Here is a 72089-nt window from a genome sequence, read left to right as displayed (position 1 = left end):
CCAAAAACTGGAAGCCAGGGTGAGTCCTTGTTGTGTAATATACTAAAAATGCAAAATGTAAAGTCACCCATGCCAGCTGATTGTGATTTTCGTGGCCTTTATAGAACATTGATGACACTTACATATATTACAGGTGCGGGAACTTGAGAATGAGCTTGATGGAGAACAGAAGAGAAGCTCTGATGCCATCAAGGGTGTGCGTAAATTTGAGAGAAGAGTCAAGGAGCTGACCTACCAGGTTTGCAAATCTTTCTTATTATTCCTGATTCCTGAGGTCACTTTATTGCATTTATAAAATCTCAGCAAATGGTATAAACAGAGTTTACTAGAAAATAAAATACTATAGACGGGAGGCATTTTATCATAGCTGTTGTAAGGTTTAATGCAAGGTTAACTGTTAATGTTCTGGGTCCGTAATTTGACATTTTATTGCTATTTCATTTCACAGTCTGAGGAGGACAAGAAGAACGTGTTCAGGCTCCAAGACTTAGTGGACAAGTTACAAATCAAAGTCAAGGCCTACAAGAGACAAGCAGAAGATGTTGTAAGTAGATCACCTACCCTACAGAATAGGCTATTTTAGATTAAAATCACAATAAGACTTTCTCTAAAAATCAAATCTCTATCTAATATTTTAGGAGGAGCAAGCCAATGTCCATCTGTCCAGATTCAGGAAGACTCAACACGAGCTGGAGGAAGCTGAGGAACGTGCTGACATTGCAGAATCTCAGGTCAACAAACTGAGAGCCAAGAGCCGAGACATCGGCAAGGTGAGGATTTAGAATTTAGAGCTAGGTATCAGAAACAACAGGTTGGGATCAGAAATAACTCTGATCATGGCTGTTTAACCCCCCCCCCCCTTCCCCAATTCCCAAATACCAATGTCAAAAGCAACTACAGCAGCTAGGTGTTTAGACCCAATTGTCTCTCCCAGTGATAAAATTGTAGGGTGCTATTTAGTGGTCATGGAAACCATCAATTTATGGAAAGCCTCTAGGCCTGACATTGTAGTATACTGTAGTAGTATACCGTACAGTAGATAACATGATCATATATTCATGTCTCTGGAGTAATTAGGAGAATAAAAAATGTAAAAGATAAAAAAATAATTAATTAATTAATAATTAATTCAAATGCTAAACCCCTAGACGACCCTGGGCATACCTGTATGTCCAGGATCGCTTACGGGGAGCTCAGAGCGGGGCCGCCGCGGTCCTGGGTGCAGCATGTAGCCCGGGACCATGGCTATTAGCGGGCACGGTCCGATTGCCGTGCCCACTAATCAAGTTTTCATATGCAGCTGTCAAAGTTGACAGATACATCTGAAAACTTACTGCAGCCCGATCCCTGGTGTCTAGTGGGGCGGATCGCGACATAGTCACTGAGGGGCGATCCTTCCATCCGGCACCAGCCAGGGTCTGTGCCGTAATGGCGCTGATCGCGGCTCGGCACTCGATTGCTTTCAGGTGCATACTGCATAGATCTCAGAGAGAACAGTGTGCTTATACTAGATGGCCGCGTGCGTAATTGCCTGAACTATTAATTTATCACATTCCTGATCTCGCACGGTAAACGACGTAAGCGCCAAAAAATCCCAAAGTGCCAAATTATGCAACAAATCTAGAAAAATTGTAATAAAAAAAGCGATCAAAAAGTCGTATATGCGCAATCAAGGTACCGATAGAAAGAACACATCATGGCGCAAAAAATGACACTGCACACAGCCCCATAGACCAAAGGATAAAAGTGCTATAAGTATGGGAATAGAGCAATTTTAAGGAACATATATTTGTTAACAATGGTTTGATTTTTTTACAGGCCATCAGATACAATAAAAGTTATACATGTTACATATCGTTGTAATTGTAATGACTTGAGGAACATATATAACAAGTCAGTTTTACCCCAAGGCAAACGGCGTAAAAACAAATACTCCCCAAATAAAAATAAAAAAAATTGAATTTCACCACACATTGAATTTGTTCCTGGTTTCGCAGTGTACTTTATGCAAAAATTTAGCCTGTCATTGCAAAGTACAATTGGTGGCGCAAAAAATAAGGGCTCATGTGGGTTTCTAGGTGAAAAAATACAAGTGCTATGGCCTTTAAAGCACAAGGAGGTAAAACCGGAAGTGCAAACATGCAAATTGGCCCGGTCCTCTAAGGGTTAAGATAGCATGTTATTTATCCCACATGGGGAATCCTGTAAAATTAGAAAAATACCCAAAGCTTTAGCTCACCCCTAAATAAAAGAACCCTCATACAACTTGAGAGACAGGAAGATAAAAAAAACCACGTCCATCAACGTTCATCATATAATCCTTATGTTCTTCTTATTCCAGAAAGCAGAAGAGTAAAGCCGCCACTCAGCGAATTACAGAAGACGTTCATATAATATGGACTCGGCTGTGATGCTCTTGTGTATGTAAATCTGTATGTTTAGCTCTAGATGCAAATAAAATTGTTAAAAAACGAGAAATTTCCTTTGTTGTTCATTTTAAGAGCTATATCTGTGATACTGGATCAGGCTATGTCAACTTACACAATGTAAGAATAAGTGCAAATAACGGTCATTATTTGCACTTATTCTTACATTGTGTGAACACAGCCAGAACCTGTATTGTTACATCTATTGTAGACACTAAATAGTCTATCGGTCAGGGATTGGTGGACACTTACTCAGGGGTGGGGCCTGAAGCTTAAGTAAATTGCACAGGATATCATTACCATTTGCTATCTACCAACAAGGCTAAATAGTTATATTTTCTAAGGTCACTTTTATAAAAATAAAAAACAAGCCTAAATTATTGCATTATATGATCCGTAAATATAAAAAAAATAGAGTATCCCAGTGAATACTGTACTACCACCAATACCATCAATATGTTTGATCGTAATACAGATATCTTACGAGAATGATACTCCAGAAACGTACATGTACACATTGTCTATCTCCAATAAACCAATGTCCAACACATTCCTATAACCCCCCCAAAACTACAGACACGTGCCGACAAGTAGACATATTATTAGGAAATGCGACCAACAAAAATATTTATATCGGATAACCACAACCCTTAAGGTTTTGCCATATTTTCAGAATGTAGACTTGATATATGGCCACCAGGTGGTGCTGTACCCCCCCCCCATTCTGTGGGCTACATCGGAGCCCCCCCCCCCCCCCCCAGGTTGTGTAATGTGCAGAAAAGTAGTGATTACATGTAGCTCTCATTATATACAGTACATAAGAAAAGGAGATTAATCTAAAGACTAGTTCACACAACGATTTGTGCCTTAATGACATTCTGACATATCAACATAGGTTTATTTCTATGGCCCGAGCGTAGTCAGCGACTATGTTCTAAGAAGGGCTGATTGCAGAACCTACACTCCGAGACAAAACTGAGATACACTCAGAAAACTGTAATGGACAAGACCTCTGCTGATCCAAGCAGGGATATTTCGGCATGTCATTGACAGTTTTCTGACGTATCCATCCCCTGGAGACATAAATCCTGTATGAACCTGCCCTTATAACCATGATATCTATGCAAAAGAAGTGGAAAGACATGATGGAAGTTACCAGCCAACAGATAGTAGATACACAAATAAACAGATAGCTGATAGATATGACATACATCTAGATAGATAAATATATATGATTGATATATAGATATGGCATACATTTACAAAGGTAGGAGTGATATAAATATGAGATAGACAGATAGATAGATAGATAGATAGATAGATAGATAGATAGATAGATAGATAGGAGATAGGAGATAGATAGATAGATAATAGATAGATAGGAGATAGATAGATAGATAATACATAGATAGATAGATAGATAGATAGATAGATAGATAGATAGATAGGAGATAGATAATACATAGATAGATAATACATAGATAGATAGATAGATAGATAGATAGATAGATAGATAGATAATACATAGATAGATAGATAGATAGATAGATAGATAGATAATAGATAGATAGATAGATAGGAGATAGATAGATAGATAGATAGATAGATAGATAGATAGATAGGAGATAGATAGATAGATAGGAGATAGATAGATAGATAGATAGGAGATAGATAGATAGATAGGAGATAGATAGATAGATAGATAGATAGGAGATAGATAGATAGATAGATAATAGATAGATAGATAGATAGATAGATAGATAGATAGATAGATAGATAGGAGATAGATAGATAGATAGATAGATAGATAGATGATAGATAAATGATAGATAGATAGATAGATAGATAGATAGATAGATAGATAGATAGGAGATAGATAGATAGATAGATAGATAGATAGATAGATAGATAGATAGGAGATAGATAGATAGATAGATAGATGATAGATAAATGATAGATAGATAGATAGATAGATAGATAGATAGATAGATAGATAAATGATAGATAGATAGATAGATAGATAGATAGATAGATAGGAGATAGATAGATAGATAGATAGATAGATAGATAGATAGATAGGAGATAGATAGATAGATAGATAGATAGATAGATAGATAGATAAATAGATAGGAGATAGATATATAGATAGATAGATAGATAGATAGAAGATAGATAGATAGATAGATAGATAGATAGGAGATAGATAGATAGATAGATAGATAGATAGAAGATAGATAGAAGATAGATAGATAGATAGATAGATAGATAGATAGATAGATAGGAGATAGATAGATAGATAGATAGATAGATGATAGATAGGAGATATATAGATAGATAGATAGATAGATAGATAGATAGATAGATAGAAGATAGATAGATAGATATGAGATAGATAGGAGATAGATAGATAGATAGATAGATAGATAGATAGATAGATAGATAGATAGATAGATAGATAGGATCACACGAAAATCCAAAGCACTCCAGCATAAGGTGAAAAAAGGTAGTGGTTTATTACAAAAATGTGCACATTTTTGTAATAAACCACTACCTTTTTTCACCTTATGCTGGAGTGCTTTGGATTTTCGTGTGATACTTGGGGATCCCCCCAGCCAAGGGATTTACATCCTATTGCACCCGCTACACCTGTGAAGAAGTGCGGCTCCTTTCTCCTCTGTAGATAGATAGGAGATAGATAGATAGATAGATAGATAGATAGATAGATAGGAGATAGATAGATAGATAGATAGGAGATAGATAGATAGGAGATAGATAGATAGATAGATAGATAGATAGGAGATAGATAGATAGATAGATAGATAGGAGATAGATAGGAGATAGATAGATAGATAGATAGATAGGAGATAGATAGATAGATAGATAGATAGATAGATAGATAGATAGATAGATAGATAGGAGATAGATAGATAGGAGATAGATAGATAGATAATAGATAGATAGATAGATAGATAGGCGATAGATAGATAGATAGATAGATAGATAGATAGATAGATAGATAGATAGGAGATAGATAGATAGATAGGTAGGAGATAGATAGGAGATAGATAGATAGATAGATAGATAGATAGATAGATAGATAGATAGATAGATAGATAGATAGATAGATAGAAGATAGATAGATAGATATGAGACTGGCTAGGTTCACATTGTGTAAAATAAGAGAAAAGGTTTCCACTCCCCCCCCCTCACCCTGAATAATTAAATAACGTCTGTTATTACCAAATTATAATGGAAGTCAATGGAATGACGGCTGCCTCAATACACACAATGTATTGAATAATGGACATTGTTTGCATGGACGTCAAAGTAATGCTCATGACAATTATTCACTGATGTTATTTTTCAAACAACCGCCATTAGTTTTAGTTGTTCACACACACACACACACACACACACACACATACCTTTTTTCACCATCCTTTCACTATCTTTACTACTAAACTGAATGAACCTTCAAAAAAGAACCACAAGGGATATTGGCAGGATCTGTAACAATGGAATATATACAGTTGTCTCCACAACAGCCTGAACTAGAATAATCTATTAACAGCCGTCAATTCAGTGACCGGCCCAAAAAAAGCAAAACGACGCACGTCGTTTTGAGAAGAAAAAAAAACGGACAGTAAAAAAGTTGTGTTAACATAGCCATAGAGAGATATGAGATTGAAAACTATGAATACTATATACATATGAGATAGATAAATAGATAGATAATAAATAGGAGATAGATAGATAGATAGATAGATAGATAGATAGATAGATAGATAGAAGTAAGACAGAATAAGCAGCACTGCTCTGTAGCGGATGGGTGCCAGCGGTTCAAAGTTTTGACCAGAACCAAAGGTATATATTCAAAGATAGCCTTTGGAGTGCTGTGTTATGAATTGCTGTAAATAAAAGCCTTGAAGTTTTTCACCGTCACTCGGGTGTGCCGTGGACTATCTTTGAATAGATAGATAGATAGATAGATAGATAGATAGGAGATAGATGATAGATAGGAGATAGATAGATAGATAGATAGATACATAGGAGTAGGGCTGGGCGATTAATCGAATTAATTCGATTAATTCGCCCAGAATTTGAGAATCGATTTGACTTTTTTGGAAAATCGAAAATCGATTTTCCAAAAAAATCATTGGATTTGAAAATCGATTTTCCAAAAAAATCATTGGATTTGGGCGCGCGGGCGGGCTGCTCGCATCCTCCAGCTACTGAAACAGCGTGAGGAGCGAGAGCGCCCAGCAGCGTCCTATGTCCCCGCCTCTGACCCGCGCCCATAGCCGGACGTGTACGCGCGCTTCCTCCCGGCCGCACATGGAGGTCCCCGGAGGAGGCTGCAGATACTGAAGCATCGGGTGATCGCTGCGGGTGCTGGAGCTGTACAGCAGCGACACTATCACCCGATGCTTCAGTATCTGCAGCCTCCTCCGGGGACCTCCATGTGCGGCCGGGAGGAAGCGCGCGTATATGTCTGGCTATCGGGGCTGGTCCGCTGCGGGGAGTAGTGCGGGCGGGAGGAGAGCCCAAGTGCCGGTGGTGTGCGCCCGCGCAGAGCGGGTACACCAGGTATGTTCCCTCCTGCCCCGGTCTGCTCCATGCCCCTGCTGATCTGCCCTATTCTCCCCCCGATCTGCCCCATGCTCCCCCCAGTGTGCCCCATGCATGTCCCCCAGTGTACCCCATGCCTTTCCCCCCTAGTCTGCCCCTTGCTCCCCCCAGTGTGCCCCATATTTGCCCCCCCCCCAGTGTACCCCATGCTCTCCAGCCCAGTGTACCCCATGCCCTTCACCCCCAGTCTGCCCCATGCTCTTAGCTATGTCCCTGACCCTCATCTTTACCTGTACTACTACTACACCCCTCATCTTTACCTGCACTACTACTACTGCACCCCTCATCTGTACCTGTACTACTACTACACCCCTCATCTTTACCTGTACTACTACTACTACTACTACTACACCCCTCATCTGTTCCTGTACTACTACACCCCTCATCTGTACCTATACTACTACACCCCTCATCTATACCTGTACTACTACTACACTCCTCATCTGTACCTTTACTACTACTACTACTACTACACCCCTCATCTTTACCTGTACTACTACTACACCCCTCATCTTTACCTGTACTACTACTACACCCCTCATCTGTACCTGTACTACTACTACACCCCTCATCTGTACCTGTACTACTACTACACCCCTCATCTTTACCTGTACTACTACTACACCCCTCATCTCTACCTGTACTACTACACTCCTCATCTGTACCTGTACTACTACTACACCAGACTCATCTATACCTGTACTACTACTACAACACTCATCTATACCTGTAATACTACTACACCCATCATCTATACCTGTACTACTACTACTACACTCCTCATCTGTACCTGTAGTACTACACCGCTCATCTGTACCTGTACTACTACTACACCCCTCATCTGTACCTGTACTACTACTACACCCCTCATCTTTACCTGTACTACTACTACTACACCCCTCATCTGTACCTGTACTACTACTACACTCCTCATCTTTACCTGTACTACTACTACTACACTCCTCATCTGTACCTGTACTACTACCACACCCCTCATCTGTACCTGTACTACTACTACACCCCTCATCTATACCTGTACTACTACTACACCCCTCATCTATACCTGTACTACTACTACACCCCTCATCTTTACCTGTACTACTACACTCCTCATCTGAACCTGTACTACTACTACACCCCTCATCTTTACCTGTACTACTACTACACCCCTCATCTTTACCTGTACAACTACTACACCCCTCATCTTTACCTGTACTACTACTGCACCCCTCATCTTTACCTGCACTACTACTACACCCCTCATCTTTACCTGCACTACTACTACTACTGCACCCCTCATCTGTTCCTGTACTACTACTACTACACCCCTCATCTGTACCACTACTACACCCCTCATCTTTACCTGTACTGCTAATCCCCTCATCTGTACTACTACTAATACACTAGTACATAGGGCACATATTTGGGAAAACTACTTATATGGGGCACACAATGGGCTTGTCTACTACATAGGGGCACGGGAGGAGCACTGTTACACTGGGAAGCAATATGGTTGTTGTCTCAAACGTCTATAAAATAGTTTCTGATGCTGCAGGGAGAAAAATGTCCTGTTTGTTTAGCAAAAAAAAAAAATATCGAGATTTAAATCGAGAATCGTCCAAAATTTTAAAAAAATCGAGATTTTATTTTTTGGCCATATCGCCCAGCCCTACATAGGAGATAGATAGATAGATAGATACATAGGAGTTAGATAGATAGATAGATAGATAGATAGAAGATAGAGAGATAGATAGATTGGAGATAGATATGAATGATAAATAGATCTGTGATAAACAGATCTTCTACACCACATATACATACAGTATAAAAACATACATACAGTGTACATATATACATACAGCGTACAGCCTCCAGGCCCATTCATTTTAATGTGAAGACTGTAGTGTAAAGGTGACTATATCTGACACATTGTGAGAGTATACTGTGTATTTGTGTAGGCGCAGTCAACTACAATAAACCGTACACCCTCACAGGTGTACCAAATAGTGGAATACCGGGCCCGGTGGCTGGACGCTGTGGATAATCATAATATACTGTGATTTATACATCAGCCCAACTAGTAATTATTATCACATAACAGAATTAATCTCCTTGTGTCTGGATACAACTACACGTTCCTTATTATCACTATCACCAGGACTAATTGTAGTATCCTGTAGATTATAATAATCACACCGTTATATACTTATGACTTATTGTAGATTATAATTATACGATTGTTATTATTACTATTACTGCTATACCTGTGCTGATCTGCTGTCTTACCTCTGGAGTCGGGGGCTATGAAGGGGGCTACCACCATGCATCCCAACCTCTTATATACCCCTCCTCATCCCCATCTGTAATCACAGATATAAATCTATATTTGGTCATTACTATTTGATGCGATAAAAACCATCTGGAGAAGTGTTGACATGGGGTAATTTTACTGGTGTTGACTATTAGGATACACCATTAGTCGCGGCTCTACAGGAACATATGGACAACTCATTTATTTTCATCCGAGCCTCATCTTACATTTTCCCAGGTCAGATTTTTCCTCCTGCACCGCAGCTCCTCATAATGAGTCCAAAGTACATGAACAAGTCAGGGAGAAGGTAGAAATCAAGATATTTTTTAAATTTAAAAAAAAATTTTAAACTGCAGAATGGTTTATTTCATGACGTATAAGTTCAGGTCGATTACAGTATAAAAAATGTAAACTCTGAAAGGGGGGAAAATAGCAAAACTATCATCAAAATGTGGAAGTTACAGGGAAGTTTAGATTTGTTACGGTAGACTCACTTACACAATTTAGTGAAGTTACAAAAAGTTACATGAAGCTGGCGTCACACTGCCTGAAAATCTTGGAAAACCCCAACAAAAACACCAGCAGCCAGATGTTAGCTGCAAGTCAATGGAAGTTTCTGATCTGCCTTATGGTCCTATTCCACGGGCCAATAATGTAAATGAGCACCGATCTGCTAGATCGGCGATCGTTTACTGGGCCTATTCCACGGCCCGATGATTGTTTAGCGAGGGCTGCAGGGACATCGTCCTTGCAGCATACATTACCTAGCAGGGCTTCTCCTCCGCTCCGTCTTCATCCTGGTCCCGCTCACAGCATCAACTCGGCCTGACTGAGCTCTGAGACCGCTCAGCCAATCACTGGCCGCGGTGGTCCCGGCCTGTGATTGGCTGAGCGGTCTGACAGCTCAGTCAGGCGGCACTGAAGCTGCTGCTGCACGTGGGACTGGGATGAAGATGGAGCGGAGGAGAAGCCCTGCTAGGTAATGTATGCTGCTTGAATCGCCCGCCGCACTCCACTATTCTACGCAGTAAGGGACCGATGATTATAGGTTTGGGCCTAAATAAACGATCAGCCGATGACACCATCATCGGCTGATCGTTTTCTCTATTCCACCGGGCGATAATCGGCCGATTATCGCTCCGTGGAATAGGCCCCTTACACACATGGTGTTTTTTTGGGGTGGCGTTTTTTGGGGGGTTTCCTCTCTGGTGTTTTTACGTCTCTTTATGCAGTTTTTCCAAAATGCAGCATGCGGAGGGGTGGCATTTTTTCGGCAGACTGGCATTTTTTTTTTACCATAGATTTCAATGGGATTGTTCTGGTTGTCTCAAAAACGCCATTGCTATGTGCATGGTGTTGTTTTCTGGTGTTTTTGTCACCTGTTGTGGTCCAGCAACTAGATCATGTGACGGCAGAGGGAAAAAAAAGTTCAGCAAAGTTCTTGGCGCCCTGAAAGAAGAGACATTAAAAATAATGAGGGGAAAAGGGGGACATGATTGAAACCTTTAAGCATGTTAAGGGACTAAACAAGGTTCAGGAAGGAAGTGTTTTTAAGGGAAAAAAATGAACTCAAGAACAAGAGGACTTTGCTAGAGGTTATACTACTTTTCCAAAAGAGTAGTAGATACCTGGAACAAACTTCCAGCAGATGTGGTAGGTAAATCTACAATAACAGAATGTAAACCTGCCTGGGATAGACATACATCTATCCTAAGATAATAAGAAGGTAATTACTAAAAGGGCGGACTAGATGGAGCGGGGGGCTTATTCTGCCAACAATCTTCTATGTTTCTATGAACACAATGACTGGGATTTCAGCCTATACATGAAGCTTTTGCTGCACAATGACAAACATATTCGTCATGATGATCTGGCAGACGCCATCAAAGTAGAGGACAAAAGATAAAAATGATAGAAGTACATATGAAAAATATCATGTTGCATAAATAAAGCCCCTATTACTCGGGGAAACATAGAGGACTCGTTTGCTCCTCGTTCCCCGCTCACTGCCCCTACTATTACACGCGTCCGCAGCGAGCGGGTGAGTACAGTTGGAGCCACGAGGAGCTGCGGGGGGGCTTCCCGCGTGATCGCTAAATTGTCCGGGCAGCCCATAGCAGATAGCAGTGGTCTGCTGCCACCGCTCCTATTCCACGGATCAACAGTAGCAGATTGTTGCTACATCAGTCGTTTGTCTTTCAACATGTTGGAATACAAACAACTGCAATGATCAGTCAACATTATTCATGTCGGCTGATCATTGCCTTTTATTACACAAAACAATTATCGGCCGTAATGGCCGATATCAGCCGATAATCGTTTCGCGTGATAGGGCCTTAAAGCAATGAATTAAAACGCATCTGCCTCTGTGTAAGGTCTGCTGTAAGGATCTGTCAGCAGGTTAGGATGCCCTATGCTTGCCCTACCATCTGCCTCTGTGTAAGGTCTGCCATAAGGATCTGTCAGCAGGTTAGGATGCCCTATGCTTGCCCTACCATCTGCCTCTGTGTAAGGTCTGCTATAGGGATCTGTCAGCAGGTTAGGATGCCCTATGCTTGCCCTACCCTCTGCCTCTGTGTAAGGTCTGCTATAAGGATCTGTCAGCTGGTTGGGGTGCCCTATGCTTGCCCTACCATCTGCCTCTGTGTAAGGTCTGCTATAAGGATCTGTCAGCAGGTTAGGATGCCCTATATTTGCCCTACCATCTGCCTCTGTGTAAGGTCTGCTATAAGGATCTGTCAGCTGGTTGGGGTGCCCTATGCTTGCCCTACCCTCTGCCTCTGTGTAAGGTCTGCTATAAGGATCTGTCAGCTGGTTGGGGTGCCCTATGCTTGCCCTACCATCTACCTCTGTGTAAGGTCTGCTATAAGGATCTGTCAGCAGGTTAGGATGCCCTATATTTGCCCTACCATCTGCCTCTGTGTAAGGTCTGCTATAAGGATCTGTCAGCTGGTTGGGGTGCCCTATATTTGCCCTACCATCTACCTCTGTGTAAGGTCTGCTATAAGGATCTGTCAGCAGGTTAGGATGCCCTATGCTTGCCCTACCATCTGCCTCTGTGTAAGGTCTGCTATAAGGATCTGTCAGCCAGTTGGGGTGCCCTATGCTTGCCCTACCATCTACCTCTGTGTAAGGTCTGCTATAAGGGTCTGTCAGCCGGTTGGGGTGCCCTATGCTTGCCCTACCCTCTGCCTCTGTGTAAGGTCTGCTATAAGGATGCCTTAACCTGCTGATAGATTCCCTTCCAGCCCCCAAATTGCCTGGACTTTAAGGAATTAAACACGGGGCACACATTAAAAATGAATACATTTATTAACCAGTAAAAAAAACCTGTTAAATTATTATTATCATCATCGAGCCTGATAGAAACATAGAAGATTGTTGGCAGAAAAAGATCACTTAGCCCATCTACCATATTTTCCAGCGTATAAGACAACTTTTTAACCCCGAAAAATCTTGTCAGAAGTCATCTTATACACCGGGTATGGTCGCCCCATACCCGACTCATAAATGGCCTGTATGGGGCGACCATTTAAAAAAGCCAAACAGTTAACTCACCCGGGCCCGTTCCCGGCCACCGCGCGTCTTCTTCTCCGCTCCCGTTCCCGGCGCAGCCAGTGTGACGTACACTGGCTGCGCCAAGGATGCCCGAAGCTCTCCCGAGCAGCCGAGCGTCTAATCGGAGATGCTTGGCTGCTCGGGAGAGCTTCGGAAGAATGACTTCCGAGAACGGGAGCGAGCGGAGAAGAAGACGCGCGGAGGCCGGGAACGGGCCGGGTGAGTTAACTGTTTTTTTCATTAGTTTAGCTGCAGTTAACATTTTCCAGCATATAAGGCGAACCCCTGACAATTTGATTAAAAGTCAGGGGTCATCCTATACGCCCAGTCGCCTTATACGCCAGAAAATACGGTAGTGAAATAGAGTGAGGGAATTACCTCTCTAAATTATTTAACAACTTGGCAGTTTTATGTAACGTTTGAATCAAATATTAATAAATATTATTTTTTTAAGGGTAGTTTCACACGTACAAGATCCGCAGCAGATTTGACTAAATATCTGAAAACAGCATCAAATCTGCTGCGGATCCTGTACGTGTGAACAAACCCTTAAAAGACAAATCTATTCCTATCTTTCCTATTAAGCTCCTGCCTAAAATTCCTTCTTATTATATACTGGTTTCTCAAGAACATCTATTCAAAATCTGACGGCATTTTCTATCCTTCATTCCTTTAAGATTACCGCATCCAGCCTTTAGGACTAGACTCCACTAGATGGTGATAAAGCTTCAGAGTGATATTCCCGGTGAGAAATCCAGCTAGGTCACTGAGGTGGAAAGGCTTTTTTCCCTGGAGAGAACTAAATTCAATTCATTATATTGTGATAGGAATTTATTGTATTTGTTGTCTTGAAAATTAGAATTTTTGCAAATTCACTCTAAGTTATATTATGTTTAAATTTTACACAATTCCCATAAAATTTGGTAGAAATTTGTAAAACAAGTTGCAATATTAAAAATTTACACGTGGTACAAGTTTTAAGCCCTCAAGCTGGACGTGCCTATTGACTCAATAGCTTGATGTGCCTATTGACATTGTGACAGTGTTCGGTTCATTTCTTAAGTGTATTCTGCATCTGTGCGGAACTCAAAAACAAGGGAGTCTAATTTCGATATTATTTGTGGGGATGATCTGTAGTATTTATCACTCCATCAAGATATGCCGCACGTTACGCTTAGCTCAACCCCCGGGATTAAGTGATTGATTTTAAATTTGTTTCAAAGGACGTTAAGATCTCATATACTATTATGAGTTCAGTCTGGAAAGCTGATCTATAAACAAGTAGGCATTCCTCTTGTCCATGGCCAACAGATATATGAATGAACTGGAACCAAACCCCCCAACTGATGCGTTCTTCAGATGTGCACTGTCTGCGTTGTATCTTAATCCTCAGGAGAATGAAGGACAAAGATGATTGAATCTTCAACAGTGAATAAATAGTCCATCGTCTGGGCTCAGGCACCATAAGTGTCTCCAGTAGAGGTGACGCTTTCACTCGAGTTGCTTAGTTGTTGATGATTCTACACCAAGCTCTAGAACAAGCTGCTTGAATAATTGTTTAGATTATCATATATCCAAAATGGATGAACAGATCGATAATTTTTATGTCTTAATTAGGCCTAAATAATAATCAGTCGTCCTATGAGGTGTCCTCCAGCATTCTAGCAAATGTAATGGAAATTGTGTCAAATTTAAACATGATATAACTTAGAGTAAATTAGCAAAAATTCTAATTTGAGCACATAGCACAAGCATTTTGCTCAAAGCCACTGCTCTTAGTTCCATAGTACGTAGGCGGCAAGGAGGGAATATGATATTGTATATTGTATATAACATATTAGCTCCCACCTATCGAATGCAGTTTAAAACAATCTTAATACATAAGCTCATGCAGACTTCAAGTATCCATCGTGCAAATTAGAGAGTGAAACGAAAAGTGTTAGAAATTTATTCCAATGGCCATATCTAGATAAGACTGAACAGAGATGGCTGAAATTAGAGTGACAGTTAAAGGGTTTTTGACGGTGTACATGGAAAAGTTCCCTTACTGCCTTTCAATGCCATAAAACAATAAATAAGTGAATACATACCCATGCCCCAACCCCCTTGATCCTGCTGTCCCATCTGCAATCCCATTCTGGCATCTTCTGATGATGTCGCACTCTGCCACTAAGCTTTGTGATTGGCTTAGCAGAGAGTGTGATGTCATCAGAAGAGTAAGGAGTAAGTAGGTGCTCATTTATTTGCCCGGAAAACCCCTTTAAAGGGGTTATCCAGCGCTACAAAAACATGGCCACTTTCCCCCTACTGTTGTCTCCAGTTTGGGTGAGGTTTTGAAACTCGGTTCCATTGAAGTAAATGGAGCTTAATTGCAAACCGCACCTGAACTGGAGACAACAGTAGGGGGAAAAGTGGCCATGTTTTTGTAGCGCTGGATAACCCCTTTAAGCCCTTTTTTCTTTGCTGTTTCTGTATCTTCTATTCACTTTAGTGGAACACGTTTCCAAAACTTCCTAAAGTAGGTTGTTAAGATTGTGTCAATTATCTCCTGAGAGGGGCCTTGTCTTTATGTTTGCTATTGGGCCCTTAATCATTTATGGACACCAGTGACCAATTCTGAATATTAAGAAAAAAAACAATTTGCATTTACAATTGCAACACTCCGTATGTCAAGGTAAGTAACAGTTTTATAAAACAAAACATACAAATACATCTTCTACACCAGTCAAGTCAAACTCTGGCCCGCAGGCCAAATCTGGCCTGTAGGGCCATTATGTTTTGCCCGCCAGGCAATTCAGAGTTTGAATTACATCTGGCCCACCATGGCCACTATATAAGAGACTATGATAAGGGCTGTCTACTATATAAGTATATTGGGGAGGGCTTGCTACTATAGGAGACTATGGAGGAGGGCTGGCTACTATATGAGACTATTGGGGGGCTGGCTACTATTTGGGCACTATTGGGAGGGCTGGCTATTATGTGGGGCAATTTTGGTTGGGTTGGCTACTACATGGGGTAAAATTGGGGGGGGGGTGGCTGGCTATTACATGGGTTGGGGTTTAATCATGTCATAGCAATTTATCATGTCATTTATCATAGTGCACAGCGCTGGGAGACGCACACCACTGATAGTGGCAAGAATGCCGCACGCTGCTCTGACAATGCCAGGACCGCGGCATTCGCGCTTTAATAATTATCAAGGTTGGCCCACGACTTTGTCCAATTTTTTTATTTTGGCCCACTGTGTATTTGAGTTTGACACCCCTATGCTACACTGTAAAATGCAATTTACCATTTTTCAATAAATAAAACTCATGGAACTTTTTGGAGTGTTTCTATGAACAGTGAAGTAGTTGGCACTATATGACTAAAGCACAGCACGAGAAATATTTATTTTCAGAGCTCTGATAACTGCATCTCATAAAGTAGAGCTATGGTAATCTAAATTTAACAGGGGGGATATCAGGTTTAATAACCCCATAAAAATAGAGGCCAGGAACAAGTCTTTTCCAAACAGGCCTTAATTTGCCATTAAGAAATGCTCTACAGTCACTGCGGACATTAAAGGGGTATTCCCACCTGCAGTAGTTAAACAGTATCCACAAGCTAAGGCATAACTAAAAAATTATGGGGGTTTCACCATCATCTTGAGTATGGGGACCCTGCTGCCGCTCCATTCATTTTTTTAGAGCCCTGAATGCAACTTTTGGGTCTCATCACCAGCTCTATAGAGAATGAATGAAGCAGTGGAACGCCAGCATGGCCAGAAGCTCCATTTAGCGTGGATTTTGGGATCTCTGTCCTTGAGATCATGGGGAACCCTAGTGGTTGACCTCCACGCAATCTCTTAGTTATGCTCTATTCTGTGAAAACTGTGGATATGACATAACTGCTCTAGATGGGAAAACCCCTTGGAGTCTTGGACCACAACTTTGTCTTTTGGTTGGTTAGACTTGAGGGAAATATGGACCAATATGAAAAATTGGTTAATATCGGTTGCAACCATGAACTGGCATAAAATCTATCATGATCCAAACATCATTTTGTAAATATATGTACATATATAGATAATGTTTTTCTTTGGTAGCCACTCAACTCTCCCTTTTAAAGGGGTTATCTGGATACTATAACAGTTTTAATATGGGTAGAAATGGCAGAACGACACAGGAATCTGCTTCCAAATGCCCGTTCTCACCATCATACATGAAACTATACCTTATAGCACGAGCTTCCAGCTACATTTCCAAAGCACCCATCTCCAACGCAAGCCCCAGCATAATGTGAATCTACCTTATTGGGTCTCATGTTAGAGTTATAAAGAACCAGTAGTAAGCTTATTTTACAGTATAAGGTATAGTTATATGCGGTGGGGAAAATGGGAGCTCAGCACCCTATTCCAGCGCCAAATTCAAAATAGATTTACATTGTGGAAAGTGCACAGTGCTGCGCTATAGTCAGATATCATAACAACACTGGAGGTAAACTTTTATGTATGAAACTATGGGGGACATTAATGAAGACTGACGTACAAGTCTTAAATAAAGACCACTTTCTTTTTTTTTAACTGAACTTACTAGGTGGTGTATGAGGGGGCGAGAGGGGGATATGGCAGGCATACACCAGAGAGAAGAGGCAAATCTGCGCCTTCTCCCTGGCATACACCCAGGACACAGGCTTCGTAAATGTCCCCCTTTATGTTTAATTCTAGCAAAAAATAAATTAAGAAATATAACAAAACAATGTGAACGTATGTTTTTTGCTGTGGCATCTGTGGATAGAATTTAAAAATAGTGTGTGACCCCCTAAAGAACTGGCGCCAAATACCTTTTTAGGAACTCTGGACTTTGATGAAAAATAAGAGGAAAGTGAGACCCCAACCTCCCAGTTATTTAAGGCATTCTGATATAATATCCATAGTTATACTTGGAGCTTCCCCCTTGGTACGCACACAACATTTTTCATCACAAAGGCATCTGTTCTGCTGAAAGCGATATCCTATCCATAGCAAAAGTTAATCTGAAATAAAAGTTGACTGAGAAATCTATGTAATGTAGTCCTAGTCTGTAGTGACACGGAGATCGCTGTTCTATATTAGGAATGAAAGTAGCCTGACTATAAACACATCCCAGATACTATATACAAAAAAAAATCGATTGACCATATGGTTAGCCTTAAGGCACCGGCCATATCTGGTATCTCACAGTGGTTAACAGAAGTAAAATGACTGCATCATCACATTTACAGTCCTTAATATTAACATCCAAATATAGAGAGTGATAATGCTAGCATAGCAAAACTCAGAGTATAAAAGTATTGGGACGGCAATGTGGACGTATCCTTCCAGGCTCGGCATCTAGAGGTAAGCTGTCCAGCAGCAACGATGTGTGTGTCATACACTATCTTCAAAGCATCATGTTAACTATTGCAGATTTAGTTTTAGACTAACTATAACATGTTTAACCTCATTGGTTTATGAGAAATCTATGAGGAAAAATTGTCTTATTACATGTGAAATGAGAATTTAGTACCCAGCCCCCCATGCAAGAAAAATATATGGGACCCTTACTAGCCAGTGACCAAGCACCCTCTACTACCTCTTTAATCCACAAATAAATTCTTAATACCTTACATAAATGCAGATAGTAGGAGGCTGGTTAAAAGGTGCTGGTGGTCCCATATCTACTGGGCCCCTGTGCAGCTAGCATTGTATGTCTGGCCCTGTCTGTAAGTCTAAGAGGGTACAGTGGTGTAGAGAGTCTTAGAGGCCATGCAATGTGCCCTGGGAAAAAGGTAAAATGCCTTCTTGAAGAGACCACCAAACTAAGGGCTATGCTTAAAAGCTTACTCTTGTCTTGAGAAGAAATACTATGCCTATAGGTCTGTAAATCTGAGAGGGTAATGTGTCTTCTTGAGGAGACCAAAAACTGGTGTAGGCAGTCTTAGAGGCCATGCAATGCTTCTTTGCAAAAGAGGGTAATGTGTCTCTTTGAAGAGTTCATGTCAAAAGTTTTGATCAGTCCGGGTCTGAGTGTTCATACCTGTACCGATAGGAAGAACGAGCCGGGAGAAGACGTGCTGCAGCGTATCTTCTCTCTGCTCTGAGTTAGAAAGAAAGAGAGAGACATACTGGCGCTCTATGGAGCCAGACTCTTTTTTCTAACTCAGAGCGGGAAGAGGACACACTGCAGCGTGGTTCTTTCTCCCGATCGGTATGGGTATGAACACTCACACCTGGACCGATTAAAACTTTTGACATGTCTCTATGACATGTCAAAAGTTTTTTTGTAATCACAATGACACTTTAAGGACATGCTGAGAGAGAAAACTTATTGGGCCAGGGCTTGAAGGGTGAGATGATTTATTTTAAGAATTGAAGTCCTCAAACAATTGTTTATGACATAGACATTGAGCAAAAGAAAGAATATAGGCTAAAGAGACATAGATATAGAATTATTATTTGTTATAACCAGAACTTTTTCCACCCACAGCTAAGATCCTTTGAACGCTATTTTCCATCGTAGAAGGATACACAAAGGTAATAAAATCGAATGTTTCGTATAAATGTAGCTTGTACACCGCGAAAGAAGATAAAAGAGATTTTACCTTAGGCTAAATGATTGCTTAGAATTTTTTCATTCATTCCATACAGAAAATCATCAGCCATGGGTGACGGTGAGATGGCTGCCTTTGGGGCGGCAGCACAATACCTCCGAAAATCAGAGAAGGAAAGAATTGAGGCCCAAAATCGCCCATTTGATGCCAAATCATCTGTCTTTGTGATTGACCCAAAGACGATGTATGTAAAAGGAACTGTTACAGGTCGGGAAGGAGGAAAAGTCACCGTAAAGAAGGAAGATAACACCGTAAGCTTGATAGGATAGAGATTCAGTAGATTACAAAACATAAAAATTACTAAATAATAAAGTGTCTCATCTGACAATGTTTCTTTATTCTTTGCAGACTGTAACAGTGAAGGAAGATGAAATTTTCCCTATGAACCCCCCAAAGTACGATAAAATAGAAGACATGGCGATGATGACCCACTTGAACGAACCATCTGTCCTGTATAATCTCAAAGAGCGTTATGCAGCCTGGATGATATACGTAAGCCTTGTACACTTCTCGACTTGATGAATGAAGCCTTGGCCATTGAGACTCTATATTTAATGTTTTTTTTGGTCTTTCATCAGACCTATTCTGGCCTGTTTTGTGCCACAGTCAATCCCTACAAGTGGCTGCCTGTGTACAACCCTGAAGTAGTGGCTGCCTATAGAGGCAAGAAGCGTCAGGAGGCCCCCCCACACATCTTCTCCATCTCTGATAATGCCTATCAGGCCATGTTGACTGGTAAGTACATTCTTTATTCTATTGTAGGGCCTACTGCCCAAATTGTTTATTATAAATAACCAATTATAAAAGACTGCATGATTCCCTTGGATATTATGTTATATCACAAGCTCATGATCAAGACAGGTTAAATAAATTATTAGATAGACTGATGATGCATGTTATAGGATAAATGACTATAGTATGTCCACTAAATAGCCCACCAGAGGACTATTATGAATATGTGCATATGACACTAGTATTTCAAGGTTAAGGTACGGACATGATAGATCACATATGCTCAACAGTCTATAGACCATATAGACCAAACTATAGACGAAAGCCAGCGCATTAGTTTAGCATTTATATAAGAACTCATCAGGTAGTTTTATACAGGCCTAAATTTGGCTGAATCAGTATTTGTAGGAACAATGACCCATGTAAAAAGGCCACCGATGAGCCAAGGAACAAGAAAATGCTTGTTCATAAGCTGATTAATCTTTTGTGTGGGCATTTAAAACACTGTTATTGGCCGCGCATCACCCATTAAAGATATAATTAAAGGACCACCCAAATGATCTAGTGATTGCTTGTGCAGCCCGTTCTGTTAAATAATTGAGCCGTGTATAGGCTTATTAAATGAGTGCCCATCGATGAGATCAGTGTTTGTTACCATGCCCCTGTCAACTCATGTAAAAGGACCTTAGAAAACAGCAACAACATCTATTACAGTTTATGTTGTCTGTATAAAAATCATCTGTCTAATTTCAGTTAGTATTTATGAAACACACATGTATATATTTTAGTGGTCACTAATGTTTCTTTTTTTTTTAATCAGATCGTGAAAACCAGTCTGTCCTGATTACGTAAGTATGCGACAGAAGGGACTAAATAGATGGAATTGTAACAATTGAAAATGTCACTTAAAAGGCTCTTGATTCTATAGTGACAAGTTGCCTTACTCTTAATGGCTTTTACAAATGAATATATTAGTATTTTATCAATTTATGAGATCAGGAGAAAGTTGAAATAAAAAAGATAAGCAGGGTCAGCTTCTGGCATAAGCAAATGGACTAAACATGGAATTGTTCTGTGTTTAGTGTATGGCACTATTATGTATTTGTGACAAATTTTGGTAGCATTGTTTAACTATTTAGCAGCAAGTTTTACCAATTTTTTGCATCAATTATGTTGTTCATCACAGGTGCCTACAGAGATCTTCACAGGCTGATAAAAGAGGAGGAAATTTCCATAGAATAATTCATTGAATGATTATAGACTACCACTTCTACCAATTTAAAAATAATAATTTTCTAGGTCTTCATATTCATGATTATGATTTATGATTACATGAACTAGCAATCATTGACCACTTATATTTCTGATCTACTTGACTTTCAAGTATTTATCATAATAATACCATGTTTCAAATACATAGTGGAGAATCTGGTGCCGGGAAGACTGTGAACACGAAACGTGTCATCCAGTACTTTGCAACAATTGCAGCTATTGGTGACCCAAAGAAGAAGGAGGAAGAAGCTGCAAAAAATAAGGTAATCTGACATTCTGTAATGTTAATACCTGTTGGTACATATGGGTTAGGTCTGTTTGTGTCCTGATGAATAAGTATCTTACAATTTATACTCCTTTTTATTCTTGCTTAGGGCACCCTTGAAGACCAGATTATCCAGGCTAACCCATTGCTAGAGGCTTTTGGTAACGCCAAGACCGTCAGAAATGACAACTCCTCACGTTTTGTAAGTTTCACGCACTGGTCATTGTAATAAAAAGACTAAACAATTATCAGTTAGCAAAAGTAACATTTCTTCTATGTTGAAATCTTTAGGGTAAATTCATCAGAATCCACTTTGGTACCACAGGAAAACTGTCTTCTGCTGATATTGAAACTTGTAAGTTCAGTCAAGTTTCTAGAAAGTATTTATTGCCCCATTTGTGAGTTCAAACTTTTACATATAAAGTTATAACATTTGCTTACTTTATTTTCCCCAGATCTACTGGAAAAGTCCAGAGTAACATTCCAGCTGTCTGCAGAAAGAAGCTACCATATCTTCTACCAGATCATGTCCAACAAGAAGCCAGAGCTAATTGGTTAGTCACAACATAAAAATGAGCATGTGATTCAGTCACTGACAATAAGTTTGTATAGTAAAAACCTGTTACTTATTACAGACCAGCTATTGATCACAACAAACCCATACGACTTTCCATTCGTAAGCCAAGGTGAGATCACAGTGGCCAGCATTGATGACCAGGAGGAGTTGATGGCTACAGATGTAAGTTAACTTCCCGACCCAGTGTACTATAGACTTTCCCTAGTAATAATTCCTTCTAAAAGGTTCCGTCTTTTACTTTCAGAGTGCCATTGACATTCTGGGGTTCACTTCAGACGAAAAGATTGGCATCTACAAACTGACTGGGGCCGTCATGCACCATGGTAACATGAAATTCAAGCAGAAGCAAAGAGAGGAGCAGGCTGAGCCTGATGGCACAGAAGGTAGGTTCAAGGATGTAAACTTTCAATTTGATGGAAGCCATTCCTTAAAATGGATTGCATATATGATTATCTTGTCACTTTTACTTTTTGAATTGTGCAAATCTTCAATCTGAATATAAAATGTGAATAACCGTATATAATAGCAAATAAAAAAAAAATGATTTTCAGTGGCTGACAAGATTGCCTATCTGACGGGTTTGAACTCAGCCGATCTGCTGAAAGCTTTGTGCTACCCAAGAGTCAAAGTCGGAAATGAATTTGTGACCAAAGGTCAAACTGTTCAGCAGGTGAGTCCACGTGTTGTAATGTACGGATCAAAAACTGAAGTTTGTCACAAAACTGACACAGACATAACTTGCGGTTAGGTGACCAACTCTGTAGGTGCCTTGGCCAAGTCCATCTTTGAGAAGATGTTCTTGTGGATGGTCATCCGTATTAACCAGCAGCTGGACACCAAGCAGCCAAGACAGCACTTCATCGGAGTCTTGGATATTGCCGGCTTTGAGATCTTTGACGTAAGTAACATAACATGATACATACAAGACTGCACAAATGTATCATTAATATAACAACTAATGAAAGTATTTTCTTATAATCAGTTCAACAGCTTGGAACAACTCTGTATCAACTTCACCAATGAGAAGCTGCAACAGTTTTTCAACCACCACATGTTTGTGCTGGAACAAGAGGAATACAAGAAGGAAGGAATTGACTGGGAGTTCATCGACTTCGGCATGGACCTGGCTGCCTGCATTGAGCTTATTGAGAAGGTATTAAATGCACAAATAGAAAACACAGTACACAACAGAACTCAATTGGTTTAACCGCAGTCATGAAAAAAAAAGTTAACACTTAATGTGTGGTATCCACAAGAAGCTCGCTATTCTACATTGAAAAATTTAGCTAAATTATCCACCTATTAAAGCTGTACATGCTATAGGTTTACAGTTTCTATTCTAATAAAAGTATCCCTTTGCCATGCAGCCAATGGGCATCTTCTCCATCCTTGAAGAGGAGTGCATGTTCCCCAAGGCAACAGACACATCCTTTACAAACAAGCTGTATGATCAACATCTGGGCAAGTCCAACAACTTCCAGAAACCCAAACCTGGCAAAGGCAAAGCCGAGGCTCACTTCTCCCTGGTCCACTACGCTGGCACTGTGGACTACAACATCAGTGGCTGGCTAGACAAGAACAAGGACCCACTGAATGAGACCGTCATTGGACTCTACCAGAAGTCTTCAGTGAAACTCTTGTCTTTCCTGTATTCTGCCTATGCTGGTGCAGAAGCAGGTATTATTTTATCACTATTAGACACTCTAAATTACTACATACAACATATCTAATAGAACAAAACATAACAAAATTTTATGTGGTTTAGACACCGGTGGAAAGAAAGGTGGTAAGAAGAAGGGTTCTTCCTTCCAGACTGTGTCTGCGCTTTTCAGGGTATGTATAAAACACTTCAATGCAGAAGTTTTTATATTTGTGTCTACAATTTATATTAGATTTTCTCATGTATATAATTTCATACATCTAAAGGAAAATCTGAACAAGCTGATGACCACCTTAAGAAGCACACATCCCCACTTTGTGCGCTGTCTGATCCCCAATGAAACCAAAACCCCAGGTACAATGTTTGAGGTTTTATTACGGAAATAATGCTTTTTGGCTTAGTACTTACAAGATATTTTGTCTGTATAGGTGCTATGGATCACTACCTGGTCATGCACCAGCTCAGGTGTAATGGTGTGCTTGAAGGCATCAGGATTTGCAGGAAAGGATTTCCCAGCAGAATCCTCTATGGTGATTTCAAACAGCGGTATGGATTAAACTTTTCTTTAATAGATATAGGTAGAAATGTGTATTAAATAAAAACAAATCAACAAATTTATCACATATTTTGTCAATGTAGTTACAAGGTCCTGAATGCCAGCGCTATTCCAGAAGGTCAGTTCATTGACAGCAAGAAAGCCTCAGAGAAGCTTCTTGGATCCATCGACGTTGACCACACACAATACAAGTTTGGACACACAAAGGTATTTTTTTGTACTATATCTTTTCAGATTATGGAAAGTATTTCAAGAACATTATTCATTTTATATCAATGTCTATGAATTAAGGTCTTCTTCAAGGCTGGGCTGTTGGGTACCCTTGAGGAGATGCGAGATGAGAAGTTGGCACAGCTGATTACTCGTACTCAGGCCATCTGCAGGGGATACCTCATGAGAGTTGAGTTCAAGAAAATGATGGAGAGGAGGTAGCTTTAACTTTACATTTAGACTACTACACTATCTGTTTTTTATGGACTATGTTTGTGATATAAATGTGCTTTGTGTCCAGAGAGTCCATCTTCTGCATTCAGTACAACATCCGTGCTTTCATGAATGTCAAAACTTGGCCATGGATGAAACTTTACTTCAAGATTAAGCCTCTTCTGAAAAGCGCCGAGTCAGAAAAGGAGATGGCCAACATGAAAGATGAATTTGAGAAGACAAAGGAAGCCCTGGTTAAGTCAGAAGCAAAGAGAAAAGAGCTGGAGGAGAAGATGGTCAGTATTCTACAGGAGAAAAATGACCTGCAGCTTCAAGTTTCATCTGTAAGTACTGTAGCTATGAAAGACATGTGTAACCATTAGACAATGAACATAATGTGGCTTTCAAAGAATAAATGACTTAAATTTCTAAAAGAGTCACTGAAATAGACACATTTGTTTTCCCAAATGCATTTTGCAGGAATCTGAAAATCTTGCAGATGCTGAGGAAAGATGTGAAGGTCTCATCAAAGCCAAGATTCAACTGGAAGCCAAAATAAAAGAGATCAATGAGAGGCTAGAGGATGAAGAAGAATCAAATGCTGAACTCACTGCCAAGAAGAGGAAACTGGAGGATGAGTGCTCTGAGCTGAAGAAGGACATTGATGATCTTGAGCTGACACTAGCCAAAGTAGAGAAGGAGAAACATGCCACAGAGAACAAGGTGAGCTTTTGTAAGATGACTATGGCTATACAAATGCATGACAAAGGTTCATACACTTTTGACTGTTTGAAAAACTGGAATCTCTTTCTCAAAAAAAATAGGTTAAAAACCTTACTGAAGAAATGGCAGTCCTTGATGAAAGCATAGCCAAACTTACAAAAGAAAAGAAGGCCCTACAGGAAGCCCACCAACAAACTTTGGACGATCTTCAAGCTGAAGAGGACAAAGTTAATACTCTGACTAAGGCCAAGACTAAGCTGGAGCAACAAGTCGATGATGTATGTGCAGAAATGAAGAAAGTGTCTTTGGTAATAGCAATGAAAGTGACGCGATAACACTAACATGTTTTTTCATCTTAGCTTGAAGGATCTCTTGAACAAGAGAAGAAGCTTCGCATGGACTTGGAGAGGTCAAAGAGAAAGCTGGAAGGAGATCTTAAGTTGGCTCAGGAGTCTACAATGGACCTTGAAAATGATAAACAGCAACTGGATGAAAAAGTTAAGAAGTAAGATGTTTTTTCTTTTATATCTTCCAATCATTTCTGATATAACAGCAGCATGACTGGTAACTTTACAGTGTCATTGTTTATATCTAAGTCTATTATTATCATGCCAAGTGCCTTATTATATCTGGAGCAGATTTTGTAATTTTCTCCATGCATGTGTTATAATGGTTTTTTTCATCTGAAGGACTAGGTGATCTGATATTTGTTCTATGTATTTTCTGATACGATACATCTCTTACTTTTATTGAACAGGAAGGACTTTGAAATCAGTCAACTCCAGAGTAAGATTGAGGATGAACAGGCTCTAGCAGCTCAGCTACAAAAGAAGATTAAAGAGCTACAGGTATAATCTTGTAGTCGTACAATGAACATAAACAAAATTCCTATTTGCTATGTCTCTTCATACCGTACTAAATTGTATTAATAAAACAATAGGCTCGTATTGAGGAACTGGAGGAAGAAATTGAAGCAGAACGTGCAGCTCGTGCCAAGGCTGAGAAGCAGCGTGCTGACCTCTCAAGAGAGCTTGAAGAGATCAGTGAGCGCCTGGAAGAAGCTGGTGGAGCAACCTCTGCCCAGATTGAGATGAACAAGAAGCGTGAGGCTGAATTCCAGAAGATGCGTCGCGACCTAGAAGAAGCCACCTTACAACATGAATCCACTGCTGCAGCTCTCCGTAAGAAGCATGCCGATAGTGCAGCTGAGTTTGGGGAACAAATTGATAATCTGCAGCGGGTCAAACAGAAACTGGAAAAGGAGAAGAGTGAACTCAAAATGGAGGTTGATGACCTTGCCAGCAACATGGAATCTGTCTCCAAAGCAAAAGTAAGTAGAATAGATTAATACAACATACTTGACAGCTGCTGCAATCTTGCAGAATAAAATAAAAAAATGTTACTCGACCTTATAGGCAAACTTGGAGAAAATGTGCCGAACACTGGAGGACCAATACAGTGAAGTAAAGACAAAGGAAGATGAGCACCTTAGGGTGCTTAATGATTTAAATGCCCAAAAAGCACGTCTTCAGACTGAAAATGGTAACTTTTAAAGATAAATATAATGAAAAATAATCGGAATCAAAGAATAGAAGTTTGACATTGCTTTACTTGTAATAATCAGGGGAATTTGGCCGTCAACTGGAGGAGAAAGAATCTTTAATTTCTCAGCTTTCCAGAGGAAAACAGGCTTTCACCCAACAGATTGAAGAGCTGAAAAGACAATTAGAAGAAGAAGTAAAGGTATGACTATAGATGTATCAGGCATTGTAACCAGGACACTGTGATTACTTATTCTCCCAAATAATGTTTAACAACTAGTAACAATCTAAAAAGAAAAAGTGACCACACCAAAAGTAAATGTTTTCTAACGAACAGGCTAAGAACGCACTTGCACATGGACTTCAGTCTGCCCGCCATGACTGTGACTTGCTGAGGGAACAATTTGAAGAGGAACAAGAGGCAAAGGGTGAACTTCAACGTGCATTGTCTAAAGCCAATGGTGAAGTGTCTCAGTGGAGAACAAAATATGAGACAGATGCAATCCAGCGTACAGAGGAGTTAGAAGAAGCCAAGTAGGTCACCTTAAATCGATATGCATATATTAAATTTAAAATCAAATTAATCACTATTTAGACTTTATATTCTATTTTCTTGATTAACAGGAAGAAGCTTGCACAACGCCTACAGGAAGCTGAGGAACAGATTGAGGCTGTCAACTCAAAATGTGCCTCTCTAGAGAAGACCAAACAAAGACTTCAAGGAGAGGTTGAAGACCTCATGATAGATGTAGAAAGATCCAACTCAGCCTGCGCTGCCCTTGATAAGAAGCAGAGAAACTTTGACAAGGTAATTCATTGCGTTACTAGACTTTGATATCATGTTTTAAGTTTAAGGTAATATTTGCAAAGTTTGGAAAATCGGACAATATGTTTTGGTAGGACATACATAGACTAATTTCTTATAATGGAAGAATTTTAATTTTAATACTGAGATATTATCTTCTCTAGGTTCTCGCAGACTGGAAACAGAAATTTGAGGAAGCTCAGGCTGAGCTTGAAGCTTCCCAGAAGGAATCAAGATCTCTTAGTACAGAGGTGTTTAAGATAAAGAATTCATATGAAGAAACACTTGACCACCTTGAAACACTAAAGAGGGAAAATAAGAATCTTCAACGTAAGTCGCACCATTTTCTATAGATATGGAATACATGCAGATATATGGAAATAGTTATGGAATATGGAAGTACAGAAAACTTTCACAATAATTTCCTCTCGTCATCTCTTGGCTCATAGCTTCTTTTGATTGTTCCCCTTCCAGAGGAGATTTCTGACTTAACTGAACAAGTTGCTGAGTCTGGAAAGAGCATTCATGAAATCGAAAAAGCTAAGAAACAGGTAGAACAGGAGAAGTCTGATCTACAATCAGCTCTGGAAGAAGCAGAGGTCAGTAGACTAAAAGATTGGACAAAATGTTAAAGTGTTACTTATTATAATGTAAACTTAACAATCTGTATAATCTAGGGATCTCTGGAACACGAAGAGGCCAAGATCCTGCGTGTCCAACTTGAACTTAATCAAATAAAGTCTGAAATTGACAGAAAAATTGCTGAGAAAGATGAAGAGATTGAGCAGATCAAGAGAAACAGCCAGAGAGCACTGGAATCCATGCAGAGCACTCTGGATTCTGAAATCAGAAGCAGAAATGATGCTCTGAGGCTGAAGAAAAAGATGGAGGGTGATCTTAATGAGATGGAGATCCAACTGAGCCATGCCAACCGCCAGGCTGCTGAGGCCCAGAAACAACTCAGGAATGTACAGGGACAATTGAAGGTATGTCATTTGAAGGTAGTTTTGGGGTTGAGATAAGAATACAGACTTGATAATAAAATGAATTATTTCTCTTCAGGATACCCAACTGCATCTTGATGACGCCTTAAGAGGAAATGATGACCTGAAGGAACAGCTGGCTATTGTAGAAAGGAGAAATAACCTCATGACAGTAGAAGTTGAAGAGATCAGGTCTGCCCTGGAACAAACTGAGCGTGGCCGCAAAGTGGCTGAGCAAGAGCTCCTGGATGTCACCGAGCGTGTTCAGCTTCTACACTCGCAGGTTGGACTGAGCTATCATTCTGTGCAACAACAATGCATTTCTAATATTTCTTCACTAATATTACAAATTGTCCCTGTACAGAACACTAGCCTCATCAACACCAAGAAGAAGCTTGAATCCGATGTATCTCAACTTCAAAGTGAAGTGGAGGAGGCCATCCAAGAATCAAGGAATGCTGAGGAAAAAGCCAAGAAGGCTATTACAGATGTAAGTCATGATTCCTTTTTCACAATAATTGTAGGGAATAAGCAAGAATTCCCTGTTTAATGAACATAAACATAAACCAATGTGACCTTTACACTTTGCAAAGTATATTAGCAACACATCATTTCAAGTCTTTCTAAACCTTTACACTTCTTCTGACTTTATTATCATCCTAGGCTGCCATGATGGCTGAAGAACTGAAGAAGGAACAAGACACCAGCGCTCACCTTGAGAGGATGAAGAAGAATCTTGAGCAGACAGTGAAGGATCTTCAGCATCGTCTTGATGAGGCAGAGCAGTTGGCTATGAAAGGTGGCAAGAAGCAGATCCAAAAACTGGAGTCCAGAGTAAGAAAATGTTGTTGATGAGAGTATTTCTGAAACAAATGCATATGGGGATAATGCAGTTTATCCTGATAATATAAACTGTACTTTTAGGTGCGTGAACTTGAGAACGAGCTTGACGCTGAACAGAAGAGAGGTTCAGATGCCATTAAGGGAGTCCGCAAGTATGAGAGGAGAGTCAAAGAACTTTCATACCAGGTAAATTTGTGTAACAGACCTTTATAAAATGAATGTACTGTAATAGTATCACAACCAATTTTACCCATTACATCCTCCATTCGCAGGGTGAGGAAGACAAGAAGAACGTGTTCAGGCTTCAGGACTTAGTGGACAAATTGCAGCTGAAGGTCAAAGCTTACAAGAGACAGGCAGAGGAGTCTGTAAGTCTCTCTACATTTTGATAATATATGAGAATTTTCAGGGATTCCATCTTCTCAACAAAATGTTATTCTTGTAGGAGGAACAAGCCAACACCCATCTGTCCCGATTCAGGAAGTCACAGCATGAGTTGGAAGAAGCTGAAGAACGTGCCGACATTGCAGAATCTCAGGTTAACAAACTGAGAGCCAAGAGCCGCGACATTGGCAAGGTGAGATCGAGGAGCTCCAATCTCTCTTTAACCTGAAAGTTTCATAGTGTGCAAAATGAATACTGCGCAAAGGAATCTCAGAAACTAAACCCAATGACTAAAATATGTCTTTTTCTCTCTGCAGAAGGCAGAAGAATAAAGGAAGATCGGAGGTGAAATATTTACAAAGGTGTTCATAAAATATGGGCCGGTTTTGTAAATATTGGGTCAGCTTTGTAGGTTTTTTAGCTCTAGATGCAAATAAATTTTCTGCAGACGGTGTCTTGGTTTTGTGGATTTATTTTTAAAAGCTGTAAAATATGGTAAAACAAAATGTCCAAGATAAGAAGGGCAGGATATGCACAGCTCACAAGAATGAGAAAGTGGGTGCACAGTGCCAGTACATGCAAAGTCTAAGCATAAAAAATATAAAAGACGTGCACTATAATGGAAACAATGGCACGCCAAATATTAGATGTATAAAGGTACTTTATTTCATCAGGTACAAAAATACAAAAAAAAAGATCCCAATTAAAACCATTTAAAAATCCCCAAAAACTCCAGGGAAAGCATAACGTCTAATGCTATCCAGGACAGACAACCCCATATACTTAACTTTGTATAACACTACATAACTTTGTATAACTGTTTCTGACTGTGACTAGAAGACATTTAAACATCACTCATAGAGCACAACGATCATGAAGATGTTGACCTTGTTGATCATGTGTTTTGAGTGGAGTTACTCTTTGATTAACTTATATATTACACAACCCTATGAAAACAGGCTTTTTACTAGTGGAAAATGGCATGTATTCATAAATGTCTTAGAGTCCCATTTCTACACCCCTGAGAATCAATAAGGGCATGTTTGATCACACAGGACCAGGGGCGGATTAACTTTACCATAGGACTCGGGCTGTTCACCAAGCCTGCCCCCCCCCCACCATCCCACTGTAAATATGGCAGCACTAGTGGGGTGTTCATAGTACAGGATAGATAATGTCAAGATGCCCCGATTTGTGCAAAATTGCAGTAAAAAAAAAGCAGCATATTTTTGCAAATCATTTGAATTGTAGCCAGAAGACACTACACTACTAAAAGGATAAGTCTTTTTGGGTGGCTATGGGCCCCCGGGAGCTCAGGGCCCTGGCCTACGGCCTGGAACAGACCTATTATAGTCTGCTACTACATATTGCTTGTGATTGTTGAAGTGGTCACCACTGTTCCTGATGATCTGGGCACCAGTAGATTGTATCTACAGTTCCTGACGCTATGCAAAAAGAACCCACAGAAAGATCCCTAGTTTACTGACTGGGCTATGTTATTTTGGCACTGTATGGTTATATACAAAGTGTTATATTGTACACCATAGGGGAGGCAGTCAATTGAAGGTCCTGTACAGGGCACCACCTAACCCCTCTATGACGTGGCTCCATTGATTCTAATGGAGCTGCATCATAGAGGGGCAGGAAAAGTATGGAGAAGGGGCAAAGGAGTTTAAAGGAGAAGAAGCTAGCTGTTGGCTTATTGAGTGTTCAGTTGACCGCTATCTATTGTGTATGTCCACCTTAAGCCTCATCTCACCTGGTCACCTGACGAATCATTTTCAAGTTTAAATATTAGAGGAGGATAAGAGGTATGAGTGTTATACTTAATGAGCCTCATGTCTTAGTGGAGAAAAGTGCTGAATGTGATAAAATGGCTTTAGTTTTAAAATACCAAAATGTCAGCACTAGTAGGCCATTCATTGGATATACATAAACCTCTATAGTGACCTTCTGGGAGTACTAAGTACAAGCATATATTTCACCTCCAATCTGTATTTAATACTGTTTACTGAAATGTGTTGGTAGGTGCTAAGCAGGCAGTATCATAGGATTGCAGGACTTAAGTAACTAATATCCTCATGGTAGCTGAAATTTTGTAGTCCAAGCCGTTTGTAATGCCTTTCGGTTCACACGGCTGTTGCCAAAAGCTTTTAGTGTGGCACACTGAAGACAGATCAGTTTAATTTTTGGTACGATGACAGATTGAAATCCTTTCTTGGCTGGTGATTTAATACAGAACAAGGATTTAAAATTAGCAAATCCCATAAGGCAGATTTACAAAATGCTCTTGATTTAGCTCCATGAGCCATAAAGACTGTAGCAATAGCTGAATAACACAATATTCTATGTCAGGATTGGAAAAACAAGAATGGGGAAAAAGAAAAAAATACATAATAAAATATAGTTACCATAGTGGAGGACTAAATACTCTGCAGAATGCTTGGGTTGGAGCTAGAAACGTTACTGCTCATACAGTCCAGTAAATAATTAACTACTAAAATTTCACACTAGAGTGGAAAATAACTACCTAAGGACCATGTTGTCCACTCGTGAATCATCCTACTTTTCTTTGTTCTCCTGTCTACTTGATGTTTGACAGTTACTATAAAACTGTCTTACAGCTGATCCATTGCTGTGGATCAGCCAGCCCTGTGATGTTAAGGGTTCCTTTCATTAAAAATCCCTGGTTAATGCAGTTCTGTATGGATTATAGCATAAGTATTTGAAACTGCTGGTTAACGTAGTTTATCTTGTTACAAGTTTCTGTGTTTTGGTAGTGCCATCTTGCTTCTGCTAGGGAAAGATATTACAAGTTTTCCTTAGGAACGCTGCAGGTGCAGTGAGATTTAGTATGTTTGGTGATTTTATCACAACCAGTTCCTGTCATCTGTTGGTAAGTTGCTGTTCTTGTTGCCTGCTAGTACTTCTGCTACCCATCCAATTCAGCCCTACTTTAAGTTCTGGGGGAACCTGAGCACTGGAAGACACAGTCAAGACCTGGAAAAGGCAGGTGCTGTGGGTGAAGTACAGTCCTGCTGTCTAGTGACTAGCTTTAAGGACAACAGGTAGGCTTGATGAGCTGACAGGTCCATGGGTTCTATCATACCATACCATAGAAACACTCTGGTAGAAGTGGTCATCTGTAATTAAAGTTACCTCACATATGTGCTATCTTCTGTTCTAAAGAGGTTGACCATGGAAAATTAACATCTGCAGGATAGGGGACAAGTAAGAGATTGCGGGAGGGCCGACCCACGTATGCTGAATAAGCTGAATAAGCACTCTTCCAGCTTACTCAGCTCTCTGGCAGTTTCGTAGTTATGTATAGAGCTGCAGATCACATGCTGTACCCGCAGCTCCATTCATAACAAAGAAGCCAGGGGCCCGATACAGAGATAAGTGTGTGTGTGTGTGTGTGGGGGGGGGGGGGTACTATGGATAGGGGACAAGTTAAAGGGGTTATCCAGCGCTACAAAAACATGGCCACTTTTCCCCCTACTGTTGTCTCCGGTTCAGGTGTGGTTTGCAATTAAGCTCCATTTACTTCAATGGAACTGAGTTTCAAAACCCCACCCAAACTGGAGACAACAGTAGGGGGAAAGTGGCCATGTTTTTACTATGGATTTCTAATGAAGTTGGAGTTTTTCAGCTGTCACTGTGTGAGCGGAGATGTTTACGTCCCCTCTTCCCACAAGGAGGTAATTCCAGAGCCTTCCCAGTCGTATCCTCACTTGACTTGGATCAGATGTCGCCTTCTCTCGCTCAGGTTACAGCTATATACAGCCTGGAACGTGCAATAAAAATCCTCCCTCATATACTTCACAATCAAATAACTGTATGCAGCGCAGGAAACTGATCAGTAAGAATTCCAGGATTCTAGGAACATTTGGACCAAAAAATAAGCACAATAAATCCTAAGGCGTTATTCACACGTTCAGTAATATTTTCTAGTCCTGAAACAACCCGCTAAATATTACGGATTGGACATCTGTCGTACATCCGTATTTCCGTAAATCCGTTTTTACTACTGACTGCTTTATACAAGTTAATAAAGTTGAGTAGGTTAAAAACAAAATAGCACCAGTTTGCCCAACCCCTTAAATAAGTCAGATGATCGCTTGTCAGCCTGTGGTTGCCTAGAAACAGAACCTTGTGACCTATGAGTCATCCGTATTTTTTTAAGGGAATACGGAAATACGGATGCCAAACATGTTGCAATCCGTAAGCAATTGATTTCAATGAGAGGATCCGTAAACAAATCTGGGTCCGTACTGGGTCCGCACTAGGACATGTCCTTTTTTTTCGGCATTGATTTTCATCCGTTTCATCTAGTGTGAATAGCCCAATAGACATCAATGTGCACTAACTCGCATACGGAGATACGGATCCGTAAATTACGGGACGTGTGAATAAGGCCTAATACCCCAAATCCCACCCGGAGATGCACTACAAACGCTACAATGGAAGGAAGGAAATTTGAATAGTGAGCGCAGTTCTAGAGGTAACTGGAGGAGACTGAAGGATGAGACATGATGTAACAGCAGAATAGTGAGTGAGTGCAGCTCTAGAAGATGAGACATGATGTTAAAGCAGAATAGTAAGTACAGCTCAAGAGGATAAGACATGATGTTACTGCAGAATAGTGAGTGCAGCTCTGAAGACGTGATGTAAAAGCAGAATAGTGACTGCAGCACTGGAGCATAAGACATGATGTAACAGCAGAATAGTGAGTGCAGCTCTGGAGACATGATGTAACAGCAGTACAGTGAAGGAAGCTCTAGAGAACATTGGAGGATAAGACATGATGTAACAGCAGAATAGTGAGTGCAGCTCTGGAGCATGATGTAACAGCAGTAGTGAGGGAAGCTCTAGAGAACATTGGAGGATATGACATGATGTAACAGCAGAATAGTGAGTGCAGCTCTGGAGGTGACTGGAGGATAAGGCATGATGTAACAGCAGATTAGTGACCCTATAGTTCTTATAGATATGTAGGTTATCTCTCACCTGTGATTCCTTATCTCCAGTTACCTCACAAGAATGGAGGGCTCTGCCCAGTATGGAGCAGCCCTTGGTAGATATGATGTCACAATAAGGGGCGGAGCCTATCTGGCCTCTCCACCAAACAGGAAGTAGAAGCACTGGGCTCCATGTACCAGAACAGACAGTGAAACCATCCTATTGCCAATAGCAACCAATCACAGAGCAGTTAAGGAAAGTACAGCTGCACTCCAGTTGCTATGGGCAACAAGGATAGGTTTTATATTAAGCAAAGTCTCCCCAAGTAAGTGTTCCTGTCTATATGTGTGGTGGGGAAGAGACGGGGAGGGCAGGAATTACATGGGACTGTATGTTGGAGGAAGCTGAGGGGAGTGCAGTGATGTGATTTATATGGGAAGATGCTGGGTGGTGGGCAGTATTGTTATTTACATGGGACTGTATGTTGTAGGAGGCTGAGGGGAAAGTAATGATGCTATTTACATGGGACTGTATATTGTAGAAGGCTTAGGGAGAGTAATGATGCTATTTACATGGGACTGTATGTTCTAGGAGGCTTAGGGAGAGTAATGATGCTATTTACATGGGACTGTATGTTCTAGGAGGCTTAGGGAGAGTAATGATGCTATTTACATGGGACTGTATGTTCTAGGAGGCAGCTACGCCCTATGGTATAGGACAGTGCCATGCTCTGCAGACAGAGGAAGGTCTTCTGTGGTGATTTCTGAGGTGGGTTAATAATGTTGTACTGACCTGTGCTGTATACCCAGCTCTGCATTGTATACACACACAGCTCTGCATTGTATACACACACAGCTCTGCATTGTATACACACACAGCTCTGCATTGTATACACACACAGCTCTGCATTGTATACACACACAGCTCTGCATTGTATACACACACAGCTCTGCATTGTATACACACACAGCTCTGCATTGTACACACACAGCTCTGCATTGTATATACACACACAGCTCTGCATTGTATATACACACACAGCTCTGCATTGTATATACACACACAGCTCTGCATTGTATATACACACACAGCTCTGCATTGTATATACACACACAGCTCTGCATTGTACACACACAGCTCTGCATTGTATATACACACACAGCTCTGCATTGTATATACACACACAGCTCTGCATTGTACACACACAGCTCTGCATTGTATACACACACAGCTCTGCATTGTACACACACAGCTCTGCATTGTATATACACACACAGCTCTGCATTGTATATACACACACAGCTCTGCATTGTACACACACAGCTCTGCATTGTATACACACACAGCTCTGCATTGTACACACACAGCTCTGCATTGTATATACACACACAGCTCTGCATTGTATATACACACACAGCTCTGCATTGTATATACACACACAGCTCTGCATTGTATATACACACACAGCTCTGCATTGTACACACACAGCTCTGCATTGTACACACACAGCTCTGCATTGTATACACTTATAGCTCTGCATTGTACACATACAGCTCTGCATTGTATATACACACACAGCTCTGCATTGTACACACACAGCTCTGCATTGTACACACACAGCTCTGCATTGTACACACACAGCTCTGCATTGTAACATACCTCCCAACTTTTGCAAAGAGCAAAGAGGGACATGTGCGCCGCGATCGAATTGCCACGCCCCCATAGCGACCCTCAATAGCCACGCCCCCATAGCAACCCTCCGTAGCCACTCCCCTACAGTCACCACATGCTGCTGACCAGGGGCGCAACTAGAAATGGCTGGGCCCCATAGCAAACTTTTGATTGGGGCCCCCACCCCCTTAATCGACCACTACGCCATCAACACACTCAGCTCTACACAGGTTCTGTACACCATATAAATTACAGTACAGTTATATTAAGTGACTCACAGGAGACGTCTTCTCTGATGGGAGTTGTTTCCTTCATTTTCTTCTTCATCCTTCCTGGGCCATTAGAACTTCTCCGAGCCACAAATCCACAGAATCTGCCAGAGAAACATATTAGGCTCCTCACTATGGCACCATCCTCATCTCTATACACACTGCACATCTGTATTGGCCCCTTTACTCCCTTGTTTAGTGGATAGCCCTGACACTATGTGATCCCCTTATAGTATATGCCCCTCTGTGTATTCCCCCTTACCGATGCCACCCTTGTTGGCCCCTTATAAATTACCCCCCGTGTTGTCCATCCCCCTTATAGATGGTCCCCCATGTTGTCCCCCTATAGATGCCCTCTCATTTGGTCCCCTTATAAATGCCCCCTCATGGTGTCCCCCTATAGATGGCCCCCTGTATTATCCCCCTATATATACCTCCCTGTATAATCCACCATAGATTGGCCCCCCTGTATTATCCCCCATAGATGGCCCCCTGTATATCCCCCATAGATGCCCCCCCTGTATATCCCCCATAGATGGCCCCCTGTATATTCCCAATAGATGCTTCCCCTGTATATCCCCCATAGATGTCCCCCCTGTATATCCCCCATAGATGGCCCCCTGTATTATCCCCCGTAGATGGCCCCCCTGTATATCCCCCATAGATGTCCCCCTGTATATCACCCATAGATGGACCCCTGTATTATCCCCCTATATATACCCCCCTGTATATCCCCCATAGATTGCCCCCCTGTATATCCCCCATAGATGGCCCCCCTGTATATCCCCCATAGATGGCCCCCTGTATATTTCCCCTATAGATGGGCCCCCTGTATATCCCCCATAGATGTCCCCCCTGTATATCCCCCATAGATGTCCCCCCTGTATATCCCCCATAGATGTCCCCCCTTTATATCCCCCATAGATGTCCCCCTGTATATCCCCCATAGATGTCCCCCCTGTATATCCCCCATAGATGGCCCCCTGTATATCCCCCATAGATGGCCCCCCTGTATATCCCTCATAGATGGCCCCCTGTATATACCCCATAGATGGCCCCACCCTGTATTATCCCCCTTTGCAAAGCAGATAGAAAATAAAAAAAAACACAACTCACCTAACTCCCCCGTCAGCTGTCTTCTCCTCTTCTCCCGGGGGGCGTCCTGGGGATTCCCGGGCTGAACAGGTGTCTGGCTCAGAGTGGCACAGTGTCCGCCGGGGCAAGTACTTCCGGCGCAGGGTGCATCTCTAACAAGTGCTCCTGTGCTGGAAGTACAGACTGGGGGCGGACGCTGAGCTCACCGGTACCTGTGCTGCTGGGACAGCAATACGATGGCAAGGGGGGGCAGCATCCCCGGCAGCACAGGTACCAGTGAGCTCAGCGTCCGCCCCTAGCCTGTACACAGGAGCGCTTATTAGTGCTTGAAGTCCCTGCGCCAGAATTACTTACCCTGGCCCCCGGCGGACACCAAGCCACTCCGAGCCTGTCACCTGTGCTGCCTGGGAATCCCCGGGACACCCCTGGACCCAGGGGCGTAGTTTATGTCTCCTGGGCCCTGGTGCGAGAGGCCAACTTGGGCCCTGTCCCCCCTCCTTTCACGACCAAGTGATGCTATTGGTGTGTGTGTGTGTGTGTATATATATATATATATATATATATATATATATATATATATATATATATATATATACACACTCACCGGCCACTTTATTAGGTACACCTGTCCAACTGCACGTTACCACTTAATTTCTAATCAGCCAATCACATGGCGGCAACTCAGTGCATTTAGGCATGTAGACATGGTCAAGACAATCTCCTGCAGTTCAAACCGAGCATCAGTATGGGGAAGAAAGGTGATTTGAGTGCCTTTGAACGTGGCATGGTTGTTGGTGCCAGAAGGGCTGGTCTGAGTATTTCAGAAACTGATGATCTACTGGGATTTCCACGCACAACCATCTCTAGGGTTTACAGAGAATGGTCCGAAAAAGAAAAACATCCAGTAAACGGCAGTTCTGTGGGCGGAAATGCCTTGTTGATGCCAGAGGTCAGAGGAGAATGGGCAGACTGGTTCGAGCTGCTCAAATAGCCAACCGTTACAACCAAGGTAGGCAGAAGAGCCTCTCTGAACGCACAGTACGTCCAACTTTGAGGCAGATGGGCTGCAGCAGCAGAAGACCACACCGGGTGCCACTCCTTTCAGCTAAGAACAGGAAACTGAGGCTACAATTTGCACAAGCTCATCGAAATTGGACTGTAGAAGATTGGAAAAAACGTTGCCTGGTCTGATGAGTCTCGATTTCTGCTGCGACATTCGGATGGTAGGGTCAGAATTTGGCGTCAACAACATGAAAGCATGGATCCATCCTGCCTTGTATCAACTGTTCAGGCTGGTGGTGGTGGTGTCATGGTGTGGGGAATATTTTCTTGGCACTCTTTGGGCCCCTTGGTACCAATTGAGCATCGTTGCAACGCCACAGCCTACCTGAGTATTGTTGCTGACCATGTCCATCTCTTTATGACCACAATGGACCCAACATCTGATGGCTACTTTCAGCAGGATAATGCGCCATGTCATAAAGCTAGAATCATCTCAGACTGGTTTCTTGAACATGACAATGAGTTCACTGTACTCCAATGGCCTCCACAGTCACCAGATCTCAATCCAATAGAGCATCTTTGGGATGTGGTGGAACGGGAGATTGGCATCATGGATGTGCAGCCGACAAATCTGCGGCAACTGTGTGATGCCATCATGTCAATATGGACCAAAATCTCTGAGGAAGCTTCCAGCACCTTGTTGTATCTATGCCACGAAGAATTGAGGCAGTTCTGAAGGCAAAAGGGGGTCCAACCCGTTACTAGCATGGTGTACCTAATAAAGTGGCCGGTGAGTGTATATATATATATATATATATATATATATATATATATATATATATACACCAAGACAGATATTACCAATAACACCAGCATATTGGAAGAGAAAGTATTACCACTGTACATATAACCGCCATACTGTTACCGACCAAATCCTGTATACTGAGACCAATATTACCAGTAATACCAGTATATAGGAAGTAAACATTACTGTTACACCACAACCACTACCATCACCACCATATTGTTACTGACCAAATCCAGTATACTAAATCACCTCATCCAGTCATATAGAGGTGGCCCCAGCTCTACACAGGTTCTATACACCATATACATTACAGTGCAGTTATATCAGGTGACTCACAGGAGACGTCTTTTCTGATCGGAGTTCTTTCCTTTTCATCTTCTTCTCCATCCGTCCTGGGCCATTATGAGAACTTCTCCGAGCCACGAATCCACAGAATCTGCCAGACAGACATATTAGTCTCCTCACTCTGGCACCATCCTCATCTCTATACACACTGCACATCTGTATTGGCCCCTTTACACCCTCATTTAGTGAGTAGCCCTGACTCTATGTGACCCCCTAATAATATATGCCCCCCTCTGTATATTCCCTCTCCCCCTATGTTGCCCCCCCAAATAGATGGCCCCTCTCCCCCCATGTTGCCCTCCTTATAGATTGCCCCCTCTCCCCCCACCCTCCCTTATAGAGGGCCTCCTCTCCCTCCTCCATATAGATGGCCCCCTCTACCCTCTCCCTTATAGATGGCCTCCTCTCCCCCTCCTTATAGATGGCCCCCTCTACCCCCTCTCTTATAGATGGCCCCCTCTCTCCTCACCCTCCCTTATGGATGGTCCCCTCTCCCCCCACCCTCCCTTATAGATGGCCCCCTCTCCCCCCACCCTCCCTTATTGATGGTCCCCCTCCCTTATAGATGGTCCCCATTCCCCCCTCCCTTATAGATGGTCCCCATTCCCCCCCACCCTTATCGATTGTCCCCTCCCCCCCCTCCCTTATAGATGGTCCCCTTCCCCCCCCTCCCTTATAGATGGTCCCTCTTTCCCCCACCCTCATAGATGGCCCCCTCTTTCCCCCCACCCTCATAGATGGCCCCCTCTTTCCCCCCACCCTCATAGATGGCCCCCTCTTTCCCCCCACCCTCATAGATGGCCCCCTCTTTCCCCCCACTCTCATAGATGGCCCCCTCTTTCCCCCCACCCTCATAGATGGCCCCCTCTTTCCCCCCACCCTCATAGATGGCCCCCTCTTTCCCCCCACCCTCATAGATGCCCCCCTCCTTCCCCCCACCCTCATAGATGCCCCCCTCCTTCCCCCCACCCTCACAGATGGTCCCCTCCTTCCCCCCACCCTCACAGATGGTCCCCTCTTTCCCCCCACCCTCACAGATGGTCCCCTTTCCCCCCACCCTCACAGATGCCCCCCCTTCCCCCCACCCTCACAGATGCCCCCCTCTTTCCCCCCACCCTCACAGATGCCCCCCTCTTTCCCCCCACCCTCATAGATGCCCCCCTCTTCCCCCCCACCCTCATAGATGGTCCCCTTTCCCCCCCACCCTCATAGATGCCCCCTCTTTCCCCCCACCCTCATAGATGCCCCCTCTTCCCCCACCCTCATAGATGCCCCCCTCTTTCCCCCCACCCTCATAGATGCCCCCCTCTTTTCCCCCACCCTCATAGATGCCCCCCTCCCTCATAGATGCCCCCCTCCCTCATAGATGGCCCCCTCTTTCTCCCCACCCTGCAGGCTGATAAAAAACAAAACAAAACTTAACTCACCTGACAACGCGCTCCCACGTTGATCCTCACTCCTCCTGGTCTGTCCCCCGGCTGCTGCGCGGCTGCTGGGGGTGTCGCGTCTTATCCCCGGCAGCGCGCGCATCCCAGAGCTCCCTGCGCGCCGGAACCGGAGGTCAGGGCCCAAGGCGCGCAGGGAGCTATGGGATGCGCGCGCTGCCGGGGTCCCGACACCCCCGGCTGCCGCGCAGCAGCCGGGGGAAGACGGAGCCGGACTCTTGTGACCGCAAGCAAAACAATGCTTGCGGTCACAAGAGTGATTGATCGGGAGGGCCCCGCGGGCCCCCCTTCGTGGCCACTGCCTGGACCCCAAACAGCTGTAGCACCCGGGAGGACTGCTCGGCCGCCGGGTGCTACAGGCTATGTGAGCTCCGGGGGCCACGCCACAGGCCCCCAATACGGCGTGGCCACGTAGCGGCCGATATGGCTGCCACGGCGGTAGTTCCGCCACTGCTGCTGACTGAATAGTGCCCGATATAGTATCCAATCCCCCCAAAAATGCCCTATATAGTATCCAATCCCCCATTATAGTGCCCCACATAGTATCTAATCCCCCCAATAGTGCCACACATAGTATCCAATCCCCCACATAGTGCCCTACATAGTATCCAATCCCCCACATAGTGCCCCACATAGTATTCAATGCCCCCATATAGTGCCCCACATAGTAGCCTATGCCCCCATATAGTGCCCACATAGTATCCAATCCCCCCAATAGTGCCCACATAGTATCCAATCCCCCAATAGTGCCACACATAGTATCCAATTCCCCACATAGTGCCCCACATAGTATCCAATCCCCCACATAGTATCCAATGCCCCCATATAGTGCCCCACATAGTATCCAATGCCCCATATAGTGCCCCACATAGTATCCAATCCCCCACATAGTAGCCAATGCCCCCATATAGTGCCCCACATAGTAGCCTATACCCCCATATAGTGCCCCACATAGTAGCCTATGCCCCCATATATGCCCCACATAGTATCCAATGCCCCCATATAGTGCCCCACATAGTATCCAATGCCCCATATAGTGCCCCACATAGTAGCCACTGCCCCCATATAGTGCCCCACATAGTAGCCTATGCCCCCATATAGTGCCCAAATAGTAGCCAATGCCCTCATATAGTGCCCCACATAGTTGCCAATCCTCATATAGTGCCCCACATAATAGCCAATCCCCATATAGTGCCCCACATAGAAGCCCAATCCCTCCATATAGTGCCCCACATAGTAGCCAATCCCCATATAGTGCCCCACATAGTAGCCAATCCCCCATAGAGTGCCCCACATAGTAGCCAATGCCTCATATAGTGCCCACATAGTAGCCAATGCCCCCATATATGCCCCACATAGTAGCCAATGCCCCCATATAGTGTCCCACATAGTAACCAATCCCCCATATAGTAACCAATCCCCCCATATAGTAACCAATCCCCCCATATAGTAGCCAATCGCCCATATAGCGCCCCACATAGTAGCAAATCCTCCCATTTGTGTGGCCCGACCAGAAAAACAATAAACTAGTAACTGACCTGTCCGCCGGTCCCAGCAGCTCCTCTCCCGGCAGAGCGCGCACTCCCTTCATCCTCCAGGGCGGGCAGTGCGGTATACAGACACTGACTGTGCCGGAAGTAATTCATGATAGAGGCTGCAGGTCACTTCCGGCACAGTCAGTGTCTGTATACCGCACTGCCCGCCCTGGAGGATGAAGGGAGTGCGCGCTCTGCCGGGAGAGGAGCTGCTGGGACCGGCGGACAGGTCAGTTACTAGTTTATTGTTTTTTACGGTGGGGCCACATATAATGCGGGACACTGGTTGCCGTTCCGGGACCGCGGTACAGCACCCCGAAAACGGGACTGTCCCGCGGAATCCGGGACAGTTGGGAGCTATGTGTATATACACACACAGCTCTGCATTGTATATACACACACAGCTCTGCATTGTATATATACACACAGCTCTACATTGTACACACACAGCTCTGCATTGTACACACACAGCTCTGCATTGTATGTACACACACAGCTCTGCATTGTACACACACAGCTCTGCATTGTATATACACACACAGCTCTGCATTGTACACACACAGCTCTGCATTGTACACACACAGCTCTGCATTGTATATACTCACCCACAGCTCTGCATTGTACACACACAGCTCTGCATTGTATATACACACCTACAGCTCTGCATTGTATACACACCTACAGCTCTGCATTGTATACACACCCACAGATCTGCATTGTACACACACAGCTCTGCATTGTATATGCACACCCACAGCTCTGCATTGTATATACACACACAGCTCTGCATTGTACACACACAGCTCTGCATTGTACACATACAGCTCTGCATTGTATATACACACCCACAGCTCTGCATTGTATTCACACACACCTGGCCTTGCTGACTGACAGCTTTCCCACTTATGGCCATGATTCTAAAGACATTGCACAGGAGGGGACCCCAAGCTGAACTTTTGCCCTAGGGCCCATGAACCTGTAGCTCTGCCCCTGGGGCCCCTCTTTCCTGGGTACCATAGTGGGGCCCATTCTGAACTCCTCTTCATTTGTCCCTTATATTAACTTCCATGTTGCCTTCCAGTAATAACATCGGCACACATCCCATCACTGCCACCAGCCATGACCCTGTGTGCCCGGCCCATGACCAGTACAAGTCTAACAACCCTCTAAGTAAATGACAGCCAGCAGAGATCCAAAATACTATGGAAAAATGATCCACATTTGAATTTAAAAAAGTAAGTAAACTCAAAAAGAGAGAAATTGGGTTGAAACTATTTATTATCCACATCACAAGAAGCAGGTTAAAATCCAGGGCCGAAGCGTCCACATGGTGCAGTCTTCATTTACACATCGCCGTCCCTTCCCTGCAGAGCACAAGAAAACTGTTACCAGAGAATCCTACATCTACCAATGGCAAGCTGCCGGAGGGTCATGTGACTGTAGGACAGGTGACTACAATCTATTGCTCTCTATAGGGCAGGTATATGCAATCTATTATTCTCTGGTATCAGCCATGTCAGGCTGGGGAGAGGTGACTATAGGATAGATATATACAATCTATTACTTTCTGCTTTCAGCCAGTTTATTCTCCCAGACAGATCCCTTAATACCTTGCCAGAAAAGTCGCGGCTCTTAGCTCGGAGCTTGTTGACCTGGGATTCGGCGATGTCCGCCCGCTCCTCTGCCTCGTCCAGCTCGTGCTGGAGTTTCCTCAGTTTTGAGAGGTGAACATTTATTTGCTCCTCCTATAGAAAGTAAAAGAAGAGACCGATCCAATATCTGTGTGTGGAACTTTCTATAGGTCTTTGATATGAGGGGAGCTGCAATACGTACTGATTCCTCAGTCTGCCTCTTGTACGCCTTGACCTTAACTTGCAGCTTATCCACCAGGTCTTGAAGTCTCAGGACATTCTTCTTGTCTTCTTCTGACTGTGGAAATTAAAATGTTTTATCTTTATTATACTTCAGAGCTTGCAGGCTTTACAATTGAAATCTTCCTGTAACCCCTGCTTGTTCAGTATCTGCATAGATATTAGTCTGTTAGTGATTTGCATTCTGGGAAACAACATGTTCACATAAAAGTAACTGCCCCTGTATTATAGAAACTCAGCTAAGGTTTTAGGAGGGATTGTCTGTTTCCAATAACAGCTGCACCTGAAGCTTTGAAGTGTAACAGGATTCTTCCTCACCTGAAAAGCCACCTCTTTAAGTTTCCGTTCTACTTTCCGATAATTTTTTGTGTTCTCTGCACTTTGTTTCTGTTCAGCTTCAAGTTCATTTTCTAGTTCATGGACCTAGAAAAATGTAAAGAAAATTTTTCTTAAATTCTGTTAATAATGACATTATTGTAAAGTTACATTAAAAAATTCTTTCTGCCTGGAGCCACCAATAGGGGGAGCTAAGTGGGTGCAAGTTTAACCCGATCTGGCGCAGCCATTTTTTTGCAACAACATTTACATTTTTTTCTCCAAGCCTTCTAATAGCAATAGCAATATCAATAGCAATCTTTAGACTGCATGAAAGCTTCTAGGGGCTGATATTCACATCGTTGCTGGTAGGTCTTGGCAGTTAAACACATAGTACTGTTGCAGATATAGGAGGCAGTAATGTTTGAGGATTTGAGTGCCTAGAGGACTAGGCAATATCTTCTTATATATAAAAACTGTGCAGGTTGAGTCCTGTAAAACCGTGCAGTTGGAATAGCAGGTCTAGCTTAGGTACGTAAACGGGTGAGAGAGCCACAATGATGAGAGAGAAAACTGGAGATCTTTTGTGGATGAAGTGAGAGAGACAGTCGAAAGGTAAGATTGTCCTTTGGTGTCATTTGAAACACATCTGTGTCAACAATCTGCTAGATTCTCTCTATATCCCAACACAAGGCCAACCCTGATGGTACTCACCCTAGCCTCCAGCTTCTGAAGTTGTTTCTTGCCTCCTTTCAATGCCAATTGTTCAGCTTCATCAAGGCGATGTTGAAGATCCTTAACGGACTGCTCCATGTTCTTTTTCATCCTTTCCAGGTGGGCACTGGTGTCCTGCTCTTTCTTCAGTTCTTCAGCCATCATGGCCGCCTTGGCAGGAAAACAGGGGCATGTGTTTTAGTTTACGCATGGATAATGGATTTATGATCAAATAGGATTCAACAGTGACTGTCATAGTTTTAAAACCAACTAATCGCTCTGATGGCTGGCTTTTGCACCACACTGTACATTTGCGGTTGGCCGGCCAATGACTGATAATGATAAAGTAAGATACCCTTTGTCTAATCTTAAGTGGATTCTAATACAAAACTTGTAACAAACCATCATCAAATCACTGAGATATATCGTAATTCAGCATATTGAGGCTGGAATTAAATTCTTACATCCGTGATCGCCTTCTTAGCTTTTTCTTCTGCATTTCGTAATTCCTGAATGGCGTCTTCGACTTCAGACTGGAGCTGAGCTGCATCGCTTTCCAGCTTTTTCTTGGCATTGATTAGACCAGTGTTCTAAGTATTACAAATTCAGAAATTAGTGTAAGGGAATGAAAAAGAAAGAACATAGAAACCTATTATTGAGGGCATTGAGAGGGCATTTTCTTAGAGGGCTCCAAAGCGACAACCAAACTGCTCAACCTTACTGGTTGATGTTCTCACGATGACACCAGGTTAGGTCACTTGATTTTTTGGTGGAGAGAAATACCCATGTAGGTCCTGAAGTAGAACCCACCCTTTTACTTCAACTGTTCTAAGAATTGATCCTTACTTAAGGAAAGTAAAGTCCTTACTTGACTGTGTAGAAGCTGGACTCTCTCCGTTGCATCCAGAAGTTCTTGTTCAGCCACCTTTCGAACTTTCTCGGTCTGCTCTAGGGCTGTCCGTAGTTCCTCAATTTCTGTCTGCTGCAACAGATTCCTTCGATCTACCACACCCAAGTGCTCTCTTAGCTCATCATTAGCATGAGCCAAGTCATCTAGCTGTATTTGGGCTTCCTGTGTAAATGGAGTAGGTATGTTTTTGTTGTTTTTGTAATCAAAGCGCAAGATAAAGTAGTGACAAATACGTAAATGTTTTGATGGATTAATAGTGATAGGAACAGACCTTGATCTGAGCCTGTAGGTTCTTCAGTTGTTTTTGGCTCTCTGACACCACCCGGTTGGCATGACCAAGCTGCAACTCCATTTCATTCAAGTCTCCTTCCATTTTCTTCTTAGCCCTTAAAGCATCATTCCTGCTCTTTACTTCAGACTCAAGAGTTACATTCAAGGCATCTATTGTCCTCTGACTGCTGCGTTTCAGCTGGTCAATCTCTTCATCCTTCTCTGCCACTTTCCTGTCCACCTCTGACTTCACCTGGTTCAGCTCCAGTTGGATACGTAATACTTTTGCTCCTTCATGCTCAAGACTTCCCTAAAGATAAAAGGTTTTTGAATAAGTCTTTGGTAGCATCTGAAACCCCAAGAGGGTCCATAACAACCTCACAACAATTACTTGGGTTGTTTCAGAGTTTAGGCTATTCATCCTTACATAGAAACATTGAAGATTATTGGCAGAAAAAGACCACTTGGCCTATCTAGTCTGCCCTTTTAGTAAATCCTTTATTGTTATCTTAAGATAGATATATGTTTATCCCAGGCATGTTTAAGTTTAGTTATTGTAGATTTACCAATCAATCTGCTGGAAGTTTATGGATCTACTACCCTTTCAGTGAAGTATTATTTTCTCACGTTGCTTCTGATCTTTCTCACAGATCCGAGTTCCTTAAGAACCCTTGGTGGACTCTATCTGGACCCATTGCCTTATTCATCTTAAAATATTACTGATAGTGTGGGACTGATGGTTATGCCCTGCGGATAATCTCTTCTGTTGGACCCCATTTACTGTAATCCAGTGTTGATAACTTTGTTTAAACTTTGGTGAGTAGCAAAATCTGGATCATCAATCATTTCTTACATACCTCAGCCTCCTCTAGAGCGGAGAGCAAGTCAGCCTTCTCCTGCTCCACCTGCTTTTTTGCTTTTTCCAGCTCACTAACGCTCTTTGCCGTCTCGCTGATCTGATCTGTCAGGTCTGATATTTCCTCTACATTAAAATACAGACACATTAATTTACATGAATTACATTTCATGCAGATTCTCTGCTCACCCCTGCAAAGCAGCAACTTACGCTGGAGAATTTTGTTCTCGCGTTTAATCGTCTCAAGCTGATCCAAGGTGACTTCATATGCGTTCCGCAACTTAAAGAGTTCTGTGCTCAGACTCCTTGATTCTTTTTGGGATATCTCCAGGTCAGCTTGGTGTTCTTCACACTTCTGTTTCCATTCACCGATAACCTGCAGGACCAACATCCATGAATAGACTTGTCTATGTCCATCATAGTTGTCTGGTACAGATATGTACTTACCTTATCAAAGTTCCTCTGTTTCTTATCCAGAGCAGCTGCAGCCGCGTTTGACCTCTCTACATCCATCATCAAATCGTCTACTTCCATCTGTAGTCTCTGCTTAGTTTTTTCCAGAGATGAACACTTGGAGTTAAGGGCTTCCACGTGCTCCTCGGCTTCTTGAAGACGCTGAGCTAGTTTTTTTCTATCAAAACACAAAATGTAACCAAACCACTTTTATTACAATAAAAAGATTCAATGCTAGGTTTCTTCCAGTTTTTTATGAAGACTTTAAAATAATAGTAACATTTTCAAAATCACATGTTACTGTCAGGGAATGTTTACATCCAGGACACACAACTTTTGTAGACCTTACATTTTTCACAGCTGAGGGTTTGATAAAATCTATCCAGTTTAGGGGACCTGTACTAACACATTGTAGGAAAAGGATGTTCTGCTGCCACCCAGACTGGTAACATTGTAACAAACCTTTAAAGAGTACCTTTTATTTAAAAAAAAAAAAAAAAAAAAGACCAGGGCAGAAAAGGAAACCAAGGAGCCAAGAGGAAATGCATGGTACATAGATTTTTCTTGACACTTTTGTTTTCATGACAGTGCCCAATTAACTGTGAAAAACACTTGCTCAAATCAGGTCTTCAGTCTCTGAGTGTAAAGACAAATGTTTTCATTCCCTGACGAGCAATCTTGGGACAAACCATATTAGAAGGCTGTATTATGTGTAAACTTGACTCTTATTTAGTTTTAAAAGAATAACCGAAATGAGTGGGTAATGTCATAACTCACTTTGCTTCTTCCAGTTCCTCAGTCCGTTGAATGGCATCGGTCTCATATTTCGTCCTCCACGTGGCCACCTCATTGTTGGCTTTGGACAATGTACGTTGAAGCTCTGCCTTAGCTTCTTGCTCCTCATCATATTGTTCACGTAAAAGATCACAGTCATGGCGAGTAGACTGAAGTGCATGGGCAAGGGCGTTTTTAGCCTGAAGAAATTATATTATTAAAGTCACCTTCTGATGTGTCAATAACTTTTATGTTGAGAAAAGCCATTTTACCTTAGTTTCTTCTTCGAGGAGTCTTCTAAAGTCTTCGATCTGCTGAGTAAAGGCCATTTTGCCTCTACTTAGTTGAGAAATCAAAGCCTCTTTTTCTTCCACCAAATGAGATAATTCTCCTAAGATAAGAACCTTAGCATTAGAGGTAGCATTTATAAGATTTTAGAAAGCATTGGTAGAGTTGTTTGCTTTGGAAGGAATCATCATGAAATTAAAGAAGCAATCTACCAAACTATTAAGCTACAGTGTACAAACCATGTTCATTCTGTAGGCGAGCCTTTTGGGTGGTGAGGTCATTGATAAGCCGAATGTTGTCTTCATGTTGACACTTCATTTCGGATAGTTGGTCCTCCAAGACTCTGCACATCTTTTCTAGGTTAGCCTAGAATATGATCATTTACATGATATTTTAGTGCACTGGGTCCTTTAACAAATACATCTCTGTAAATAGGAAACATCATAGCACAATACACCAGTTGATCATCATTTGTGGGTCAAAAGATTAGAGGACCTGGTGTAGTTGATTTTGTACAATTTTAACTGGTTAATACCAGGTCAAGTTTTCACCTTGGACTTGGAGACAGATTCCATGTTTCCAGCCAGGTCATCCGCTTCCATCTTGAATTCAGTCTTCTCTTTCTCAAGTTTTTGCTTGACCCGTTGAAGGTTTTCAATTTGTTCCCCAAGTTCAGCTATGCTGTCTGCATGCTTTTTCCTTAGGGCAGCCACAACAGATTCATGCTGTAGAGTGGCTTCCTCTAGATCTCGACGCAGTTTGTGAAATTCTGCCTCTCGCTTCTTGTTCATTTCAACTTGAACGGCACTTGCTCCTCCAGCTTCTTCCAGTCTTTCACTGATGTCTTCTAACTCCCTAGACAGTTCTGCCCTCTGTTTCTCCACCTTGGCCCTCGCTGCCCGTTCTGATTCGATTTCTTCATGAAGTTCTTCGTTACTTGCCTTTAGCAAAGGAAAATGCACAAGTTCACATCTAGGCCTGAGCTCCCTTCCCTATTCAGGATCTTATCTCACCCCGTATTGTACAGAGAATCCATTAATTGGGATACAAACTGTGTAATGCATAATATTTTCTGTAATGGCACTGCAGGTAAATTAACCCCTTCTTGTTTACTATTTCTGTTTTTTCGTCTTTGCTTTCTAAAATCCATAATATTTAATGCGGGTGGATTGTCTACATTATTGGATAAAACATATGTTTTTTTATCTATTGACGTATTTATGGGATTATCAAAACCTTGTAGTGGGACCTACTACTCTTCTTGGTCATGATACCTGTAATTCCTTAATTTTCTTCTGCAGCTGAACATTACTCATCTGTTCATCCTCAGTTCTCCTCTGTATATCAGAAACTTCAAAATCTTTTCTGGCAGATCACATAGAAAAAAAAAAAGAGGACACATCCCACATTATTGTACAATCAATCTTACCTAAGGAGTAAAAAAACTTTTAGAGAACTTTAAATAACTTGAAATTTATAATTGAACAACATTTATGATTCTGGCAGCCAAGAAGAGCAAGATGGCAGCCGGGCCCAACACTGGATCATTGATGACCAGGTATGGTTATCTTAAAACAAGTTTGGCTTGTTTTACTTACTTTTTAAGCTTTTCCTCCAAATTGACTTTATCATTCTCAAGGTCCATGATTGTATCTTGGCTCAGCTTCAGATCCCCCTCCAGTTTCCTTTTGCTTCTTTCCAGATCAGCTCGGATTTTCTTCTCCTGCTCAAGAGCAGCTTCCAGCTGAAATGCAGAGAACATTTACAGTGGTGCCTTGGATTATGAGCATAATTCGTTCTGGGATTGCGCTTGTAATCCAAATCACTCTTAAATCAAAGCAGATTTTACCATAATAAATAATTAAAATGCAGACAATTGGTCCCACCCCCCCAAAATAAGAAACAGCTGAATATGTCATATTATAAGTAACTGTACAGTAATGGAGAGGATAGGAAACATAAGTGCTGACAGAGACTGCAGGGAGCATGAAGGAATGAGCTGTATATATGAGGGCACATAACACTCTCTGTCCGGGAAGAGAGGGGTTACCGTTATGGAGAGATTACCTCCACAGTCCTGTCCCCTGATGCAAGCCCCAGCCTGAAGTGGATCTGCTATGATTTGGAAGGTGAGAGAGATTTCCTGAGTACAGTTCTGTAGACCCCGCTATGCAGACCATGCCCCTCCTCCACTCCCCCTCCCACCCAGTACAGGGAGCTCTTAAACCAAAGCAATGCTCTTAAACCAAGTTACAATTTTGAAAAACTGTGAGCTCTTGCAAAATGGTCTTAATCCAAGTTTCTCTTAAACCAAGGTACCACTGTACTTCATTTCTTAATCATGAACCCAAAAACTGCTGAAAAACTACAAAGGGATTGAAATGCCTGAACTAGAGTTGTTTTAAGATGTCACTGAGAATCATTCAGGAGGTGAATGGACAGTCAATTTGTTTCAAGGCTTAAGATGGACATACTTCATCCACTTGTTGTTCCAGTTTTATCTTCATTTTTGTAAGACTGTTCACTTTGTCTTCTTCTGCCTGTAAGTCATCAAGCGTTTGTTGATGAGCCTCTTGGATGGCTTTTTTTTCCTTGCTTAGCTTGACAATGCTCTCATCCAATGCAGCCATCTCCTCAGTCAGATTCTTAACCTAGTGGGAAGACGTAAGGTTTATTAACAAATCAAACTGAAATAAAAAAAATATATACTATAATACTGCCCAATATGTACAACAATATAACTGCTATAATACTGCCCCTATGTACAAGAATATAGCTACTATAATACTGCTCCTATGTACAAAAATGTAACTATTAAAATAAAGCTGTTATACATAAAAATATAACTACTATAATACTGCCCCCTATATGTAGGAGTGTGATGATATTGCTTTACACACCTTATTCTCTGTGGCGTGTTTCTCTTTCTCCACTTTGGCCAAAGTCAGTTCCAGGTCATCAAGGTCCTTCTTCAGCTCGCTGGTTTCGTCTTCCAGTCTCCTCTTCCTGGCTGTGAGGTCAGAGCTCATCTCCTCTTCATCTTCCAGTCTGTCCATCAGTTCCTTCACTTTTGCCTCCATCTGGATCTTAGTCTTGATCAGCTCATCACATCTTTCCTCTGCATCAGCCAAATTCTGATTTTCCTATTTTTAAAGAACACAAAATTGACAGCAAAGAGTTATCGGGAAATCATCCAACTTCTGAATGCAGCTGTGGATGTGACTAAATCCTAAGAACTACCAAAATCTTAAAGACAATGACGGATGGCTGAAATTTTGACTCACCGATTGGACTTGGAGTAACAGGTCATTTTTCTCCTGTGTAAGCGACACCAGTTTCTCTTCCACCTCTTTCCTCCGAGCTTCAGACTTGGCCAGTTCCTCCTTAATCTTCTCCATTTCTTCCTTCAGGTTCTGCAGTTCTTTCTCCGTCTCTGCACTCTTCAGAAGAGGTTTGATCTTGAAAAACAGTTTCATCCATGGCCAGTGTTTGACATTCATGAACGATCGGACATTGTACTGAATCGTTGTGATTGCATCTCTGTTGTGAACAGAACAGGGGCGCATGTTATTATATATACAAGGACCCCCTATTTGTGCCCTCTCAAGATGCCACCCCTCCTCTGTCCACTGGTTTGTCCACTGTTTCTCTTTCCTGAATTCTTAGAGTATTTTAAATATAATAACATAGTGCTATACTGCAATATGGCAGCGTCGGACAGTGCCTACAGTACAGCGTAGTGCTAGCTATAGTACTTAACAGCTATGTAATACACACACAATTCATTCATAGTTACAGTTTTAAATAAATATAGTAATGGTACTGCTGTAAAACAATGCAATAGTACTAGACACAAAGCCTAAATAACAGCATATTGGTATAGTACCTATATAATAGTACTGCCATAAACTGACAAAATAGTGCCAGTGTGCCCATACTATGTGTATACACTGCGGCCGGGATTCTATTGACTGCAGTGCAACATAATTTTTTTATCAATCACGGCCGTTGTGGCAAATCGGCAACAACGGCCGTGATTAATTGAAATTTTACGCTGTGTGAACCTAATAGTGCACACCACAGAGCCATATAATGCTACTAGAATCAGCGTCAGCATAACAATAATATAACAGTACCAAACACAGTGTATACATGTATTAACTACAACGTGCACATAATGGTACTGCTGAATAGCAATATAATGGAAACAAGCACAGAAAAATTTGGCACTATAGTTTTAACTACAATGCCCACTTAATACTGCAATACAACAGTCAAAAAAGCAAACCACAAAACTTTTTTTTTAAAATAAAACTTACCTTCTTTCCATCATTTTCTTGAACTCTTCCCTCATGAGGTAACCTCTACAGATCGCCTGGGTGCGCGTGATCAGCTGAGCCAGACGTTCATCTCTCATTTCCTCCAAAATACCAAGTAGACCTGCCTTGAAGAAGACCTTGGAGGAAAGATGTATACATCGCTCTTATTCAGAAGCTGAGAACCCACCACGACCTAGTCCTACACACATTGCTGAGGGTTTGTTACAATATTTCAATCTCGGCAATCCTCTGAGCACAGCAGTAACACAAATCTTTGCTAGCTGTCTGGCTCATAAGATAAAAATTTTTTGAATCCTCAGTAATGTCCATAGGATATGGGGCTGGAATGTGGGTTACCCCTTTAATCCTTGTGTCATGATTATACAAACCTTTGTGTGGCCAAACTTATACTGGGTGTGATCAACATCAATGGAGCCAAGCAGTTTCTCACAAGCCTTCTTGCTGTCAATGAACTGCCCGTCAGGAATGGCGCTGGCGTTCAGGACCTTATACCTGGCATGAAAACAGTAAACTTTCTTATTATTAAGCCTATGAGGAAAATGGAGGCCCCCTGGCCTCATTATCTAATGGGCCCCATGGCAGGCACCATGGCTGCCTCGTGGCTGGAGACTACATGCCTATGGTGTCATCTATCATAAACAGCTAAAAAAGGATCATGGTCTGGCAGTCAGTGTGGGTGAGGCCAGTATTCTAGGGTGGAGCACTGCATTACCAGTCAACGTTTTCCCTAGAAGTTAGGTGCTATGGTCTAAAGCTGGCCATACAGATCAAGGTCAACTGAACCCATGAATTACTGCAGGACCAACCAACCCTTAATTCATACAGTAACTTCCTGTCTCTTCCCTAACAGGATATTTCAGCTGCCCGATGCTTTGTTCTTGGAAAGATCAGTTAGACAGCATCTAATTCTGCTCTCTCCATTGAAGACACATGCTCCCAAAATCGAGAATGCACGTGTTTGGGTTGATCGGGTAAAATAGTTGAATAGTTGAATCTGACCAGCTATTAGTTCAGGATGAACATGTGGTCCAAGAGTAAGATGGTTAGGTCTTTGTTTTTGTCTTTACCGTTGCTTAAAGTCTCCATAGTGAATTCTGCTTGGAAACCCCTTCCGACAAATTCTGATTCCTTCCAGGACCCCATTGCACCGCAATTGGTGGATGACAAGATGGTTATCCATCTCCCCTGAAAAGACGAACATAAAATTAAAGGGTACAGGATTAGAAAGCATTCTACTTCAGTGTCTCCAGATCAGTCGTTCCTGTCCTGTGGTTCAATAGTTTGGTAATCTGGTCATGGGGTGGGTCCTATTCTCCAACCACATCACTGTCTACATCCTAGCTGATTTTAAAAACAGAAGTTCCAGGAACAATGTGCATGTGTTTCCAGCTATATTATGGTTGTCAGACAAGTCCCCCCCATTCTTGGGTTTTTGCTGTGGCACGTCTAGGTCAAACCTGCCCAAAGGTCTGTGACAGAGATGACATATGAACAACCATAGTGCGACATAGGAAGTCTTGTCGAGTCACCTCCATCTCCAGTCTCATAGACAAATTTTACCTGGGGTCTTTGTCTCATTGGGGATTAAACACCGGACAAAGTGTGGATGGGTGGTCTTCAAGTTAGTCATCAGTTTGTTCAGATTTTCCTATAAAACATAAATTAGGGTAAATGTTCTGAGTGGGACAAATTATCTTTCCTTTTTAAAGTGATGTTTAGTGGTCATACCCTGAACATTGCTGACACAGTCTGGAAAGAGGAGCCCTTTTTCTTGCTGCCACCTTTACTCCCTGCAGCTGAACAGAGAAATAAAAAGCATTATGGATAAATATGTATGATAATATTGTAATGGGGTAAATCTTTGAGCTTCAACCCTAAAATCCACCTGCTTCTGTAGAGGAAAAGGCGGAAAAGAGAATGCAGAGAAGCTTGACAGAAGACTTCTGGTACAGTCCCACCACAGTCTCATTCAATGGGTCCTTGTTCTTGTCCAACCAACCAGTGACATTATAATCTACAGTACCAGCATAGTGCACCAGAGAAAAGTGAGCTTCCCCTTTCCCTTTGCCCGGTTTGGGCTTTTGGAAATTCGGTGACTTTCCAAGGTGTTGATCATAAAGCTTGTTCTTGAAGGTGGTATCAGAAGCTTTCGGAAACATACACTCCTCTTCGAGGATTGAAAAGATTCCCATTGGCTAAAGGGATGACAAATTGAAAGGTTACAAAAGGATCATTGTAATACATTGTTTTTTGTTCATTTTGACAAGGTTTCTTCTTGACTTCTTTAGGAAGATATACCTTCTCAATAAGTTGTATACAGGCAGCCAAGTCCATACCGAAGTCAATGAACTCCCACTCGATTCCCTCCTTCTTGTACTCCTCTTGTTCCAGCACAAACATATGGTGATTGAAGAACTGTTGCAGCTTCTCGTTAGTGAAGTTGATACAAAGTTGTTCAAATGTGTTAAACTGACCCAAAGAAAAAATCAAAAATCATAATCACACAATGGCAAAGATATGAAATACCATATAATTACTGCTTGTGTAATCCACTACTTACATCGAAGATCTCAAATCCAGCAATATCCAACACCCCAATAAAATACTGCCGGGACTGCTTCGTGTCAAGCTGCTGGTTGATACGAGTCACCATCCATAGGAAAAGTTTCTCATAAACTGACCTGGCCAGAGCTCCAATTGAGTTGTAGACCTAAAAGGAAAATCTCATCTATCCATCGGTTCCAAGATTATAAGTCAATGCCAAAATGAACAAAAGAACAACCATAAAATAGATTTTCTCTGTTGCAATGCAGATGATGGTCTGGTTGGGAATCGTAATCTCAGGAGTTTATAAGAATCTGATCTTTGCTCTTACCTGCTGCACATTTTGGCTTTTTGTCACAAACTCGTTCCCAACTTTAACCCTTGGGTTACAGAGAGATTTGACCAGATCTGAGGAATTAAGGCCCATCAGGTAAGCCACTTTATCTGCATCTATAAAGAAAACAATTTGAGACATAATGACAAGTGAACAAAGATGTTCATACACACTTTGTGACACAGTTTCAGTCCGAGGAAGCTCCAAAGCTTTGGTTGACTTAATCATGTAAACTTGATTGGATCCATTTCTCGTTTTTTCAGTGGTCTAAACAGATCAGTTAATGATTTTAAGGACTTTATGGTCTTTGTTGGTTCAGATATTTACCTGTTTCCAGCCTCAAATCTGGTCATGCCACCATACAACTCTCCCTCTTACCCTCTGTGCCGTCAGGTTCTGCTTGGTCCTCACGAGGTTTCTGCTTGAACTTCATGTTGCCATAGTGCATGACAGCACCAGTCAGTTTATAGATCCCCATTTTCTCCTCTTGGTTAAAGCCTAGAATGTCTATGGCTTCCTAAGAGGGCAAAAGAAATGATGGATGTAATAATAAAAAACAATGTCCAGCCATGCCCTATGGCTATGGGTCAGAGGGGTCCAGAAACAACAGGTGAGTCAGGTAGGGGGTCTGAAGGAGTAAATAGAAGTTTGGAAGCAGACAAAGATATTTGAAAAGGGTCATAGAAGTTTGGAGTAGGGCATTAGTTGTCTAGAGCAAGGGACAGGGAAGTCTGAAGAGGGACACATGGGTCTCGAGAGGACAGAGGAGCTGGAGGGGGATCTGGAGGGAGCAGAGGTATCTAGAGGGAAGAAAGAAATATGGAGAAGGATAGACAAGTCTGGAAGTGAACTGAGGAGTCTGAAGGGGACAAATGAGTCCGGAGGTGACAGGCTGTGTTTTCTTTCTTTATCCCTATTCAGAACACATAGCCAAGCTGAATATGCAAGTTCATGGTAGGATCAGGAAAGATAGCTATTGTATTTATGTCCAGTCTTATGGCGGCTAAATATTTTCAATAACTGTTCGGCTGACATTTCTCTTTTGAGACCTTCCCATACATAGAAACATTCAGCATGGCCAAATATTCATGTTCCCTCTATATTTTATATCCCCATGTCCCCATATCCTGTGCACTTACATCAGTAGCCATAAGTTCTGCTTCATCATCTATACTTTTCACGGAGATTTCCCCCATACTTGTATAATGATAATCATAAGGATTGGTTGTGATCAACAGCATTTCTGAAAAACAAGTGTATATACTAGTGTTGTGCCAATGCAACATTACAGCAACCCGAAGAACTGACGCTACCTGGGTTATGACAACTTACCTACAATCTCAGGCTTCTTGTTGGACTGAATCTGGTAAAAGATATGGTAGCTGCGCTCACTGGGGAGCTGGAAGGTCACTCTTGACTTCTCCAATAAATCTGTGATAAACATAGGAAGATAGAACTATAAGCTGATACAAAATGAGAGGATAGGGCATAAATCATAATAAATCGAGTGCAGGAGGAGGCCATGCTCCCTCTATATCATGCCCCCTAGGTTGTTCTCATGTTTGAGGAGTAATTAATGAGGTTTACCCAACTTCAGAAGTTCTCTCCTATCCACTGTAGGGGTACTACCACTGTGACAGTAGTCCCAAAGAGAATAAATGTAGCACTGGTTGGGCAGGCATGCCGCTCTTCATTCTTTCTCCATTTTTCCTCCATTCTCGTTATTGTGGGGAACACAGCAGTCACACATCCCCCCCTTCCCCATTAGCTTTTTATCCCAATAAGATAAGAGATCATATTGGTGTCGGGAATACCCCTTTAACAAATAATAGTAATAAATAGTCAGGATCTCACATGTTTCTATATCTGCGGAGGAAAGTTTCCCTGTGGCTCCAAAGTGGATTCGAATGAATTTTCCCTGCGTTATAAATAGTCACAGTTATATACCACATCCAGTCTCCAGATATCATCAGTGTTTTGACTTTGTTGATATAAGAAAAAAAGGGTTAATGCAATAGACACTAAGAAATAACGGTAAATAGTAAATCTGTCAACCAAAATTCAGGTTTTAAACTTCTGACACCGTAAGATAGCTGTTAGAACAACAAGTTGACAAATGGTACCTTTCATATATACGTCTGTGTAGAAAAATGCTCTTTTTTCTGGTTCACTGACTTCCTGAGCAGGCCATTGCTCAGACGAGCCATGACTTTGCAGCTAGCATAGCCGGGTACGTGACGTACCTGGTTTCCAGCTGCAGATGACATCCAGCGGCGGTAAATGGGACCCTGGAGTCAGGGGCATAGCTAGGATTCATGAGGCCCCATACCAAAAAAAAAAAACTGTATTCCCCCCCACGAACAACCCAAAGCAGCAAATATATATAAAGGCTCGGTGATCTCTTGTGACCCGAGGCAGTCACAAGAGTGACTGGCAGAGCAGCGAGCCAATGGCTGCTTTCTCTGTCAGGCCACTGAACTTAACTATAAGGGCCCATTAGGAGCCACTATGGTTAATACATAGGTGCAGGAGCAGACTACCTTCTGCTTAACCCCTTATGTACTGCAGTGTGTAAGTGACATGTTAAAAGCAGAAGAGGAGATAGCTAGTGAAATGATAACCCCTGACCTCTGCAGGAGCTTCAGAGGCCAGGGGTTATCAGAGCAGTGAAGCAGAGATCTCCTTTTCTTCTGCTTTTAACCTTGTTTTTTTGTGTTGCAGCATGTAAATGAACTTTGGGTCACTTACACACTGCAGTACATAAGGGGTTAAGCAGAAGGACACAGGATGGCTCTTCTCTTCCCTGTGCATCCCTGGGCCCCACTCCCCCATGGGCCCCATAGCAGCTTCCTACCCTGCCTCTATGGTATCCACGCCACTGCCTGGAGTGGCAGAATGGAGGCACAGGGATGGGTGAGTTCACTTGTTTATTATTTTCTCACCACCCCCCTGCCTGCTGATTTTCAGTTTAGTGGGATTTCTCTTTTAAATTAGGGAGAGAGCTGATAGGGGCAGTAGGAGGCAATGCAGCTCTCAGCACTTCAGGGGATTGGGAATTCTTTTCTGAAACTCGACACCAGAAAATTAATGGTGGCTGCCCTTGTGCCAACTTACAAAGCGAGACGAGTTGTCATTCCTGACAGTCTTAGCATTACCAAAGGCCTCCAGGAGAGGGTTCGCCTGGATGATTTGATCCTCCAAGGTCCCCTAAAGATAAGCAAATAAATAAGAAAATACAAAGGTTTTATTATTATTAGTTGTATAGATGTCTAGTTCTCCCACTATAAAATTAACACATGTCCATACAACAGCCACCCTCAAGCTGATAATAACCATGGACTTTTCTTCTCCCTGGGGATGGGGTGGCATAGGCTCAGCACGTAAGAGGTCATTGTGAAAAAAAAAGTGAGAAAACGTCTTACCTGAATCTTGCTTGCCGAGGTGGCTTCTTTCTTTTTCCCAGAATCCCCAGTAGCTGCAATTGTTGCAAAATACTGGATGACACGCTTGGTGTTCACAGTTTTTCCTGCACCGGATTCTCCGCTGAATTAAAAAAAAAATACTTCAAATATTTCCACCACAAGATCAAGTATTTTTTTTCAATAATGTTATAAACAGAAACATTTTTTAATGTGATGGTAAATCTTAAAGCAGCTAGTGGTCACAATTCATGGCTGGTATAAGAGTCGGCGTAGGCTTCCATCCACCAGCATCCAACAAACCTCTACAAAGGATTCCACTAAGGTTCTGTCATGGAGTCCATGAAAACATTTGTAAGGTAAATATCCAAAATTATTCTTACGTGATAAGGATAGACTGATTCTCTCGATCTTAAAAGAAAGAAACACAATCAGAATTAGCATCATATCATAGGTATTGAGTTCTTGACAGTAACTACTATAAGGGCTCGTGGACAAACTGCAAACCCATAAAGCATATGGCTCAGTGTTTAGTCTCCCAAGAAGCAATGGTACTAATATCTTGATTGTAATGGTATATACTATTAGGCTTATGTTGTGTGAATTGTGATGAGACATTATCCTAGGTTCATGGTGTAGGAGATATTGGAACCTTGTGAAATAATCTATAATCAGTGTATAGACAGGTGGAGGAGATAGAATGTTCTGATGTCTCTAGGCTTCAGTTCACATCTACAGCCAGGAAATAGAACATGTATAGTAAACAGGGTGATGGATTGTCAGCTTGGGAGGGGTCTGGAGAAGTCCAGTCCCCCGTCCCCCCCAACAGAGGTATATGCGTAACCATGCTGAATAGCATGTTGTGGTGTTGGGGTTGTTGTTAGTGTTGGACAGTAGGTGAATCCCCCGTGGAGCAGGACGCTGAATTGAGGCCAGCAGATGCGAGAAAAGGAGCCCAGAAGACACTGACTGGACGGAAATACCCAAAAGGAAGGTTTCCCAGTGGGACAGGCTGCTGAAGTTGAGGCTAGTACCTGGCTGGGAACGACAAGGACACCCTGATCTCAGAAGAAAAGAGTTGAGTTTAGGCCAACTGCCCCGCAACATAGGAGAGGACTGTGGGATGCTAACGGTACCCAGTGTGTAGGTGGAGCCCCTCCTAGGGACTGTGGCTATCTGGACATGGATACTTATAACCTGGACTGTGGACTGTATTCTGACTTCAGCCTACTGAATCGTGGACTATGTTGTACCTCGTGGATTGTCAAATTACCTGTATCCTACACCATGGATTGTATATTTTTATCATCTGACCTCTGAATAAACCTCTGTGCTGGTTCTCCATATCTTCTGCTCTGTTGTTGATCTTCTGCTCTGTTAATTGAGTTCCCAGTAAGAAGGAACCCTGTGACACCCATATTATGACAAATGTTAAAGGCTTATAGAAAAATAGTACGGCCCCAGGAAATTATGAGTGTCAAATTGAGGTTGTACAGATCTGTTATATAGCTATATTCTCAAACTAAGCAAGGCATTAGGAGGCAAGATTTTTATTTTTAAAGACTTAGCTTTTTTTCTTACCAGTCAGCATGTACTGATATGCGTTATCGGAGATGGAGAAGATGTGGGGTGGGGTTTCCATTCGCTTCTTGCCTCGGTAGGCATTAACCACCTCGGGATTGTATACAGGCAGCCACTTGTAGGGGTTCACAGTGACACAGAACAATCCAGAATAGGTCTAGAACCAGATATTAAATAGTTTGTGTCTGTGTCAAGGGTGGTGCTCGTAGTAAGAAAAAATTCCCATAGCACTATAAAAAGTTCATTCACGGTACTCACCCTTTCATGCTTCCAAAATTTATTGTAGAAAAAAATTCATTGCAATAAATACAACGGCAACAGGACGTTTCGGCGTCAAGCCTTCCAACTTGTCAGACAGTTGTGGAAGGCTTGACGCCAAAACGTCCTGTTGCCGTTTGTATTTAATGCAATGAATGTTTTTCTACAATAAATTTTTGAAGCATGAAATGGTGAGAGCCAAGAATGAACTTTTTATAGAACCAGATACTAACAGTCAAATGCTGTAAGAAGACTGTAAGGTAAAAGAAGAATGACCGCAATCATATTTATCAGGATCAAACTGGATTGTCGAGAAGAATTGCAACCCGGATTCAAAAATGCCCAGGCATTGTAATAGTAATTAGTAATAGTATACCTGTCGTTATAAGGTTAAAGGGGAACATTTATCAATGGAAAAAGTTGTATTTTTTGGCGTAAAATGGCCAGATGCAAATATATTTATTCGCAAATGGCCTTTTTGCTAATAAATATTTGCATCTGACCATTTTATACCAGCTTCTCCAGGGGAAGGTGGGGAGAGAGTGTAGAGGGGGCGGAACAGAGGGCGCAGACTCTGGGTCCGCTTAATCTACCAATTTTTTTGCCGAAAAATGAACAGGAAACCTAGTTGGTTTCCTCGCCGCACACACTGTTGCACACTGGATTTATGTAGAGGCACTGCGCCTCTACATAAATCTCCGTACTGTCCGCACTGCGGGGACATTTTTAAGCCCGGCGCAGAAAACGCCGGACTTAATAAATGTCCCCCAGAGTGTTAAAGTGTACCTGTCGTCATAACTTTCAAAATCTAAAACAACAGTAGATGTGAAATACAGCAAGCTTGCAATATACATTCATTTTTTTTTTTTTGTTATCATGCTGTAAAACAGTGCTTCTCTATTCCAGTCCTCAGGCCTCACCAGCAGGTCATGTTTTGAGGCTATCCCATACAAAGGACACCTGTGCTAATGCCTGATGCACTGAGTACAATTATATCACCTGTGAAATACTAAGGAAATCCTCAAAACATGACCTGTTGGTGAGGCCTGAGGACTGGAATTGAGAAGCACTGCTGTAAAACAAAGCTGAACTTACCAGAAATCCAGGTCCAGTCTCCTGAAGGCAGATTTTCTGACTTGTGCTGGTTGAAAAAATTAGACTTAACACAGGAATTGCGGCCAATACAGAGAGTCACAGTTCAATGTGCCCATCAATTGACTGCCTTCTCTGTGAGCGCTCAGATGACCTGGGAAACACAGGACTTCCTGTTTTCTGACTCTTTGAGATAAAAACAGTCAGGAAACAGGAAGTGCCTTGTTCTCTATGATAACTAAAAAAAAAAAAAAGATATAATGAATATAAATTGCAAACTTGCTTTATATTACATCTACTTTTGGTTTAGATTTTAAAAGTTATAACAACAGGTACACTTTAGGTTGCCTTCTTCTGTATGGTATCATCAATTTTCTAGGTTTTTGAGTTTTTATGAAACTGTTGATGGCCAAGAAACATCAAGCGGCTTTCTAGTAGAAGCAAAAGACCAAACTGAAGCTTCATCTTACTCTTGGTCAAGTTCAAGAAGACCCGTCTGCACAGCATAAACAATTAAAGAAAACTAGGAAGAGGACGTGGAACAGGATGGATAGAGGCAATGAAAGAAATCATGAACACATGATGAACATCTTGAACATCATGGAGACATCTAAAGACCCAAATACAAGGCCGCCTTCAGTATCTAAGAAGAACATGATGTGATAAACTGAAAAATGAGAACACCAGTTGTCAGCTTCATCTCTTCCTTCATGTAATGTAACTAGCTCAATAGGTCCACCAAAAACAAATTGTAACTAACAAGACATCTTACACAGGTTCTAATTGAGAGTTCAAGTGTCCATACACCCTTAGCTGTTGGCCAAATACTTCTACAGTTGACAGCTAATCTTTCCTTAAAGGGGTACTCCAGCGAAAAGCTTTTCCCCAGTAATTGAAACACATTACAAAGTTATATAACTTTGTAATATGCTTCAATCAGCTATCTGCCCCTCTTTCCCCCTCAACCGTCCACCAGAAAGTGAAGTAAACTCATTCTTACCTAATGACTGTTGACCCCAGGCTGCTTTTTGGCAGCCATTTTGCGACAATGACATCATCAAGAGGGAGGCTGGTTGCTCAGCTGTGATTGGCTGAACAAGGTGTAAGCCATCTAACAGTTTTACAGAGTCAGTTATACATCACAGGAGACAAAGTGCATCATGGGAAAGCCCAAACCAGGAAGTAAAGAAAAAAATTAAGCCCCCCAACTGAAGGTTCAGGGACTTGCTAACAGCATGAAATTCAAACAGAGACAGACTCAGGAGGGATGGTAAAAAATGTTTTTATCAGCGCTGGAGTACCCCTTTAACACACCAGTCCTTTACTACCCACCCATCTATGGGGACCTCTATTCTTGGACATGCTATTGTACAACCATCAAAAATACCAATATTCAGGAAATAACTCACATAAATCATCCAAGCAGCGTAACGTTCCTTGAGGTTGAAGAGAACGGATGGCTCATTGAGGTGCGTGAGTAACGCCATGTCTTCAATCTTATCAAACTTAGGGGGATTTCTTGGATAAACATCATCTTCCTTCACAGTGACAACCTAGTAAAATGATAGTACTGTAAAGTCATCTGATGTAGGAATAACTAGTAGCCCCCCTGTATTCTAGGAAGTTGTCTGAGCGGCTAGAAGGTATCTGTCCACAAGCTTGCTGACTGTTTCCAATGACACCCAGCCGATTTATTTCTTAATATCGTAAGGGATCCTTGGATATCCTAATACGTTTTAGTGGTTGTTACCATTAATACAGATTAAACACACCTTATAAAACTTGTCGTGGACCAAGTCAATCTCCATAAGTGGTCTTGTGTATAGCAGTGAACTCCACCCAGTACTTACACTTCCCCCGTCCGTCTTTACGGTGGCGTTTTTCCCGTCTTTATTTTGAACAATCCCCTTCACGTACAGCTCCTTACTGTCTGCAACATACACAAACGTCTTGGCGTCGAAGGGTTGGTTTTGGGCCTCAATCCTCTCCTTCTCAGACTTGCGCAGATATTGGGCTGCATCCCCGAAATTCATCATATCCCGATCTCCGCTCATGGCTGCAAATTGTCTGCAAAAGTAAGTATTGTAAGTATTGTGAGGAAGAATCTGTAGTGCATCAGCCATCCTTATCTATCTATGCATGAACGGAACGCTAGAACTGCAGTGAAGACTGACACACAGGAGGAGATAAAAGCAACAGAGGGGTTGAAGGGGTTATCCAGCGCTACAAAAACATAGCCACTTCCCCCCTACTTTTGTCTCCAGTTTGGGTGGGGTTTTGAAACTCAGTTCCATTGAAGTAAATGGAGCTTAATTGCAAACTGCACCTGAACTGGAGACAACAGTAGGGGGAAAAGTAGCCATGTTTTTGTAGCGCTGGATAACCCCTTTAATCTCTGGGTGATGTTTTTATATTGTGAAATAGCCCTTTAAGCCATAATATAAATGTTTGGTGTACAGTTATAATAGCTTCAGAGATTATATGAGAATCCTCGGATGTCATCCAATAAGAAATATATAAACAGCGAGATCACATTACCAGCCGGGCTCCAGCTCTGCTGACAGCCAGATGCCCACCAAGTTGCTAATCTGCCTATTAATGCAGCGGGCACATTGTGTACCAGCCCCCGGCCAAAGAGTCTTACTGTAAAAATTCTAATTGCACGTCTCTTGTTACAGGAAGGTGGCCACGTAAAACTGGAGTGACAGCCGAGAGAAAATTACCATCTCAAAAGAGATATAAAGTGTCAATAATAATTACAATATAAAGTATGGCTGTAGTCTTCCAGTACAGTGTGATGAAGTGTCACTTACTGTACATATATTATACCGTAAAGTGGTTAAATTGTATGTGGTAACCGAGGGACTGCAAGATGTTGTAATGCAGGAGCTAGGGATGTTGCAGTACCGCTGCTGCACTTGTCTCAGGGCCTCAGTGTTAGGGCCCTATTCCACCGGACGATTATCGTTTGCATAATCGTTAACGATTAACGATCTCAAACGACCGCTATTGCGAAAGACCTGAAAACGTTCACTCATTTCCATGGAACGATAATCGTTACTTATGATCGTAATTGCGATCGTTTTTCTTCACTATTTATTCGCTATTGCGTTCTATTGCGAACGACTGAACGATGTCTTATTCAATGCGAACGATTTGCAAACATTTTGCGAACGAGCAACGATAAGGGTACAAACCCACTTGCCGGATCTGCAGCGAGTCTCCTTGCTGCGTTTTTGCAGCGAGACTCGCTGAAGATCCCGGCCCTATACTTTCATTAGCAGAGAAACTCGCAGCAGGGATGTACATCCCTGCTGCGATTTTGTCTGCAGCCCTCCCCATTAACCCCCTAGCCGCCGGACATTATACATTACCGGGTCCCCGTTCCTGCTTGCTTCGGGGCTCCCGGTGTCTTCACGGCCCGCCTGGCCAATCAGTGCGCTGCGGTGCCAGGAGCCGCCGAAGCAAGCAGGAGCGGGAACCTGGTAATGTATATCCTGCCCGCCCCCCCTGCAGCCCTGATCGCCCCCGGCCGCATGATCGCCCCCCGCACCCCCCGGCCGCATGATCGCCCCCGCACCCCCCGGCCGTACGATAGCCCCCCGCAGCCCCAATCGCCCCGGCCGCATGATCGCCCCCCGCACCCCCCGGCCGCACGATCGCGGGGGGCGATCATGCGGCCAGGGGCTGGGGGCGATCAGGGCTGCGGGGGGCTATCGTACGGCCGGGGGGTGTGGGGGGCGATCATGCGATCGGGGCTGCAGGGGGGGCGGGCAGGATATACATTACCAGGTCCCCGCTCCTGCTTGCTTCGGCGGCTCCCGGCACGTTCTGCCCGGCCAATCAGTGCGCAGCTCACTGATTGGCCGGGCGGGCCGTGAAGACACCAGGAGCCACGAAGCAAGCAGGAACGGGGACCCGGTAATGTATAATGTCCGGCGGCTAGGGGGTTAATGGGGAGGGCTGCAGACAAAATCGCAGCAGGGATGTACATCCCTGCTGCGAGTTTCTCTGCTAATGAAAGTATAGGGCTGGGATCTGCAGCGAGTCTCGCTGCAAAAACGCAGCAAGGAGACTCGCTGAAGATCCGGCAAGTTGGTTTGTACCCTAAAAATAGGTCCAGATCTTATAAAGCAATCAACGATTTCTCGTTCGGTCGTTAATCGTTAACTGCATTTCAACCGAACGATTATCGTTTAGATTCGAACGATTTAACGATAATCTGAACGATAATTGTCCGGTGGAATAGGGCCCTTAGCTAGCTGTCCCTAGGTATCAAAACAACCTACGAGAAATGTTCCTATTACCCCCATTCTACGATGTGGTGGTCCAGGACACAGAGTTCAGGAATTACAGCAGAACGTAAATTTATTTGAAAAGTTCTTGAAAGGTACAATACTGAATACAGTCACAGTGGGGATGGGTCTGTCAAGGTAAGCTTGAGAAAGGTTTCATTGTACTGAGGAGCCGAAACGCGTCGCTGTGTACAATAAATACTTTTACTCGTAAATATTTTGGCATGCATGTTGAATTCCTATTATCGCAATGTTGCCTAAAAGGTACCTGCTATTCGCGTCATGCCTGTTTAAAGTTGTTCGTCAGTTGGCATGATCCAGGCCAGTGTTTGTACTATATAGTTCCCCTTTAAGAATGCTTGAACTCCTGTGTTATCAGGCATACTGATAATTACATACTGGTAGATGGAGAGTAACAGTCTCAATCTTAGTTAGGTGACTTAAAGGTTTAGCATGGGTGACAGGGCGGACTACCTAGAGGGGCAAAGTGTATGGTACTCTACTAGAGGGGGTCCTGACAACTTTGGTTTGGTTGCAATGAATTTAAAGCAAATCTGTACTACCAAACAGCCCCCCAAACCACCAGTACTACTTTTGCATCTTCATTCAGGCATGTCCAGTCCAGGGGTCTGCCTGTCTCCTGGGACAAGTATTCGGGTTACAAAAAAACTTTTATTTTGGGAGTGTAGCACAGCGTGGTGTCAATAAGGCAGGGCCTAAAACATCCGGGCCTGCAGCACCTCTCTCCACAGCTTTCTTCTTTTTTAGCACACCAAAGATGAAGATTCAGGCTAGAGGTGTGCCAAAAAAGAAAACGACACGGAAAGAGGCGCTGCAGAGCTTGGGCATAGATTGACACCATGTCATGCCCCCGGAATAGAGGCTAAAGACTAGATGAATGACCCACCTCAGCATGGACAGGCTTGATCCCTCTGGCGGTAGTCAAACCTCTGGTGGTTTAACAATTCATGCTAAGCAGGCACATATATTATCTGACCACCTTCTGCCCCAACTAGTTCATGGAGTGCCAAGTTGGGTAGTACAAGCCCCAGGACTTTACAACTGGGCGTAGCAGACTTCCCTAAAGAGCTGTGCAGACAGAAGGATACGTCAGCTTCTCCAGCTGTTTGTCTTACTGGGGTCAGTACCTAACTGTGGTGGTTACTGCCCTTGTGTTTCAGAAGGATCCCAGGCATAGACAAGGTTTTTCTCAGAGGACAGCTATCCCTCCCGAGGGGTTCTAGCACCTGCACGCTAGCAAGTAGGCCACAGCAGGAACTTCACTCTGTCTGTGTCTCTCTCTCATAAATTAGCTGAAGACAAAGGACCTCCCTCCAGGAACTAACCTCCCTTTTATATGGGCAAACTAAGCTGTGTGGTGATTGGTGGGCTGTGGAAAGAGGCATAACATAGAATACTGTAGACAGTGACACTGTGTGGGGAAAATACATACTGACATCTCCTCCATCCCCTTATTTAAGAGTCTTGAAACACAGGACTAGCCATATATCCCTTCAGGGAAGGGCACAGCCGAGGGGTGGCTCCCGTAAGGAAACCACCATGTTAAGTGACCCTTTAGTCAATGTCCAACTCAATTTACGAGCACAAGGACGTGACAAGGGAAAAACCAAGGCCAGGCATCCATCCACAGACAGCTGTTTTGGGGTGTTGCCCCTCATCAGTGTGGAGTAGGATTCTGGCTAGGTGGGAGCACAGTTTAGTAAAGCCATACGGTAAATAGATCCCTAATCTCAGGGAGAGCGGCCAAACCAAAAACTATCAGCTGCTGGTTAAAGTGCTCAATACAGTGAAATACTAGGTGCTGTGAGGGAATAAAGCACAGTGAAGACACAGAAAAAGTTACACTGAATAAAGGTTTACATTGTGCTGCCATACGAAAAAAACATGTTCAGCAGCAGGGATCCCATAGACGGAGAGGTAACATATATTTTTGTAATAATCACGGCCGTTGTACAACAGCCGTGACTTTACGAAAATATACGTTGTGTGAACATAGCCTTAAAAGGGGTACTCAGGGGTAAATCTTTTTCTTTTAAAATCAATCAGATTTGTCATTTACTTCTATTTAAAAATCCCAAGTCTTCCCATACAGCTGCTGTATGTCCTTAGGAAGGGGTGGTCCCCAAAACAGTCGTCACCTGGTTGTCACCAGGTTACACGCCTGAACCTGTGTCCATCCACCTGTTCACCTCACTGCAATTATGACTGAATAAAGCTACGAGCTGAAGCCAAACCGGTGAGTGCTGGAGCTGTTCTGTTTGACCTATTGTACATCCTACTTTTCTCTGTGCACCCTGCATATTTATCACCCACATCTATATTACACTCCAGAGCGTACCAGTATCACTGTGCAGCCATCACAGCAGTGCTAGCTTACTGTTTCTGTATCGGACTCCATAACTACTATAATACTGCTCCTACAGACATTTGAGCTATTAGGAAGATAAGTCAGTAAGTCATTGGGTTGCATCTTGGAGTCTTGTATCCGATATGGTTTAGGCAAATATCAAACTGTTCTTTTTGAAATGCCATACAAGTTGTTAGATGCCTTGGTTCCATTTCTGGAGATGTTTTGGATATTGAGATCCTAAGCAGTTTTAATTCCACTTTGGCAAGCAAATAACATTGACTCCCAGGAAACGCAAGCCGAGCAGCTGCTCATGTGTGCCTTCCAGTGATTAAAGAAGAACGTCCCCTTCAGACTGGATGTAATAAATTTACCATAATGTTATAGAGTCCTACATACTCCTATACCACACCTATCATCCTATGCAACAGTGATAATTCTCTACAGCAGCCATACAAGTCATATAATCCTAAGAAATACCTGCCATATACAACGCAATTATTACCACCATATAATACCCATTTGCAGTATCTAAATGCTCTATATGCATAATATATATGTAAAACAAAAACTAAAATACTGCTGTCTATTCACAGGAATATAACTACTAAAATACTGCTCCTATATATGAGAATATAACTGCTAGAATACTGCTCCTATATACAGGAATATAACTACTATAATACTGTTCCTATATACAGGAATATAACTACTATAATACTGCCCCTATATACAAGAATATAACTACTAGAATACTGCTCCTATATACAAGAATATAACTACTATAATACTGCTCCTATATACAGGAATATAACTACTATAATACTGCTTCTATATACAGGAATATAACTACTATAATACTGCCCCTATATACAAGAATATAACTACTAGAATACTGCTCCTATATACAAGAATATAACTACTATAATACTGCTCCTATATACAGGAATATAACTACTATAATACTGCTTCTATATACAGGAATATAACTACTATAATGCGGTTCAGGGAAGAAACAGAGTGCTGCACCTCACACCTATGGCTGATACTAGTGCCGCTTGGCTAAATAAAAAACACATCAGAATTTTGTGTATGAATTGATCAAGCCATACTGCCCCATGTACCTCGTGCCGGTATCTGATACACATGGGTCCCTACACTAAGTCCACACCGTGCCAGTCAGTGGCCACCAACCCCGCAGGCGTGCACAGCCAGGGAACGGGGGCCATGGGACGGCCCTGCGACCCCCATGCCACAGGACCAGACCCAAAAACACCACACCAGAACCCGGCCAGCACCGCCGGCGGAGAAGGTCGCCCCCAAGCAGCACAAGTCTGGATAAGGTATTGCGCTCACCATAGCTGCAGCAAACAGAATGGGAAAAAACAGGAGGGATTAAAACCATGTGCACTCAGGTGTCTCCTGCTAATTGCGGTCATGTGGGTCTCACCAGGAGGAGTGCAATACACGGAGAAAAGAGAGAAACAAAATGCGGTTCAGGGAAGAAACAGAGTGCTGCACCTCACACCTATGGCTGATACTAGTGCCGCTTGGCTAAATAAAAAACACATCAGAATTTTGTGTATGAATTGATCAAGCCATACTGCCCCATGTACCTCGTGCCGGTATCTGATACACATGGGTCCCTACACTAAGTCCACACCGTGCCAGTCAGTGGCCACCAACCCCGCAGGCGTGCACAGCCAGGGAACGGGGGCCATGGGACGGCCCTGCGACCCCCATGCCACAGGACCAGACCCAAAAACACCACACCAGAACCCGGCCAGCACCGCCGGCGGAGAAGGTCGCCCCCAAGCAGCACAAGTCTGGATAAGGTATTGCGCTCACCATAGCTGCAGCAAACAGAATGGGAAAAAACAGGAGGGATTAAAACCATGTGCACTCAGGTGTCTCCTGCTAATTGCGGTCATGTGGGTCTCACCAGGAGGAGTGCAATACACGGAGAAAAGAG

General features: G+C 42.5%; 3 protein-coding genes and 1 long non-coding RNA gene across 4 annotated transcripts in view; 3 read left to right on the top strand and 1 right to left on the bottom strand.

Moving 5' to 3' along the window:
• LOC138771893 (uncharacterized) overlaps positions 1-2478 on the top strand; it is a 54939-nt gene extending 52461 nt beyond the window's left edge. Inside the window, exons 75-79 of the mRNA XM_069951895.1 lie at positions 1-19; positions 134-238; positions 449-544; positions 639-770; positions 2342-2478. The exon at positions 1-19 is cut by the window's left edge and continues 152 nt beyond it. Of these exons, the coding sequence (XP_069807996.1) occupies positions 1-19; positions 134-238; positions 449-544; positions 639-770; positions 2342-2356 (367 nt within the window). The 3' untranslated portion in view covers positions 2357-2478. The remainder of the gene's footprint in view (positions 20-133; positions 239-448; positions 545-638; positions 771-2341) is intronic.
• A 15769-nt stretch (positions 2479-18247) lies between these two features.
• On the top strand, positions 18248-30757 carry LOC138772696 (myosin-1B). The gene is made up of 41 exons (XM_069953275.1): positions 18248-18286; positions 19416-19462; positions 19577-19790; positions 19888-20031; positions 20118-20274; positions 21092-21119; positions 21692-21806; positions 21918-22010; positions 22100-22163; positions 22264-22362; positions 22444-22547; positions 22630-22768; positions 22937-23055; positions 23134-23283; positions 23368-23538; positions 23753-24062; positions 24151-24218; positions 24312-24399; positions 24474-24591; positions 24685-24808; positions 24893-25029; positions 25113-25368; positions 25505-25747; positions 25849-26025; positions 26107-26252; positions 26505-26595; positions 26688-27077; positions 27163-27289; positions 27372-27490; positions 27626-27822; positions 27913-28096; positions 28258-28423; positions 28568-28692; positions 28771-29079; positions 29156-29359; positions 29441-29566; positions 29740-29910; positions 30001-30105; positions 30192-30287; positions 30365-30496; positions 30621-30757. Exons 3-41 carry the CDS (start codon positions 19590-19592, stop codon positions 30633-30635), a joined length of 5808 nt encoding a protein of 1935 aa, XP_069809376.1. The 5' UTR covers positions 18248-18286; positions 19416-19462; positions 19577-19589; the 3' UTR covers positions 30636-30757.
• Positions 30758-35431: 4674 nt separating this feature from the next.
• Positions 35432-64096, top strand: LOC138772698 (uncharacterized). The gene is made up of 5 exons (XR_011359800.1): positions 35432-35590; positions 35957-36033; positions 44517-44670; positions 51393-51444; positions 63834-64096. It is a non-coding gene; the product is annotated as an uncharacterized lncRNA (long non-coding RNA).
• Positions 44725-65508, bottom strand: LOC138772697 (myosin-4-like). Its single transcript, XM_069953277.1, has 39 exons — positions 65305-65508; positions 64864-65007; positions 62105-62261; positions 60907-60934; positions 60527-60647; positions 60219-60311; positions 58959-59022; positions 58437-58535; positions 58244-58347; positions 57483-57621; positions 57102-57220; positions 56787-56936; positions 56525-56695; positions 56112-56421; positions 55955-56022; positions 55787-55874; positions 55294-55411; positions 54595-54718; positions 54206-54342; positions 53171-53426; positions 52787-53029; positions 52361-52537; positions 51485-51630; positions 51161-51251; positions 50438-50827; positions 50126-50252; positions 49871-49989; positions 49602-49798; positions 48819-49002; positions 48582-48747; positions 48373-48497; positions 47517-47825; positions 47204-47407; positions 46800-46925; positions 46336-46506; positions 45625-45729; positions 45269-45364; positions 45046-45180; positions 44725-44799 (listed from the first exon to the last, which is right to left on the bottom strand). Exons 1-39 carry the CDS (start codon positions 65506-65508, stop codon positions 44779-44781), a joined length of 5826 nt encoding a protein of 1941 aa, XP_069809378.1. The 3' UTR covers positions 44725-44778.
• Between the last annotated feature and the right edge of the window lie 6581 nt (positions 65509-72089).

The sequence above is a fragment of the Dendropsophus ebraccatus genome, chromosome 14, assembly GCF_027789765.1.
Source record: "Dendropsophus ebraccatus isolate aDenEbr1 chromosome 14, aDenEbr1.pat, whole genome shotgun sequence".
NCBI classification, from domain to species: domain Eukaryota; kingdom Metazoa; phylum Chordata; class Amphibia; order Anura; family Hylidae; genus Dendropsophus; species Dendropsophus ebraccatus.
Note: the sequence above shows the minus strand (reverse complement) of the source record. Positions and strands in the feature narration are given on the sequence as shown.

What these genes read in the sequence shown, in the direction of transcription:
- LOC138772697 (XM_069953277.1), bottom strand. Translation starts at nt 65,508, where the DNA reads ATGAGCGGAGATCGGGATATGATGAATTTCGGGGATGCAGCCCAATAT. An exon ending in TATGGAGACTTTAAGCAACG is followed by an intron (nt 54,719 to 55,293) that starts GTAAAGACAAAA and finishes TTTTCATGCCAG; the next exon opens with GTATAAGGTCCTGAACGCCA. An exon ending in CTAAGAAGGCGATCACGGAT is followed by an intron (nt 46,507 to 46,799) that starts GTAAGAATTTAA and finishes TTTCCTGCCAAG; the next exon opens with GCGGCCATGATGGCTGAAGA.
- LOC138772696 (XM_069953275.1), top strand. Translation starts at nt 19,590, where the DNA reads ATGGGTGACGGTGAGATGGCTGCCTTTGGGGCGGCAGCACAATACCTC. An exon ending in CTATGCTGGTGCAGAAGCAG is followed by an intron (nt 24,063 to 24,150) that starts GTATTATTTTAT and finishes TATGTGGTTTAG; the next exon opens with ACACCGGTGGAAAGAAAGGT. An exon ending in TATGGTGATTTCAAACAGCG is followed by an intron (nt 24,592 to 24,684) that starts GTATGGATTAAA and finishes TTGTCAATGTAG; the next exon opens with TTACAAGGTCCTGAATGCCA.